The sequence below is a fragment of the Coffea arabica genome, chromosome 4e (assembly GCF_036785885.1).
Source record: "Coffea arabica cultivar ET-39 chromosome 4e, Coffea Arabica ET-39 HiFi, whole genome shotgun sequence".
NCBI lineage: Eukaryota > Viridiplantae > Streptophyta > Magnoliopsida > Gentianales > Rubiaceae > Coffea > Coffea arabica.
In genome coordinates, this window is record NC_092317.1 from 41,533,563 (window position 1) to 41,605,651 (window position 72,089).

The window sequence follows — 72,089 nt, forward strand, 5'->3', positions numbered from 1 at the left end:
GTGATATTTTTGACAAAACTATGTCTTAAATTTTTGTATTCCTTCATCTTTTGAGTGTAACAAGTAAACATGACAATATCTAGTATAATCATTAATAAAAATCACAAAATACTTTTTACAATCCAAAGTAGGAGTGCCAGGCAAATCACACACATTGCTATGAATAAGATCTAAAATTTTTTATGATCTTTCAACTTTACGAAATGAATTTCTTGTGATTTTTGTTAGCATGTATGTTTTGTATTTTCCTTCAGTTTTGTCACAATATGGCAGCAAATTAAGTCTCATCATTTCATGCATTCTATTGTAGTTAATATGACCAAGTTTATTATACCGCAATTCAAAAGAAGACTCAATCAAATATGCAGAAACCATATCAATCTTATTATTTCTAATAGCAAGTACATTCAACTTAAACATCCCATTGCAAAGATAATCCTTGTCTACAAACATACCACCCTTAGACAAAATGAACTTGTAAGTCTTAAACATAAGTCTAAAGTCAAATTTATTCAACAAACTAACTGACACCAAGTTCTTTCTAACTTCCGGTACATAAAACACATTTGTCAATGTTACAACATTGTCGAAAGTAAATTTTAATTCTATTTCTCCAATGCCTTGAATTGGAATTGTAGCAGAATTTTTCATGTAAACAATGGTGCTTTCATCCACAGGTTTCATGGACTTGAAGAACATTTTATTGTTGCACACGTATCGCGTAGCACTAGAATTAACCCACCAAACAAAATCATCTTCAATCATATTGATCTCAAAGATCATAACCACAAGAGTTTTGCTTGTGTTGTTAGAAAACTCTTACTTCTCCTTCTTGTTTTTAAGAATCTTGTACTCAAATTTGTAATGTCCTTCTTTCTTGCAATAGAATTATTGTCCCTTCTTCCTTTTTTTGGATTGGTTCTTGGGTTGTTAGCCTTTCTTACTTCCTTAAGATTTATTAGTTTGTCTTTCTTCAATCACATGCACTTTTGAAATAAATTTTTGTTCTCTTCAAAGATTTGTGTCTCTTTCTTTTTCTTGCATGCTAATTTCCTCTTCTATTCAAAGGGAGTTAGCAAGAATTTCAAGAGAAATATCTTCTTTTTTATATTTGAGGTCTCTCTTGAAATCTTTCCTAGAAGGTGGTAATTTGTCTATTATAGAGTAAACAATAATGGATTCATCCATGTGCAAATTGTGTTTTGTGAAATGATTAAGAAACCTTTCAATTTTACTAAATTACTCCATAACAGACCTATTATCTACCATTTTATAATTATTAAAAGATGAGACAACAAACTTCTTACTTGTAGCATCTTCTTGCATGTACTTAGACTCCAAACGATCCAAAAATTCCTTGACGGTAGTAATTGAATGGTAGATATCAAATAGGCTATCACTCATGGTATTGAGGATGTGACCACGGCATATTTCATCATCGTTTTCCCATTTCTGACGTTTTTGGATGTCTTCAAAAGTTTCTTCATCGGGATTGATAATCAATGGTTTTGGGATGGTCAAAACATAGACCACTTGGGGTACAAAGAGAAAGAAATGAGCATGTTTTTGCCAACAAATGAAATTTCCTCCATCAAATCCCTCAAACTTGACAGTGTTGGATGCCAACTCTTTCAAGGTACCAGCCATTATAGAGTACAAGATAAAACCTAAAGATTGTTGGGAGTATTACAATAAACTGGCAAGCAAAATAACAAGAATTGGTTTCAAATCGTGATTGTATATCACTTTCGTTTAGGCTTTATTTATTCGGTGTAACGTGCAATAACCTTGGACAAATATCCTTGAGTATAAGATGAAATTTGTTTGTCTTAAACTCTTGCACAAAGTAAGACATACCCTCTTGAATTAAGAAGTGCTTTTCAGAGAATTCAAGGTAGTAGGAAAGTGATTTTCTGCAACAAAGTACTCTCTACTTGACCTCTTTATATATGAGAGATTGTTTAAGAAACAAATGAACTTAATAAATACTTGTATGAATAGATTCAAGATATTGTGTACAAATTCATATACTTTAATTCATGCATCACATGATTCATGATCAAAGACATGAATATATTCTTACATTCAAGGATCCCCACATACATGAATATATTCATGAATGAATATATATTTATCACAATGTATGTACATCTTAGAATCATTTGATTCATATACAATACATGTATGTACATCCTAAAATCACTAGATACAAATTTTGAATATTTTCAACATTTGTCTTTGCTTGTATGACGTGCATTCAGGTCTACTTGTATTAAAAAAATGTTTCCATGCAATTGGCGATTAAAATCAATCGATTTAATGTTGTCCAAATCTGAAGTTCTGTTTAATAATCTAATTCACCACTTAAATTTAATGGGTTCGCATCTTAACATGTTCGGAGACATTGGATAACCAAAAATAGAACATTTGAATTAACTAAGTGGCACTAAATTTTTTAGGCAAAACTTGCTCCCAAAGATAAGTGATAAACTATTCACTTATCACTTAATATGATATACATTCAAATGCATTAGATTTAGTACTTAACAATTTAATAACATAATTGATTCAAATTTCAGATTTCAATTTTATCAAACCCATCCTAAGTCGTCAAATTTGAAAACACCTAATGAAAGTTTGTTTTAGATTATGAAATGAATGATCTAGATTGAACCAATCTACTATTACTTACTGTACGCGATAAAATTCAAATTTGCAAACAAATTACAAGACAAGAAAAATATACGATAAATATGAATTATATGAATTTTTTAAGAACATATATGACTTACAATCTCCGAAATTTTTTCTAATTTGTAGAAAACTTCCTTTGATTTTTATCCTTAAACATTAATCCAAGAACTTCGCAACTTATTTTTGGATTGATCGTCGATTCTTTCAAATCTTGATATAGAAGATTTGAAGAACTTGATGAACTCGAACACTTGAAGATTCAAGTTTTGATATGAGAAAAACTTGAAGAACTTGAAGATGCTGAGCCTTCACAGTGTTGGAGTTTCAAAAAATATGAGAGTATGAGATGTGTGATGCATGAGTTTTGGTGGAGAAAGCCCCTATTTATAGCTGTAGAATAGGATACAAACTGAAGATATGTATGCCATTTTACTTGTTTTGCAAGACATACAATCATATCAAGTCTGTACCACTTTAAATATTATCTTTCCATTTTACATTTATTAATAAAGAGATAAAATTAATGAATATTTTCTTGATTGGCCAAACTTGTAGGGACATATGATATGGCACCATTTAATTGGATGAACCATCATAGTATATAAGATATACATATATGGATTAAATAACTCTAAATATTATTTCTTTAATAAAGAAATAATTATTTAGATATATATCCATAATTTTGCCAAATCATATAAACATATGACATAGCATAACTTGATTGGTAGAGATACCTCAGTATTTTTAATTGGTTGGAACATCTCAATTTGACGTATGGAAAGACATGATTGGTTGCCAAATAGTCAAATTTTTAAATGTGCATGACGTGTGGCAATATCCAATTGGATAAAAATAAGTCATAGAAATAATTTCTAGACTAATGGTAATTTTTTGAATTAATTAAAATTTCATTGTTTATAAATGCCCCCTCAAAACTCGTTTGTGAATGTTAAAAATTGAAACAAGATTTGAATGGATAAGATTCGACATTTCTTCGAAATCGATTCATTTTTAGATTCATTGAACTTCCAACATGACTAGTCACATTCTGTTTCTAATTGGTTTCAAAATGCATACTCAATTCCCCGAGGCCAGAATTGTAGTCAATATCAAATTCATTTTCCCAATTCTAATCAACTTTGATTGTGCATCCTCAACTTCAAAAACTGAACAAGAATCTTTTCCCTTACAAATTAATTAATCACTTCATTGTAAACTCAATCATTTGCCGAACCAATTTTGGAAACCTCTTATAAACCCAACTTCTAAAGGAATTCGACTTCCCAAATTCTTCTTGGACTCTATATAATACTATCAGTATAAATAATTGATGTTAGGCCCATAGATTCATCCACTGAAAGCTACAAACAACATTTCCTTGTTATTACTGCTACTCTCTTATTGTGGTTGCTATTTTTATTTTTATTTTTATTTTTTTATATTTTTTGTGAAAAAATTCTTTTCATTGTCTAATATTTTCTTTTGTAAAATTTCAGCAACCATGCAAATTAAGAACTATACGACACCAATGTCACATATTTCATTGATAGATGCAGGGAGAATCTCAATCGAAGAGTTTGTCGTTATATGTTAACAAACCAAGAATCGATATCTTTGCTGAATCTTTTATACCTCTCGAAGGGTCCTTTCATTTTGAAGATTGGACCAACAAGTGGACTAAGAAAGTTGTAGCGCCATCAACTTTTTCCATGGTAGTGTAAAATTCTGTGTGTGTGTTAAAGGAGATCCAGAGATAGTCAAAGTTCACGCTTCCATTCTTGAGTTTCAACCTAGATAAAACTACATGGAAGGTTCTTTCAACTTTCTTTGGTGAGGTATGCTACACTTCTCATTGTTGGGAATGGACTGAGGATATCATTGGAAGACATAAGAAAACGCTCACACGTGTCGGAATATTCGAAACTGTCCATGCATCTAGATTCTCATATGAAAATATCTTACGAGTTTTCTTCAAATATTGGTGTCCTTCAAGTAACACGCTTTATACGCCTATCAGGGAGCTGTCCATCACACTTTGGGATCTTTATCGACTTGGCGGGCTTGCACTTGAAGGGGTATTCTTTGACGAAATTGTCCCATCAGCTAAGGAGCTTTTCAATGTTGATACAGAAGGAAAACCATTTCTTACTGAGAGCTGCAAGCACCTCTTCTCGGCATATTATCATCTTTGGATGAATGACCAAGGAGTGCAGATTAAGGATTGAATCTACTTTTGGTTCAGAGGAGAGGTGAGATATAGTGCTCCTTTAGATAGGGCAAATAGAAGAAAGATAACATCAAAATCCAAACTGACTCACAATTCTCCTGTGAGCGTGGAATCTTATCACCTTGCAGATACAAAAGATTATGACATTCCTTTTGATACATTGAATATTCAAGAATTGTTGAGAAAAGAGACTTATATTGCACTATTCATTGCATGTTGATCTGCAAATTTCTCTAGCTAAGCAAGAAAGTCGACTGCATTCGCTCGAATGTCTTCAAGATAGCATGTTTAATGGCCACTGGAAAGAAGTTTTGTCTTGCTATTCCAGTATTTGTAAGTATTTATCATCGGTTGAGAGAGATCGTCCATGCAACTAACCTAGGAGAATGTGAAGTTATTTTTCCCATCCATTATGTCTGTACTTGGATTGACCAACGCTTTGATGTGTATTATAAAAACAAGCAAGTAAGCGATCATTGTGCTCGCATGACAAGATTTAGTGGTGAGGAGATGGCAATATTCTACGATAGATCAAAAGCTAAGGATAGGTTTAAAGAAGTAGATCCAATAACCCTCTCGAGACTTTACTGGACTGAGAAGGAAGAGATGATATTGATTGACAATGGATCCTTATCATCAAGGCTTCTAAACTATTGCATCAGTCAGCAATCTTGTTATTTAACTTTTCGAAGGGACAATGTCTTCACTGTTGAAAGCTACAATCCTTGCAAATTCAGTCGGTAATTTGGCTTCTATCAAGACATATCGAACACCTTGAAGAGGGTCACTCATACTCATATTTTGGGAGAGGCTATTTAACTATGAAATTTGTTAGTTTGTTTGCAAATACAATCCAAAATGATTATACCTATATAAAGGAATATCCCTTGATCACAAAGGACTATGATGCTTGGTGGTCATCGCGTTCGAACAATGTTTCTCTAGATACTTTACATTTGAACATATTTCCTGAACAACATATGAACCATCCCATTTGAAAATGAATTTTCTTTGTCTACCATGAGTGAAAATAATCGGTCTTGGAACAGTAAATACTAATTCGCCAAGTTGGAAAGAGCAATGTCGGACACGCTTGTTGAATACTTTTGAGAGAACAGATTGGTAGCACTCAATTCATTGTTGGAATTTCAATATCTTTTCATCAAGTGCTTCTAACTTCTCAAGACGAAGTTGAACATTATCTTCCTTATTGAACTCTTATTGAATTGCAATCCTTAATGAATGTATTTATTATTCAAGTGGAAGAATAGTTTCAATACCATAGACAAGTGCATATCGAGTAGCTTGCGTGGGGTTCAAAATATAGTTCTGTATGCCCAAAAAGTCTCTCCAATTTATTGATGCCAGTTTTTTTTTCGATTTATCAACAATCTTTTTCAATAAATTACATAAAATCTTGTTAAATGCTTCAGCAAGTCTATTTACAATAGCATAGTACATGAAAGAATTATACTATTTAAAATTAAATTTTTTCACAAAATTTATTCATTGCAGCATTGCAAAAATGCTTGCCACTAACGATGATGATATAACGTAGAATTCCATATCGATAGATGATGTTAAGATGAATGAAGTTTACTACATTTTCTTTCTTCACCTCTATTAGAGGAATTGTTTCAACTCATTTTAAGAAGTAATTTGTTGCAACCAAGATAAAGATATGTCCACCACAAGATTTTGGTAATTACTCAATTATGTCTAATCCCCAAGCATAAAATGGTCAGGAAGCAACGGTTGGATGCAATATTCGAGAGGTTGATGAATAAAATTGCCATAAAATTGATAAATTTGACATTTTTTTAGAAAGTCAATGCAATATTTTACCATTGTTGGCTAATAGTATCCCATCCTCTTGATATGAAAATGTAGTTTAGGATCGAATTGATGAATCCGACATATTTTAGAGTGAGTCTCTTCTATTACTTGCATGGTTTCATCTTCTTCAAGATATTGTAAAAATAATTCATCAAATGATTTTTGATAAAGCGCTTTCTTGTATTAGATGAAACGAGGTGCTCAAAAATGTATACCAACCTTTCTTTTCAGATCTTCTGACGATTTTTGATAATTAAGATAATCAATTATTGATTGATACCAATTCTCCTTCTCAACTTCAAGGACAAAAATGTGGTAAATATTCTCCCCTTCGCCACTATTTTCTTTGTCAAATATTGGAGGTATAACTTAACTTTGGCATATTGAAATTTGATTTCGATGAGAAGATAGAGTGAGCATCAAAGCTAATTTGCCAACAAATCAACTTGTTGATTGAGCCTCTTTGGGACATGTTCTATAGTTACATCACCTAAATAACCTATGAGTTATCTTGCATAGTTATGATATGAAATCAATTCAGACTTTTCAATTTCTAGAAGTTAATTTACACTAATTTAGGATCGTGGTAGACCTTAAGATGTAACTATTTCATATCTACCACCATTTCAAGACCAAGAATTAATACTTGATATTCGACCACATTATTTGAACATCGATATGTCAAAGTGAAGGAGTGTGGTAAGACGTCTATTTGAGAAGTATAGAAGATGACCCCAGCACCAACTCTATCACGATGGGTAGTCCTATCGAAATACATCGACTAAGGAGATTCAACCGTCAACATACCTTCATTAGAAAATTTGTCATTCAACTTTCAATCGGTAGGCATAGGATGATCAATTAAGAAATCAACCAATATTTGACCCTTGACGACTTTTACAGGTACATAAATGATTTCAAATTATTGAATTTGACAATACCACCTTGCTAGGAGATTAGACAATATAGGTCTTATCATGACGTATTTGATTAGATTTGTCTTAGATATGAATAGAATAGTGTGTATTTGAAAGTAATGTTTCAACTTTTGAATGGCAAATATGAGTGCTAGACACAACTTCTTGATAGGTGAATATTTTAATTTATTTGATGTCATCATTCGACTCAAATAGTATAAGACGTTTTCCTTGTCTTCATGATTTTCGCGAGTGAGCAATGTCCCCACTAATTGTTCCTGAATAAAAATGTAAAGGATCAATAGCTTTCCAGGGATTGGTGCTACTAATACAGGAGGACATGCTTGCAAAGACATTTTTACATCTTATCCCATTCAAAGAGTACCCCTTTTTTCATTAAATAGCTGAATGATTGACATCATCCAATCAAATTAGAAATAAATTTTTGAATATAAGGTAATTTTTCTTGAAGATTGTTCAACTCGTGTATATTGTTTGGTTTAGGTATCTTCATAATAGCATCAATTTTGAATTGATCAACCTCGATTACACATTGATCGACAATAAAACTGAGGAATTTGCCGGAAGCAACTCCAAATGCACACTTCAAAGGGTTCATTTTTAGTTGATATCTTCAAAGGCATTGAAAAACTCTTCGAAGATCTTGAATATGGTCTTCTCGCTTCTTGGACTTCACCACAAGATCATCAACATAACATTCCATGTTAGATGTAGCATGTCATCGAAGATTCTTTACATTGCCCTTTGGTATGTTATTTCAACATTCTTTAAACCAATTAGCATCATCTTATAACAATAAATTCCTTTAGGAGTGCGAAAAACTGTGAGCTCTTCGTCCTTTGGTGCCTTGTGTATTTGATTATAGTAAGAAAATCCATCTAGAAAAAATAACACATGTCCAGTTGTTGCATCTACCATCAATTCAGTAATGGGGAGTGAGAAGTCATCTTTCAAATAAGTTTCATTCAAATTGCAAAAAATTACACATACTCAAATTTGTCTATTCCTTTTCCTCACAAGAATGATGCTTGAAATCCACGTTAGGTACTTCACTTCTCGTATGAATCTAATCTCGATCAATTTGTTTACTTCAATTTGTATTAAAGAACTTGGGTTGAAAGCACATCCAGGTTTTCTTGATAGGTCTTGCACCTTTCTTGATAGACAAGTGATGAATGATAATTTTTGGATCCAAACCAGGATTCTCTGTGCAGTTCCAAATGAAGACATTCTTGAACTTACGTATCAAATCAACATAATCCTTTTCTTTTTCAAGAGTCATCCATGAAATTATGTAGATTGGATGAGGATCATCACTTGTGCCAAAATTAATTTTCTTTAGTACATCAATCATGACTTTTACTCATTCTTCAAACTCAAAAGAAACATCATTCGCATCTTCTTCTTTTTCGGGATTGTTGATTGTAACATGATGACAGAAAGTAATACTTTCTTGATCTTGTTCTTTAAAAATGGTTTCAATTCTTGTATTAAATAAAGGAAAATGACCAGTTTTATCCCTCATATTTCACAAAAATATTTGTTTCATCTCCCACTTTTAAAACAAAATAAATTCGTTTTTGACATTTAAAAACTGAAGCTAGTATACCCCTGAAATCAATTTTTAATCCGAATCCAACGTCCTGCAACCTGATTACAAATTTTGAAGGTGTAATTGGTAGATCATTTGATTAACTCAATTTGATATTTATATGAAATTTAATGAATCCAAAAAGGAAAAAAATTATAACATAAAAAAGAATAATAATCTGTTCTACATTATCATTGTATGCACTAACAAGTCTAGATATCTGCGACATTATTTCAATTTAAATTTAAATATCAAATTTTGTATGTATGGTATACATCTAAACTCATAAGTGTATAGACTAACGGTGCATGAAAAGATTGAACCAAAAAAGAAACCTTGCTATTCCAAGATTTTTTTTCTTTTTTGGTTCAATAAATGTCATGTGAATGTGATGGAGTTGCTTGAAATTTATTGCTGTGTTATTGAATGATTTGATTCAGATTGAAAGTTGGATTAAGGAATGTAATAACTTCAATTTTTAAATATTAGGAACAAATTTGCTTCATTTTAAAAGTGGGGGATGAAAAAAATATTTTTGCAAAATGTGAGGGATGAAACTAATCATTTTTCCTTAAATAAATCATCATAATGTACGAAAAAATTAGTGACTCATTTTCTTGAACCACTTTATTTTACTGGAGCAAGTCTCTTTTCTTCCTTAATAATCTGTTATTCTTGTATTGGCATGCTTAATCTCTCATAGATAGGTCGTTTCAAGTTCTTTATTTGTGGGCCAAGTCTATCAATGATAGAAACATGCTTTGACTTATTTCTTAATCTATCGAAAACAGACCTTCTTTGACTAGTGACCTCTCTTTCTACATTCACATAATTACAACTTGTCCTTTTAATTGCTATATGAACAGGAGAAGGTGGTTGATAGCCAAGACCCATGGATGAACTTTCAACAACGTAACCTTTCTCTTTTAATATTTTTGAGTAGAAGTCAATCTATGAGTTTTCTCGCTAGTTATTTCAGGAAGAACTTTGTTCAATGTATTTTTCTCATTTGGGTTGTAATTAGCCTTAACAAAAAATTTGTATGCATTTTGATTGAAGCCTTCTTGAGTTCGAGTGATTGGTAATGATTTATGTTCCACTGTAGACTCCTCCTTTAGACGAACAAATCCCTCAAGGACAACTTTTTCATTATTGACTAACTCAATTTTGGTGAATGGAACATTTAATCTTTTAAATGTATCATATCCAACAAATAGAGATTGACCCTTATTTTTTTTATTTTGGAACATAACGCAAAATAGGTACTTTAGATTTTTGAATTTCTTCTTCCATTGATTCTTTTATTCTAGTTTCACCTTAGAGGCAAAATTTGACATTAGTAAAATATGTCTTGACTTCAGTGAAGGACTTATCATCTACAACAACTTTCTTGACGATACCATCATAAGAATACCTAAAGTGCTAATATAGAGTAGATGGTACAATCCATTCTTATGAATCCACAGTTTTTTCAAAAACATATTGTAAGAGATTTTAGTGCTAATAATATGGAAAAGCGCACTTGAAAATAACTCACCAACAAACAATTCAAACCTTATAAGACTAATTGCTTTTTGCCTCCCTTGATTAAACTCTTGAATCATGAGATGGCTTTGAGATTGTTCATCACTTGAAAATTCAAATTCTTTCATGGCATGTAAAGACATGATATTGACAGTAGATTCTTTATTGATAAGTATCCTATTTACTTTTTATTCTCGAATATATCCATTGACAAATAAGGTGCGATTATGGGACTTGGAGCCAATTAGCAGTATCAAAGATGATGGTTGTTGTGCATTCAATAGCAATTTTAAGTTTCTCTTCTAGTTTAACATTTATTTGTGCAACTTGAAAATTTTTGGATTTGGTGATATTACAAGATGCATAGTCATTATCATCATTTAAAATATTTCTTAGGCTGATAGATCTTTTGGACAGTGGATCTTTTGAAAGACTTGGAACTTTAATCACCTTTTTCAATTTCTTCATCATATTTTGCTTTTTCATGATTTTGAATTTTGGTAGAAGGCCGCTTTTCTGCATTTTCAACCTATAATTCTTGCTTCGAGTAATGAGGGTCCATCCTTCATTATCATTTTCATTGACATTTTGGCTTAAAGATTTTGTAATCCTCTACTTTGTAAATGGAATATTGTTTGACAAATATTGACTAGGAGGAACTTCTATTGGACAACATAAAGAACCAAATATTATTATGACTTGGTTTGCAGATACTTTGTCATCTTCAAGAAGGATTTTACCTTGACGGGCTCAATCCATGATTTTGCCTTTAAAAACAAAATATTTTGTAAGAGGATGACCAATCAAATGATGATAACAGCAATAACTTAGGTCGTTGACTCGACCAGTTTCCTCAGGATGTTTTATCCCAGAAAATTCAATGAGTTTTATTTTGTAAAGATCATTTAATATTCCTTGTAAATTAGAGTCAAGGACAGGTATTCTTTCTCTTGCATTTCCATTAGAGTGGGCTTTTTTGTTGATCTATTTTGGAAGGAATCCATTTCTTGGTGACTTTTCAACTCACCTTTGTAGCAATCTTCATAGGTATCAAATTCACTGTCATAATTCCTTACCATTGAGTTTTGGATGAGACTTGCCCCCCTTCTTGTTCTCTTGCTTCTCATTTTGTCGAGACGGTTGAACACGGGAAACTTAGGCCTTGTTTGAATTGCATTTTTCTAGATTTTTTGTAGGAAAATGATTGTAGCGATTTGATATATGTGAGGTAAAAAAATGATTGAGAAATGTGTTCACGGAAAACGCAGCAATTTTTCCAAGAAAAATTGCTGTCCAAACAAGGCCTTAAATAGGAGGATCATCAGTTGCATTAGCGGGGATGCTCAATTCCATATCATGAGTTCGAGTGGCTAACTTTTCAAAAGTGCTTAGACGAATTCCTTGTAAAATGTAGTTTAAATTCCAATGCATTCCTTGGATGCACATTTCTATTGTAGAAGTTTCAGAAAGTCTATCTTTACAGTTGAGACTCAAACTTCTCCACCTATCAATAGAGTTGACGACATGCTCATTCTTCCATTGGCGGGTATGAGTCAATTCTAACACACTAACAATTCTCTGAGTGCTATAGAAGCAACTGAGAAACTCCTACTCGAATTGCTCCCAACTATCAATGGATTCAGGTTCAAGATTAGTGTACCAATCAAAGACATTATCTTTTAATGATCGGACAAATTATTTGACTAAGAGGTCACCATATGCTCCAATATTATTGTAAGTTTCGATGAAATGGGCTACATGTTGTTTTGAATTGCCTTTTTCATTGAATTGTTAAAACTTAGGTGGCTGATATCAAGCAAGTATTACAAGATTGTCAATCCTTGTAGTATAAGGTTTGGAATAAGTGAACCTAGACCTCGAGCTATTCTCTTTCTTGACTTTGATCACATTTTCAACAAACTCCTTTAGTTATTCCATCGGATTTGTTCCCTTAGCGGTGACGTATATTTCCTTCATTTTATTTTTGCCTTTGGATGAGCAAATCTCATGTTCTTGTTGTTCCTTGGAGTTCATGTAATTTTCTTTAGGAGTGCAATCTTTTTGGTTGAGAAGTCGAGCGATAAGCGTATCTTGGTCATTGATGTGTTTCATCATTGTTTCCAATTTCTGCCTCAACAAGAAGTTTCGATTGAGCAATTTCTTGGAAAGATGCTGATCCAATACTTGATAAATCATATTCATGTTTAGAAAGTTTGGATCCAGATCTAAATTCAAACATGGCAAGGATATTCTCGATTGAGGCAGGTAGTGCAGGAGGAGTCATCAGTGATATTGAGCAAAGATGGGAGTTGATGTAGATGGAACCTCCACACTTAGGTGGAAACTCTTGTCATGCTTCTTGTCACAGGTCCAACAGCTCGAGTATTTGTAGCAACATGTGCAGCCTCATTAGCCTTCGAACGAGCAACCGTGGATTTGTTGTTCTTCGGAACCATTCATTGATATAAGCAATTGAAGAACATGAATTTTTAAGAAAACATATGAGTTACAATTTCTGAAATTTTCTCCAATTTGTAGAGAGTTTCCTTCGATTCTTCTCCTTAAACATTAATCCAAGAGTTTCAAAACTTTTTCTTGGATCTATCATTGATTCCTTCAAATCTTGATATAAAAAATTTGAAGAACTTGATGAACTCGAACGCTTAAAAATTCAAGTTTTGATATGAGTAAGACTTGAAGAACATGAAGATGCAGAACCTTCACAACCTTGGAGGTTTAAGAAAATATGAGAGTATGAAATATGTGATGTGTGAGTTTTGATGGAGAGGCCCCCTTATTTATAACTGTAGAATAGGGTAGAAACTAAAAACATGTATGCCGCTTTGCTTGTCTTGCAAGACATGCAGTCATATCAAAACTGTACCACTTTAAATATTATCTCTTCATTTAATATTTATTAATCAAGAGATAATATCAATAAATATTCCCTTGATTGGTCAGATTTTAGGAATATATGATGTGGCACCATTTAATTGGACGAATCATCGCAGTAAATAAGACATATACATAGATTAAATAACTCTAAATATTATCTCTAATAAAGAAATAATTATTTAAATATTTATCCATAATTTTGTCAAATCATGAAAACATGTGACATGGTATAATTTGATTTGTAGAGATACCTCAGTATTTTTAATTACTTGGAACACCTCAATTTGACATATGGAGAGACATGATTGGATGCCGAATAGTCAAATTTTCAAGTGTGCATGACATGTGACAATATCCAATTGGATAAAAATAAGTCATAGAAATAATTTATAAACCAATGGTAATTTTTAGAATTAATTAAAATTTCATTGTCTACATATACTTTTAGGCTTTAGCCACATGCCGAACTTTATAGAAGCCCTAGATGTGTGTCAAGAACCGTTGATCTCCATAGTAGATGAATGTTAGTCTTCTAGTTTAAGTAAAGCTGGTCGGAATGATTTTTCTGTGCGGTTTCCAAAAGCATGCGTTCATCAGTTTCTTTCAATTGCCATTATTGTGTAAAAAGTTGAATGCATGGTGATATTCCAAGTCAACAATGTTTATATGCACAAATGATCTTTTCTGTGCAATTAAGTCACCTAATTGCCACAGTTGGCACATGCATACATCTTCCAAGTACAACTCAGCAGCCGTTCACAACAAAGCTTTTGAGTAATTAATCAACCAAATAGCAATGCTTTTGAGACTTTATCATGGATTAAGGTTTCTACAATTGTTCAATGTAGACATTAAAACTATAAATGTCAACACTAAAGTAATGAATCTAGACGCTACTGTCACTACCAGAATTGTTGGACAAAAATTTCAAGAAGTGAGAAAATTTATTGTGTTTTTGCATGTTGATGCGTTAGTATTTACATTTATTGTTTTGTTATCTATACTTGTTATGTTAATATTTACATTACACTGTGCAATTATCATTGACAGTTGTAACGGTCTTTCATCCCTTTACCTTATGCCTTTGCTGCCCGCACATATCTTACTAAAATGCGGAAAACGGTACCACCTAACAATTTCTAACAATGATGGAAAGTTTTGACCATCTATTGCATAAAGAAAACAAAGTATTCAAAAAATTGAAGGTCTTTTGATTAATTTCCCCTCCTATTAGACCACAATTAACCATTTTCTTGAAAAGGAAAACTTCTTTTTTAATCTTTTTTTTTAATCATTTGGCAAAATTTGATGAGAGCTCCTTGGTTGTTGTTTCCATAGACCATAGTATGCTGGACTCTTTTTGTTCATAGTTTGATTTGCAGTTGACACGCGCAGTAGTTTATTGTCCAAATTAACGTTGAAATTCAATCTACTGATCCTTAGGGTCAAGAACAACTTAGTCAAAATCTAGACAAATGTCCCGCAAAAAACTAAAAGGAAAAATACAATTCTGGTCCCCAATGTTGGGTGTAAACCAAACTAACCCATCAAGTTTTTGAAATATGAAAAAAGACTAGACAGAAAAAGTTTGAGAATTCTAAGCAATTGAAATTCCAGTTAAGTTTTCTCATTTGTTAGTTGAACGCTCTCCAGAATACATAGTATACTTAAAAAAAAAAAAAAACTTATTCTCTGTTCGCACCCAATGTGTATCTAATTCTCACTTTACACCTTAAACTTTAATTTTTAGATATAATATATTCTAAACTCTCAAATCCATCCCACTTGAGCACGATAGTTAACACCATCAACTTTTACGACAAGAAACATTAACAATTTAGAATGATCATGATGACATAATGAAAAATTAGGGGTCAATCAGAACCAAATAAAAGTTCAAAGTGGTAAATGGCAATTGACCCTTTCCTGTTTCCTAGTTCATATTGGAGTAGTTTGACACTCTAGCAAAAACATTAATCTTTTAATTTCACGTTTTAACCATTTTCTTAATCCTTTAAGGACTTTCTTTAACTAGGAACTGATTTTTTTTTCTTCTGGGAACATCGTTCAAAAAGTCCCTCACATTTTGTAAAATAACTTTTTTCGTTCCTCACTTTTAAAATGTAATTTTACATCCCTTACAAATTCACATTGGTCAAATTTTGTCTCTACCTAAATTTCCGACTAATTTTTGGTCGAAATCCACCATATGCCTTGCACGTGATCATTTTTAAAAACAAAATTGTCGAATCAAATTTTACATAATTCGATTCATAATCTCTCATATTTCACAAAATGAATTTTTTCATCCCTCACATTTCACAAAATGAATTTTTTCGTCCCTCATTAATCATGTATGCGAATACTTTTTTTTTAAATTCATGTATATATCTATTTGATTTCATTTGAACAATATGAATAGTATGTAATATATAATCACCTGATATATTACATGCTATTCGTACTGTTTAGGTGCAATCAAATAGATATATACATGAGTTTAAAAAAATTATTAGTTTTTCACTCACATTAATTTCTTTTTACTCGAAAATTGAAAACAAAGAAGACATTTAATCTTAAACATTATCGAGTGTTTATATCGAATTAAATTTGGACAGAACAAAATAAACAAAGAAAAAGAATGATAAAAATAAATAAGTGATTGGTACTTTCAAATTTTAAAACAATCACAAGACAACTAATTTAACTATTGGTCTTAAAGTGGCGAATAGAAATTTTAGATTTAAACTATAATTTATTAGCACAACTATAGAATTCGAATTAGAACCCATTAATTAGATGGCCTTATTATACAACTCAATAAATAAATTATTACCAAAAGAAAAAGGTCACAAATATTGAATAAGTTCACATGGTAAAATCATATAGATATATATATATGGATTTAAAAAAAATTGTTAGTTTTAAACCCTTGTATATATCTATTAAATAGCATATGTATAACTATGATTAGCCATTTTAGGTGAAATCAAATAAAAATATATTACATGCTATTCGTACTGTTTAGATGAAATCAAATAAATATTTGCATGAGTTTAAAGAAAAAAAAAATTATTCATACATATGATCAATGAGGATGAAAAAATCCATTTTGAAAAATGTAAGAGATGAAAAAATTCATTTTGTGAAATGTGAGGGACGAAACAATTCATTTTGTAGAATGTTAGAGATGAAAAAATTCATTTTGTGAAATATGAGGGACTATGAATCGAATTATGTAAAATTTGATTTGACAAATTTGCCCTTAAAAAATGATCGCATGCAAGGTACGTGATGGATTCCAACAAAAAACTAGTCGGAAATCTAAGTAGGGACTAAATTTGATCAATACGAATTTGTAAGAGATATAAAATTACACTTTTAAAAATGAGGGATGAAAAAAGTTACCGTACAAAATGTGAGAGACGTTTTGAACGATTTTCCCTTTTCTTCTTACATTGTATTTCTGCACATTCAGCTATAGAAACTAATGCATCCGTAGATAAAATAATGTCATCGTAATTAACTATTATGTTCTCCTTTTGTTTTGTGGGAAAATATTTCTGATGTGCGACAAATCTGATTGCACTAAATATGTAGCGTCTTTTGTTGCTTCACATGATAATTGAAGAAATTCATGTCATTTTTTGCCTGATCTGACTATCTTTTCATATTTAGTTATCTAATTATCCTTTTCTTTGTACGCTCCGACTTTATTTGTCCAGATCATGGAAAAAACAATGACCATTCCTAAGGGTTTGGAAACTATTCATGCAAGAAAATGTTTATTATGCACTAGAAACGTGATATCCTCTAAAGACCCAGATTTTTAGGAGCTCAAAATTTAATATGTAAAAACTATTTCACACAGAAACTTGGAACCAAGAGCCCCTCCCCTCCCCTCCCCCCCCCCCCCCCCGGGTCCAAAATCCAAAGACAAATTCCATATCTAGCTTCTATGTTTATGTTCAACAAATACGCTTCATTTCCCTATAATCCATTGTAAATAGTAAGAATATTCCATTCCAAAATCTTAATACATTTACAAACGTCCATAAACCCATGACTCACATGTAAAATAAATTTAATATGTGAAACAAATATGAAAAGAGATATTTTAGATCCCCCACACCAGCCCCCTAAGTACAAAATGAACAAAGACAAAATTGCATATTATCATCTGTATTTATGCTCAATACATACCCCTTAATTATTTCCTCTTAATACATTGTAAGTTGTAGATCCTGAGAATATTCCATAACAAAATATCTTAGTGCATTTATTAAACTTCCATAAACATTAGACTCACATGTAAAATAAATCTTAATATAAAGGGACTCCCTTCAACGGTATATGCAAGCAAACTTTGATTAACAAATTCTAAATTGTCAATATAATTTTCTCATTACTCAAGCCAGCTATCCCTTTCTTTTCTCTCCTACAACGCATCAAGAAGTGCTTTTCACGCTGCTTCACCACCTTCTGGTGCGTTTTTTCGCTCTTTTTAAGACCATTTCATCAGGTACTTACACTTTAATCACCCTAACATACATACATTTGTTGCCTTCAGAAACAAGTGTAATATAGTTTAAAACTATGAGCTGTTTTTCACATGAAAAGAAAACTGTGCATGTATTGAATTGTATTATGTACTAATGCATTTGTCATCATTAATCCTTGTCTTCCATCTTACTCAAACGCCTTTTGAACCAACCAGTCACGTTGTTTCTGAAATCCTAAGCTAGCTTTCTTTCTTTTTTAGTTTTTGACCGTAAATGGCAGCAGATTTTTGGCTAATGTGTGGTTAGTGCACTTAATTTCACATGAGAAGTGCCCCTCTCACTGTGCTCTTTTGATGTGATTGCTTCTTCATCACATGTTTCATACTCAGCAAAAACAGTCACTTTTGTGACTTGTTAACTTATTTCACGACACGGGATTTAATCAAAAATCAATCTTGTCCAACGGGTTTCTTATGTTTTTCCTCTTTATCTGACTTTAAAAAAAAATTATTGGTTGTTAAAAATGTCTGTAACGATGGATTATTTGATTTTGTTCCCCCATTTTAAGTCAACTATACTGTGGTGGAGTATATATTTTGCAACAAAGTGATTATAAGAATTTTGTTTTCTTTTCCTTTTCTTTATTTTATCTATTTTCTTTCAGGTGCTGCAGTGGATTTGGATACTGGTTTTACAAATAGGACTATTTAATTGGTTTTTTAACAGTTTGGGGGGAAAAAGTTGATATTTTCCCTTGTTTGTTACTGAAAGGTAATGTTTGGAAACGTGTTAAAAAGTTCCAATTCAGCTTTTAAATCTGACTATTATCACTTTGCTTTATTTGTGAGAGTCCCTCGTGCTAACACATCCAAGGTTGATTATACTTCCAGTATATAAAGAGGTCTTGGCCATTTTGGCCATCATACTAACTGTGGTCTCCCTCTAGATTTCGAGATTATTGACACCATTATTGACACTCAATTCGTTAGATAATCTCTTCAGGTAATTAATTTGTGTTGAAACCTATTTTATGCAGTGGAACAATATGAATTAGCATAATTTTTGAAGTCCATCTTTGTAGCCAAACTTGTGGTTTCTCTTCTCCGACATGGAAATACTTGTATTTAGCTGCGCCTTTTCATGGTTTTTTTTTTTTGTAATCCTTCAAATTATTTTAGTTTCTGAATTGTTTATCCTGCATAATTTGTTATACATATGCTTTGATTTGTGTGTGTTAATGCCCTTTTTTACTGCAAGCTAATGTCAAAATATATTTATCATAGTTGATACACGATTGATGGATTAGACATCAAATCTGTAACTTGCACCAGGTGTAAAAAGAAGAGCTCAGCTAATATTTGAGTGGAAAAATGTTGAGTTCGTAACATTCTTAAGAAACTTCAGTTTGTTGTTTGCAGTTGCATTTGTCTCAGAGAATTAGTCACTCTTGCTGCCATAAGCCTCTGCTTTTATTGACTTCCAATTACTGGTTTTATGTACTTTTTCCTCTTTTTTTCTCTTGTTGATTTCTTTAGTCCAAATCTACAACCAACCAACTGTATAAGATGTTTATAGTATTTAAGAATTTTCTATGTCGAATCAAGACACTAAAACATTGAGGGAAGATGATAAGTTGCAATGGGAGCATAAAAATATTCTCTTTGCACTGTGATTCTTTTAGGCTTCAGCAAGGCTGCAACTTTATTCGGATTTAATGTGTTCTCAATTATATGCAAATGAAGAGATTGTCTCTCCTGGATAGTTTAGCTGGAGCTTTTATTTGTCTATACATGTGTCAAAGGAAAAGTTTTAGATTCTGCTTTTTCCTACTGTATATCTTCATTCAGGTACTAGAAAGCCTAACCTCGGACAAAACTATTAATCCTGGTTCTATGTAACAGGAACAATGGTGAAGATTTGTTGTATTGGAGCTGGATATGTTGGAGGTCCTACAATGGCAGTCATTGCCCTCAAGTGCCCCTCAATTGAAGTAGCTGTTGTTGATATCTCAGTTTCCCGGATCACAGCCTGGAACAGTGATCAGTTGCCCATATATGAGCCTGGCCTTGAAGAAGTAGTAAAGCAGTGCCGAGGGAAGAATCTCTTTTTCAGTAATGATGTTGAAAAGCATGTATCAGAAGCAGATATAGTCTTCGTTTCAGTTAACACCCCAACCAAAACTCGAGGCCTTGGTGCTGGCAAAGCTGCAGATCTTACATATTGGGAAAGTGCAGCTCGCATGATAGCTGATGTATCAAAATCTGACAAGATTGTTGTTGAGAAGTCTACAGTTCCAGTGAAAACAGCCGAGGCAATTGAGAAAATATTAACTCACAACAGCAAGGGTATCAATTATCAGATTCTCTCCAACCCAGAATTCCTTGCTGAGGGTACTGCAATTCAGGATCTTTTTAATCCTGACCGTGTTCTTATTGGAGGACGAGAAACACCTCAGGGGCAGAAGGCAATTCAAGCACTTAAAGATGTCTATGCTCAGTTTGTGCCTGAAGAAAGAATCCTTTGCACCAATCTCTGGTCAGCAGAGCTCTCAAAGCTTGCTGCCAATGCTTTCTTGGCCCAAAGGATCTCATCTGTCAATGCGATGTCAGCCCTCTGTGAAGCAACTGGAGCAGATGTTTCACAAGTGTCCCATGCTATTGGAAAGGACACCAGAATTGGGCCTAAATTTTTAAATGCCAGTGTTGGTTTTGGTGGTTCTTGCTTTCAGAAGGATATCCTGAACTTAGTTTACATTTGTGAATGCAATGGCCTCTCAGAAGTTGCTAGCTATTGGAAACAAGTGATCAAGGTAAATGACTACCAAAAAAACCGCTTTGTTAATAGGGTTGTGTCCTCCATGTTTAATACTGTTGCAGGTAAGAAGATAGCCATTCTTGGATTTGCCTTCAAGAAAGATACAGGTGATACAAGGGAGACTCCAGCTATTGATGTGTGCAAAGGGCTGCTTACAGACAAAGCTCACTTGAGCATATACGATCCGCAGGTCAATGAAGAGCAGATTCAGAGGGATCTGTCACTGAACAAGTTTGACTGGGATCACCCAGTTCACCTCCAACCACTCAGCCCTACCACGGTAAAGCAAGTCAGTGTTGCTTGGGATGCTTACGAGGCAATAAAGGATGCTCACGGTCTCTGCATTCTGACTGAGTGGGATGAATTCAAAGCTCTTGATTACAAAAAGATCTATGACAACATGCAGAAGCCTGCATTTGTTTTTGATGGTAGGAATGTTGTGAATGTGGAGAAGCTAAGAGAGATTGGATTTATTGTCTACTCCATTGGCAAACCATTAGATCCATGGCTCAAGGATCTGCCTGCTGTGGCATAAGGAAGTGTTTCTCATCATAGATCAAGGGCTAGAATTTTGAAAATTATGAGAGAGGGACCAATTCTTTAAATTCTTTTTTCCTTTTGTGTCTAGTATCTTTCTTGCCAATTACTTTGGCCTCACATTGTTCTGTTGTTTAACTTCGTATTTTTGTGAGCTTATGACAGTTTTATATGGTAATAAAAGATGGATTTTCTCTAAAGTCTAAGTAGTTCATCAGATTCATGTATATTTTTTCCTTGGACATTGGTAGCTTTCAGTATTAACATATTCAGATAAGATGCATGAACCAGGAACAGGATTTCATTTTGTTTTTCATCCTTTTTCCTTTCTAACCCTTTTTATCTTGTTATTCTTCCTCAAATACTTCCTACTCCAACCCTTTCAGGGACCTAATGTGCTGCACATTTGAGACCTTATGTGCACCAGTTTTTTCACCACAACAGCTATACTCACCTATTTTCAGCTGTAGAATACACTCCTTTCCTTGATTGCTACACTTAAAAGCATAGATCTTGCTTTCCTGCCTAATGACTTTCTATTCCTTCGGTCTGGGTCGCCAGGAAATCAAGAGAATATCTTCCAAGAGACTTTAGGGCCGACTAAATCCGAAGTATTTCTCCAATCAGGGAAGGCATAGCAACTCAGAGGCTGGAGTAGGAACTAAAAAGCAATCAGCACACAGGGCTCAGCGGATGGTGGAAAAATGGTAGAATCATGGCGTAAAAGGTGGGGAGTTGGGTACTTTATTTTGAAGAAAGTTTTGTCAAAGGTTGGAAAATTAGAGAAAGTAATCATTGCACAAATCCAATTTGCAGCCACAGAAATGTGTTGAGGTGACTTCTACATATTAGCAAAAACTTTGAAACTGCTCCAAGATTGATTAAGTTTTTCTGTTTGATTAGAGATTAACAGACATCATCAATGAAGTTTATCACACTTTTAAGTTTCAACATGCAAAATCACATTTTGTTCATGATCAATTGGTAAATGGCAGATGACATTGCCTAGCACTTAATGTAATTAATCAACAACTGGTCAAAGATTAAATTCACTTTCAAAAAAGTTTACTTGTTATTTTGAAAAAAGAAGAAAACAAGTGCTTTGACATTTTCACCGGCCAATAAGATACTGATTGTATTTGAATACTAGTTGCTTTTGGTTTTAATGGTTGTAATTGCTTATGGTCTGTTACAAGGTCAATTGGATAGGAAACAAGTAGGGGCGGCAATTTCTAGTCCAGTATTAAATTATCTTTTTTATTGAAAATTCTAATTCTTGAAAGTTTGGACTTCATTTTATAATTTGAAATCTTTATTGTGTATCTAATGTATGAAAACTCATCAATAACAAGATTTAAGGGGATAAGATATGTGATTAACGAGTTAAGATTCTTTCAGTTTATTTAAGTTAATGAGTGAATCTTGTAAAATAATATTACAAGTCATCTTATAAACTGTGTAGAATGTTTAATGGATTACATTTGTCGAATTTAATCAACTGGTTAATGAACAAGTCATCATATGACATGGGGTTAATTACAAAAACTCTCCCTAAGGCATATCTATTTTTGCACTTTACCCTCTAACGTTTATTTTTTTCATTTTACCTCTTAAATCATTAGTTAATTTTAACATTGTGTAATGGTAATGTCGAAAAGATATTTATATCCTTAATAGTTAAATGCAATAATTCCCCTAGTTTATCTTGCACTTTATCCTCTAATATCATTTTTTTTTCAATTTATCTGTTTGCCACTAAAATCATTAGTCAACTCCAATATTTCAAAACACCAAGGATAAATAATGTCTAAAAAATCAATATCTCTAACATAGTAATGAAAAAATAGTATTTTTATAAATATGGTCCTAATTAAATTTCATCCCATAATTATACATTTTTTAGATTGAGAGAAATATCTTGCTATTTTCATGTAATAATGGAAAAAATAACAAAATTTGTTATTGAAAAATTAATATGTGAAATTATTATTGAAAGTCTAAAAATGCTAGAATATTGTCAATTTCTCTTTATGAATGTGCATATGATTGCACTTTTCTTTTAATAGCCAGATATTTTCTTTATATAGGAGTATAAATTTTTCTAGTAACACTTAAAAAAGAGAGAAACATGGTTGATTTTGGTTTCAAAGTTTTTGGTTTATACACTCACCGTTTGATTCATGACGTGTGCAAAATTTAAATTTCAGTTTTTGCATAATTGTCATTCACCCAACACTGATAGTATATACACTGTCAGTGTAGGAAAGATTTATCCTTTTTTAATATAATCATGCTATTAAAAATTGTTTGGATTGCTAAATTTTTCTAAAATATTTTTTTTTCTTGCGTCATAAACACATTTCTCAATCATTTTTTTATTTTTTTCAGCCACCTTTTTATTTTACAAACATCAAATTGCAAAAATGTATTACAATATTATTTTAAAAGAATTTCCAAAGAATCTTCAACCCAAACAAACCAATCTATAGACCTTTAATAATATTTTTATAGTTTATTTTTTTCACCAATAATTTTTGTGTTTCCCCTTTGTCATGTAAAATGGGCAAGATATTTTCATCTATCTAAAACCTTGTAATTATATAGATAAAACTTAACAAGACATAAATCTATAAATATACAATAATTTTCATCATTAAGTTAACAAAACTGATATTTTTGAATATGATTTGTCTTGAGTGGTTTTAGAGATAAACAAACAAATTAAGAGACAAATAATATTAGAGTAAAATACAAAACTTGTTATATCTTAAAAAGATCTAACCTCTCTATAAATGTCTTTTAAACATGTCTGTTACATAAGATTAAAATTGACTAACGATTTAGGAAATAAAACAAGAAAAAAATAACATTAAAAAATAAAGTGCAAAAAGAAATTTTAATGATTAACCTTATGACATGACAGCCTAACGAATTAGATCCGAGTTGAAATTTTTTAACACGAAAATGACAGGCCCAGACCTATTGGCACCGGTATTATCAAGTCAATCATTAACCCCTTGTCACCCCGTGTACAAAATCATTACATGCCAAAAAGCCAAAAAAATAGGGTAAAAATGCGAGATGCAAATGTGCAATGTTGTCTTGCCTCGCAGCAAGTGGTTCAAGCGTCCCACATAGATCAGTGTTTGCTTTAAAATCCACTTGGAGCTGTCACATCATTCTCATATGCAATTGAGGGAGCCACATTCCGAATATATAAAAATGATTTCAAAGAAAACCAGAAGCAAAATTTTAAAATTTGGTCCTCTATGTGGAACAAGCAAGAATCGCGACTCTACTAAAATCCGATATACAAGGGGTTCTTTTGCTGAAGGAACATACAAAACTGAGAATGACAAAAAAGAAGCCATCTTGCATTTAAAAACAAATCTAAAATCTACAAAATTGTTATATACAAGAGCACAACAGCTTGTGATCGATTACAATTTACAACTCTTCTTAAAATTCTTTGCCTCAGTACGGTCAGAAGTAAAGTTGAGATGAGCAATCATCTTCTCAACCCAGAAGTCATGTTAGTATAAATAAAGAATACGAATCCTACGATGTGCGGCCTTCTCCACGAGGCATTTTCTTTGATGTAGCTGCGATGGCAAGTTATCAGAATTAATCATCGCACACTATTGTGAGAGAGATGGCTTAAGAAGTTACCATGCAATGTTCAAAGCACATTGACAGGGCAAAAAAAATTGATCTTATGAAGCTTTCAGCTTGTAATCTGTAACCTTGACAAGCAATCAGCACAAATAACTAAATAGATGCAGCAATCTTCATGTATGGTCACACACTTCTTGCAAGTTATTTATTTATTTTTTGTAAGTACTCCTTGCAAGTTCATCCTTTAATGATTGTTGTAAAAAGAAACTAGTTTCCGTCCAATGCACATATGAGGCGACTGCTTAGGTTCATCATTGCAAATGAGATGAGCTTCACCAGCTACCAGGTAAAGGTCATACAGTTCTTTCTAAAAAACAGTCACCACTAGCATTATCATGCATATAAGACACTGATATTCTGTTTTGTTTTGAAGTGTTTGGAGAAGGGTTCAAATATTGGCAATCAATCATCAGCCTAAACTACATGATCTCAACAATGGGGGCAAAATCCATATAGAACTAGAGCAGTTTGAAAACTAAGTGATATTTTGGCAGCACAACCGCTTATGGACTCGTAGCATTCATCAGATTACACAGAATCAGAGAACAATATATGCAGAAAAGACATTATGGTATAGCCCACACAATTATCTCTTATGTTGTTACAGATAGAAAGGTACTCATAACACACCCAATCAAACACAAAAAACAAGACTGGATGGCAAATGCTTCCACGGTCACACACTCAGAGAGAGAGAGAGAGAGAGAGGCTTACAGTCTTCAACATCCTTCAACTGGTAATAGTGAGGAGCTATTTCTACCAGCCATTCTGGTTTTAGTTCGGTTACCTGCAGCATATGAGTTAAAGCTCCATAATGCAAGAAATTTTAAGCTATATAATGCAAGACATCAAAAGATAAAATAGCACAGCATATTCACTGGCAAGAAAAGGCAAACTCAAATCAAAATCAAATCAAGATCTCTTACCTGCCGCATGTACTCTTTGGTTGTCAACACCAGTTCATGGTACACAACCCATCTTGGAAGCACCTAAAAAATCAAAGAAAAAATTATTTTCCAACTCATGATTTTTAACTGCCATGTCCTCACATTTGCCTCAACTCGAGATATGAGATCACATACAAAATACTAGGAGGTGTTGAAGCTCTTACTGGAGTTTTAACATTCTGATTTTGCTAATAAAGCATGCCTATGATTGACTTCCACTTCAAGCTCCCTATGGATTTCCATTTAGATTCTCAAAGATGTAAATCAGAGTATATGAACTCATTTCTAGTAGGTTTCTTCTGGTAAATATTTTCACTATTCTTGTTTATCTATGCAAATTAGCTCTTGTTGCTCCATGCTAATAAGATTGCCAGAAACCTTTCTTTGATTTCTAGCCCCCAGTCTCAGTAAATTAGCCATTTGTCCGTCCTATACAAGTAAAATAACTCAATAAAATCAATGTTATAATTACCAAAAATTCTATTTTGATGACCCTGCGCCTGGATGTCACATGTTAAATGCCGCTCTTTCTGTGATGAGGATGAACTATATAGTACAACAAACCAAATTCTTATCATGTGAGAGAGAATTTGTTACTGAAACAGGCCTCATAAAAAATAGTATATTGCTATATGCACCTTTTTATCCTTGAACACCAAAGGCTCATGATCCTGTTTTGTTGAGAGCAGTGACTTTTTATTCCTACTTCCAACTTGCAATCTTTTGTTTCTAATCATATTGTCAGATTCATCTATCCATAATGTTTGAAACTATTAAGAGTGCTAATGCTTATAACTTGGGTACAGTATTTACCATTCTTTTAAAACCTGAGCGCTATACATTAGCCTATTTCATGGATAAACATGGTAGAATCAGAAAACATTAGATACTTGGGGACAGAATAGAGTTTGATTTGATTATGGAAAAAACATTCTGGAACATTTGATTTCACATCCTTCCAACACTTTCATCATTTTACACTTGACTCTAAGTTTTTCCCCAATTCTAAATCAAGTAATGTATCCTATTTATTTATACTAATATAAGCCCTCTCAATTTCAACTGTTATACCTGCTTTGCGCTTTCATAGTCATAGATAAGGGGAAGACATTAAAGTCATGTACACATTAAGAAGAACTAAAACTATTTCAATATACACCGATAGTTAGGTAAGTATGAAATTTTCTGTTTTCTCCAACCCATTAGGAACTGGCAAAGGCCTCAGGGTGTGTTATACAATTAGGATGAAGATAAGAAAAGACCTCATCTGAATAGTAAGTACTTCCAACTAGTTGAGAGTTGGCAAGGAGACTAATTTTGTTGTGATCTTTCCTTTAAAGAGATACTTGGGATCCCTAGGTGTTTTTGACATTTTGTTTTTTGTCAAAATGTCATCATAGGTGTTTTTGACATTTATCAGATCAAATATCTTGCATCTCAACGTTTTCTCACATTATCAAACATTTTCACGCAGTTTGATAAGATGTCAAATGCTTTAAACTTCCACAAGAGAATAAAACAAAGAGGAATAAGGACATCAAGTTTGAAAAAGTGGGAGAAACATCTTGCTATTATCCCAGTACAAATGACTACAATCGTCCACAAGGCTCCAAATACATGCTTAAAGGAACGCTTGATATCAATTGACACCAAAACTACCTGACCCCTAGCCTATATTATTTTAAAATTCTTTCTTCAAGTTGTGGCCAAAGCAATACCATTAGTAGTGATAATAATCCCTAGCTTGCTAGTGTAATTGTGTTGACAAACATGGAAAGAAAATTGATGGAGACAAAGGTACAGACAGGAACACCTACAGCTATCAGACGCCAACTTGAAATGATCAGAATAAGGTGTAGCATAGAAACAGTTTAATGACAGGATGGAATCAATTTTATTCGATTATGAGTTTGATACCTTAATAGTATGAAAAATAGTTTAGAAAATTAAAATTTCCATTCCAAAAGATTACAGATATACCTAATGTTCATAACTCAAGAGACATGATGAATATGATCAACAAAGAGTTGCAGAAATTTTAAATCATGCCAAAATATTGTACTGGCACATGGGTCAAATATATAATCCTCAAAGCTTCATTTAAAGAAAACGTCCAATTGTGAATATCAAAATCATTGAGCAGCTACCTGAGCTAAACCTGAACTCGGGTGAATATGAACAGTCTGCGGATGTTTGACAGTTCGATATGATCCATTCTTTTGCAACCTTGCAGAGTGGGGGAAAAAGCCTGATGTTATAGCCTTCTTTATAGCTTCCAAATCATTGACATTGGATGTCACTTCAATCTCAACCCTTTCCAATAGCCCCTCCAACTGATCTCTTATGTCTCTAGCACGCTTCATGCTTCTGACCTAATTGAAGGCAAACATATAAAGCAAAAAATTTTCTAGTAAGAGGTGATGATACTGTTGAAAAAATGGTTTAAATATTGCAATCTGATTTCAAGTACTATGTACAGACACATATTCATTGCTTAACTTTTTCTTTTTAAATAACTCTTTCAGATACAGACACACTCAGCATCAACATTCATTTTTCAACTTTTTCCAGATCTCTAGACAGTTTTGTCAGAATACTCATTTTGACATCCTACACTAATTACTTACAGAGAGAATGAAGAATATTATCCAAGATATGTCACGTTGAAGACTTGGTAGTACAATGTGGATTTATGGCATTGCCCACTAACCGAGAGCTAAACATTTCAGCATTTCACATTAAGACAGTGCAATGAAGTCTCACTTCTTACTTGGATATAATTCTCATAGCACCATTGAGTTGAAAAGTTGGTTTCCTTCCAAGAACTGTACACCTGAAAAAGAAGGGGACAGAAACTTGAGAACTTCACAAAGATGATTTAACACCAAAGTTCATTTGTCATTAATAAGTCAATAAACAACACTACTTCAGTATTTTAGGCATATTATCAGTACACCAGATTAGAAAGAAAAAAGGCATAATAGCAGCCAGGTGGTCTTTAAAGTTCATTACCTAACAGTCCTGCAACTCACTAAAACTAAAATCTGATATCTTTACCATGCACATGCATATTTGTCTGCACCAATCTATTTCTCCTTGGAGTAACTGTTTACTTTCTAGTTTTGTTTAAGGTGGAAGCTTTTATGAGGATTCAATATCGCAACAGATCTTCTGTCCCACTTTTTATTATATTGCTATTTCTCCTTCATAAAGATCATATTTTGGTTCTTTTTCGTTTCCTTAAAATCCAACAAATATTAACTGAGTAATACACAAAATTTAACCAACTCAAAAAATCAAAATGCATAAAAAATGAGATTTTTTATGAATTTTCTGCTGTATTTTTTAATTTTCTATTATAAATTATTTTTTGAGACTCGTGTTTATGCATTTTGATTTTTTGAGTTGGTTAAATTTTGTGTATTACTCAGTTAATATTTGTTGGATCTTAAGGAAACGAAAAAGAACCAAAATATGATCTTTATGAAGGAGAAATAGCAATATAATAAAAAGTGGGATAGACAGTGGCATGAGGAGTGGGACAGAAGATCCGTTGCGATCCAATATAGGATACAAAGCTAAGTTTGACCGCAGTTAACCACATCCAACGGATGGAACGTCATTGGGCAGCTACTAATTGAATAAGATCAACATAATCAAAGGCAACAAACCTTAAGCAGTGCAATATGATCTCCAACATTACCCATGTGAAAATTCAACCGTGCATTGTCGGCATGAACTTGTTTATCTTTTGGACGGTAAAAAATTGAATTCCCAATAGAAAGCATTGCTGCAATAGAAATTATCTCGTCCGAACATTTGTACTTGTCAGAAGCAACAATCATCTTTGACAGCATAGGATCAAGAGGGAACTCAGCCATTCTTCTTCCCACCTTTGTCAACTCACCAAGCTTATTCAGTGCACCTAATGCGTACAGCAATTCCAGGGCTTTCAATAAGGCCTCAGCCGGTGGTGGGTCCATAAAGTCAAAGTTTAACAAGTCATGAATGCCAAGGCTCTTGAGTGTAAGCACAACATTAGCCAGGTTTGTCCTTTGTATCTCAGGAACAGTATTATCTTCCAAGTCATACTGGTAATTATGTGCTGTATATAACCGGAAGCACTTCCCGGGACCAGTTCGTCCAGATCGACCTGCCCGTTGATTTGCTGACGCTTTAGAGACAGGAGTGACCAGTAATGACTCCATTCCTGTGCGAGGGTTATAAGACTTCATCTTACAAAATCCAGGATCAATAACGTATTTTATTCCATCAATTGTCAATGAAGTCTCTGCAATATTTGTTGCAAGAACAACTTTGCGTGCCCCTTCAGGTGTTGGCTCAAATATTTTGGCCTGCAGTTCTGTTGGTAGATTGGCGTATATTGGGCATATAATCAACTCCGCTATTTTTGTACCCAATCCTCTTGTTCTTTGTTTCAAAATCTCCTCAGCCGTTTCAATTTCCTCCTGCCCAGTTAAGAATACCAGTATATCACCATCAGCAGGTGGTTGTGTAACATGAATCTGAAGGGCTGTGACAATTGCTGCATCCAAGTAATCAGCCTCTGGTGCCTTAGTATAATGTATCTCAACAGGAAATCGCCGTCCTGGAATTTTAAAAATTGGAGCAGAATCGAAGTAGTCACTGAATTTCTCAGCATCCAGAGTGGCACTTGAAATAAGCAACTTGAGATCAGGACGAAATCGAGCAATATCCTGCAATATGAGATTCAGAGAGTACACATCAGAAATCCAGCATGCCAGCAGCAAGTCAACTAAAAGAAAAATGCTACAATGTAGATACAAAGATGCTAGAACAGGAATGAGCAACTTGTTTTAAAATGGGAAAAAACTCCACAAAAATAAAACACTGCTATGGTTATGAACTACTGAAATACCACCGAGCCCTGACCACCCCCTGGCCCCACCAAACAACACCCCCCCCCCACCCCCAAAAAAAGAAAATCTCTGAACAAGAGATCAAAGGGAAAATACTTGCCTTGACCAAGCCAAACAGAATATCAGTTGACAATGTTCTTTCATGGGCCTCATCCACCATCACCACACTAAGGAATTTTGAAAATTAATCAGTTGCCAAGAGACATCAAATTCTACATTGTTAATTCAAAAATAGGAAAAAGAAATCTGGTTATACTGATTAACACGGCATGAACCTGTAACTAGCAAGATCGGGTTCACCCAGGAATTCCCGCAGCAACATTCCATCCGTCATGTACTTCAAAACTGTTGTCTCTGATGTACAGTCTTCAAAACGAATAGAGTAACCAACCTGTAGGCAGATGACGTTGAGGTTAACTTTGATGCATGAGGAAGCAATATACTTAGATTACCACCAAAGGTACATATACAGATCAACACGAAATGTGTGCAGCCTATTCCATAGCCTAGTATTGTTCTCAAAACACACAGCAATCGGACAAATACATGATGAAGAACAAACAAAGCAACAATATTTGCACCAAAATAAGGTTAGGTCGTTCCAGGGGAATACTTAGATTGGAAAATTAGTAGCCAAAAAGATAATCATACTATCACTGTATGTCTCAATGAATGCTAACAGCATAAACTCCTAGTCTAAGTAATTTCCAATTCTAGAGCAAGAGACCAAGTTTCCCTGCAACAAATTTGTGGTACCTCAAATTGTTGAACGACTTAATAACATGTAATCAACAAGCTACTCAATAACATGGCAATGCCAGAATAATGGTGCAATAAGTGGAGTACCTCGTGCCCAAGCTTGACTCCCATCTCCTGAGAAACTCGAGCAGCAACACTCATAGCAGCAACTCGACGTGGCTGGGTACATCCGATCTGGAAGAGAACATATCAAAATTTTCAAAAAAAAAAAAAATGTAATCCGCAAACTTTGGTGACAAAATGTACCACGCACAATCCAGTGAAACAAAATTATGCAAGAAAGAATTAAGTTTCTGATGACAACAAAGAATAAGGTACAAAATATATGACATAATACGCTACAGGAAGAGATTGTACATCAAAAGCACAAGCAGCTAATACAACTGCAATCCAAATACCAATTATGTTAAGCTACAGACTCAAGCAATCAAGCCACTCCCATAAGTAAAAGCTAAAAGGAAGCTTATACCATCTATCAAAGTCATTAGCAAAACAGTTTTGGCTCCACAATAACAGGAGATAAGAACCTTGGCTGGAGTAGTCAACAGCAAGAAAAGTTCTATCTAATCATGATAAAGAAACTTCAAAAGATACTTAACATGATGAACTCCAAAAATTGGCCTCAGATAACATGCATGGTTGAAAGAGGGGAAAATAGAAAAAGAAAAAAAAAGAAAGAAAATTTCACAAAAAATATTAACCACATTTTTGGACTAGATTTGCGTGGTTTTATAAGGATGCTGAAAGATATTACCCTTTGTGAAGGACGCTAACCTATTGAAACTTTTTACTCAGTTTAACTGATCTCCATTGCAGCAGATTTTTTCTGGATGGAAGAATTCAATACCTTAGCCTTTTTTAAACTATTCTAGAAACAAAAATTAACAATATTCAAGGTACCTAAGAAGTTAAAAACCTTTTAGTCACTTTAAGTCATCTCCACACCACTATCATCTACCGAGCATCATTCTTCACATTCAATGTTGTGCATGACAACAGATGGTGTGTGGAACCCCCCAAAATTTATTCTACAAATGATATCATTAGCCCTCTTCAAAAATAAAAATTAAATCTCAACAAGACCGTATTTGTGTATCAATAAGCACAAAAGTCCTAAGTATGAGATCCATCTGATCAACGACGTATTGTAGCTGCATTGACCAAATAAAGTCAAACTGAAAAAAAATTAAAACAAACACTTGTCCCTAAGGCTTGTAAATGAAAAACAAAACATTTAAAAATGTGAAGGGCAACTAGACCCGCTTTTAGACCCACAAGCAGCAATTTCAGGATTTCACAAATGTGCAATACATTTATGCACTGGTAAATAAAGCTTGCTTACTTATGGACAAAAAATCAAAAAGTGCAGTCCCATATATATATATATATATATTTTTTTTAAAAGGAATAAAAAGACTCAGTCTAGAGTTAAAAGCAATTGCAACTTCCATTTGGTGTCCACATGTATGAAATTGAAGGAAAAAGAGGATATTCACCTTTCCGCGCTTGGTATAGCCTGCCTCATGAAGATATTGAGGTATCTGAGTAGTCTTTCCAGAACCAGTTTCTCCAACAATAACGAGAACCTTGATTTACAACCAATCAAAGTGGTGAAAATATATGGACAGCCATACCTAATAGGTTCAAGATTATTACAACCAAAATGCCAACAATCAATTAGGCAAACCTGATGATCATTAATAGCTTGAAGCAATTCATCTCTGTATGGATACACAGGCAACGTTTTCCTATCATCCTGAAGAAGCAGAACCACATGAAGACAGTTAAGAGAAACAATTTTCAGCACAATCATAGCCATAAGAAAAAGTAGAGTAGACTAATGATACAATTTTTAAATCTCAATAGGCCATGCAAAATCAGCATATCTAATTCATTCTCCAGTACCAGGTCACAAAAAATAGTGGATGCAGTAAGTAAACAATCAGATGTTTATGCCTTTCTGACTTTAACTAAAAAGCCATACATCTAATAGATCAGGCCAATCTGCATAACATGATTAAATAAAGAAATGAACTTGTTATCAAAAGGGTGATTCTACAAGTCTCAACCTGAAGTTTGTCAAATGCTGATTTGGCAATAGATTTGTTGAGTTCCTCAATGGAAGACTCTTGATCAACCTGCAGAAAAACAGGAAATGACTTTCACGAAGAACTTCGGAAGATCTAGGTGAACATCTATAACAGTAGTAGATGCTCAATGAACTTACATTTTCACCATCCATTATTGTATCCTTTATGAACTCAATTTGGTCTTCAAAAACAAATCTATCGGAAAAAAACAAATATTATAAGGACCAACTTATCAACCATTATGAAAGCCATAGTTTTGCATATGGTTGAGTCCTAAAAAATGCAAAATTGAAACCAATTAATTCATTGCATGGGATGAGCATAAGAAGAAAATCAGAAGAGAAGCTTCCGAACAAAGTAGCAAACAACTTACTGATACTCATCAGATTTTTGCTTTCGATTTTTTGACCCAAATTTTAGAGTTGCCTTTCCTGCATCAACATGATCCTCAGTTCAGTAAATCTACCCCTTCAGTAACAATTGTAATATAGCAAGTGGAGAAGCCACTGGCAAAAGTTACCTATCTGATGTTCCTCCCATGCTTCTTGTTCAGCAAATGGATTCATTTTTTCTGCAGCATTTGGATCCCTGAAGAAAAAAGTATTAGATATACCCTTTTCAAGTCTTTATACCATAAGTAAAGCAAGGGAATGTTACATGTACTAACCTGTAACGCTGCAGAGCAACAGAAAACCTCTTCTCTTGATTTACGCCACCTTCTTGGTCGTAGGCTTCAGGCATCCTATACTGCAGACACAGAAAAATGTATAAATGGAGCTCTGTTCTGATTCAAGAAGATTAAAATTAAAATTAAATAAAAATAAAATGTGAGAAAAGTGCAGAAACAAAAGTCGACAGAGAACCACTAAACCATTTTACATTTCCTTTTCTATTTTTGATTCTCTTAGCTTTTTTAACTTGGTTTCCAGACCCTAAAGAACCTTGTGTACAATGGCTGTGTGATTCGTTATGAAGTAATCAGGGCATCAAGCCCCATGGACATAAGCATACACAGAGAGAAAAAAGGGGGGGGGGGATTTAGATCCAAAACTTGAGATAAGAAAAACAAAATGTTGTCATGCAGTTGATAGTTATATAATTCCTCTCAAACCTTGATGAGAAAAGCGATTATTAAGTAAAAAGCCCAAATTGAAACGGAATCAGATATACACTAAAAAAGGAAAGAGTTGGATACCCCAAACCCATAACAAATGGATATATGCAAACCAGTGAACTAATGCTTTCTGAAAAGAATGGGTATGGTGAATACCTCATTAACGTCGTCAGCATCCTGAGTCCGCTTCTTGACAAGCTCATATATTTCTTTCTTGTATCTGCCAAAATATAATGCTTACAAGAGATACATTTGGCTAGAGAACAATATTACAATGGGTGTGCATGTCTGTATTATGCATAAACAAATTATGTATAAGATGGCAAATGATGGAGCAATCATAAATCTGTCCATCAAATCTCAAGAATAAAGTGGACGGGGCTGAACCAAAGTATGGAGCGTTGAAATCATGTTTCACATAGACATATTCACCGACACAAACAAGACCATACTTATGTAGCCATATGTACAAACTCGTATGTAGACACCAGCAGACACGCACAACATATGTTCTTTCCCATGTTACCAAGTTATGTAATTTCAATTTAAAATAAAATCAGTATTAAGCATTTAAGAAGTCAAGATTAGATCGAGTGGCCAGAGAAAGCACTGCTTTTAGATACTATGTTGACACGTAGCACAGTCAGGTAAGAGCAGTAGAAACTGTGGTTAATAAAAGAGCCCAAGAACTATGACCAGAAGAAAATGTGAACATGATAATATTACTACACAACCAGCAAATCTCTTTAGGCTAATTTATTCAAAGACATAAAGAATCTGGTATGACAAAGTTCTATTCAAAAAATCTTTGAGGCGGTCCTTAATCTGAAATCTTCTTGGTCAATTCTTCAGGGACAACTTCAACAGGATCATAAAGAGTAAAGTGATCAGCTTGAGAGGGAAAAACTCAAATAAAATAATGCCTAGGGATAATCAGATCCTGTCGAGGGGACAAGATTGAGAATCTACTTTAATAGAAGAGACAAAGAAAAGAATGTAACCATCAGTTGTTTCTTTTAATGTTAAACATGATTAACGTAAATCACAAAATAATAGAAATATGTAAATGAAAAATGCGCAAGACAGAGAGAGAGAGAGCAAATACAATGCTTTTTACGGATGCCAATGTAAGCTTAAGTGCAAGTTTTAATTACCTTAGATCACGGTATTCTGCTTCAGTAAGCTTCACACCATCAAATAAGTATTGCTCATCTTCAATATCATCTCTGAAAAAGTCAAACAACAAGGTTAGAAGATGAACACCTAACCATACAAGATATATCAATTGATAAAGTTTAGCACTTGTCAGGTAGCAATCCACATTGTAATGCATAAGACTGAAGAAGTTACTGTGGTTATACACCTGAGTTCCTCAAGCTTCTTTTGCTCTCTTTTCTTCAAATATTCTTGCCTTGAAACTTTTCTGAAAAGGGATAAGAAGCCAGATAAGTTTAAATATCAGCAGATGCCACGGGAGACATATCAAACAATAATATCTTACTCTTAACACATTAACAATGAAACATGCCCACAAGGAATTAGTATCTATTGAATGAAAACAAGGAGGAGGTAAATTTCAAGCATTAAAAGTCCATCAGTTTGTTTTCTAAATTGATTCTTCATATATTCTTAGTGCAAAAGAGAGTAAAATTTTCATTACACAAGCAAGTACAAAACCGTGTCCATTGCATGCAAAGGCATTAAAATTTTGTGAGACCTTTCTGCAAAAATCACATACATCTAGACCTATCTGAGTAAATAGGACACATCCTTTCGTTGTAGGCCGAACAGCATGGAGGAACATAACAGTAGTCAATGAATAGAAGCAACATAAAATTTGACTACATCTTTGTTGCTAAGCCATCAAGTTTGAATTTTCAGTTCAAAATGTGAAGAAAAGAAACAAAACTCATTTATCTACACATTTGGTGCAACGCAGCAAACACACTATCCATGGAAGCTGCAAAAGAAAGGGTTCAATTATGCCATTCAATCCAAGGAAACTGCAAAAGCAGTGGTCTAATTATGCCATCTTGATGTTCTTAGTTGAGAAATGAAATCAAATTTCTTAAATTCATGTAACTTCACAATAAAAAAGCTTAAAATAAAGATCACAATACCTTCACTGCAATCATGACAGCAACAATAAGAACATAAATTGGCAGTGCTTGACTAAAAGCCAAACAATGAATAATACTCTGACTAACATGATAGGACAACAGATCCCAAAAATGATCACAAACCTCAGAGTTTCAATTTCATCATTCTCCAATGCTTGTGACCTCCGGATTGCCTCTTCTATTGTGGCCACATGTCATTACACACACACAAATGTAAGTACAGAATCACAAACATGTACTACAACTAATGACAAGAAGTATATTGATGCAATATGTCAAGAAATTGGTCTACAAAAATTATGAAAACATATAAGTAGAGAAGACATGATAATAAAGAAAGAAAGAATCACATATACAACACAAGAAATGTTACCTTCCTCCTTTTTTGTTAATTTTTGCTCAGTCAACTGTTGCATAATGAAACACATAAAGAGACTGTCTTAGTACATGAACACCAAAAAAATAAAAAAAGAAAAATTTCCCCAACTAAGTAAGAAAAAGGAAAAACCACACATATACACACAATGGACCATAAGCCCTGCCATCAGACATTCTTATTTTACCTTTCTGGTCCCTGCTGCATCCCTTTCTCTAATGTTCCGCTCCAGTTCCTCCCTTTCTCTTTGATCACGCAATCTTTCTTCTTCTGACTGAAGCAGAACAGCAAATCATTTCAACAACGCTTTTAAGTCACAAAAAATATGATAAGATAATCTGCTACATGGGCGAATTTTTTTTGGGTAAATCTACTTGAGCTAAGTTTGATTGCCAAAAGAAACTTTTCAAGGTTGTGCCGATTTACAATAAACAGCATCATAGAAATCCCCTGAAAAACATCAAGCCAGAAGAGCAACACAAAATGGTACATATTGATAATGTGAAATTTAAGCAGATAAATGACATGCAAACAATAGGAGTACCTCAGAACCGTCACTATCATCCTTGGAAGTCCGTCTTCTCACAGATCTTTCTTCTTTCCCATTTCCCACTTCCTGCAGCATCTCGTAAAGTCAAAACAAAATACATGTTAATGCAAGAAGTACTGATACAGCAGCTTACCCTAAGAAACAAAACCAAATTCTATCACTAAGAGTAGAAGCACTTTGCCTCGTCATCACCCTCATCATCTTCCTGAGGCTCAGCCCTCTTCCTGAACTTTTTATTACGGTTATCTTCTTTCCGGGATTGGGTGGCCATAGAAGCAGACTTATTGCCAACTGAACCTCCAGCATCATCCTCCTCATCATCAGCTTCTATGAGCGTATAAGCCCTCTGCTTCCTGACCAACATTGCTGCCTCTCTCTCTCTTTGCTGATAAAGCTAGAACAGACAACAAATCAAGTACCATTGGTCCAGTAAGCATGAGTTCACATAACAATAGACCAGTTCACTTACTAAAGCTCAAATATGCACTCACACTTGGCCCAGAAGCCTTATGCTCCACTCGAGCAAAAACTTGTTGTGCAAATGCCTGAGTTTCTCTAGAAGATGATAACCCCAGTTCTACAAGCGTATTCACAACTTCTGCAGGCGATGAAGCCTTTTTAGCTGCAGCAATACGGGCATATACAACATGAATAAGCTTCACCATAAGTATACTTGTGTTTTTTTTTTTTTGCCACATACAATAGCCACCAACTTACTTATACTAATGACATATTGAACAACTGTAGGCTGTGAATATCCGAGAAGAGACATCAACTTATCCGAGACCCATGCCCTCAGGTCCCCCATTTGCTCTGCATTTCAGTAACACAAACAATATCCAGGTCATATGAAGTTCTAACACCAACTTTTCTACTCCATCACAAAAACTCAAATAAACAAGTATAGCCCCCTATTCTGGATCCAAAAAAATCACCATTCGACCACGGTTCAAAGAACCGGCCAAGTCCAAGTTGACCAGGCAGAGTCGTCACTAGAACTTCAGCTTCCGGTCGCAGACAGCCATATCCCAGAGACGGTACCCAGACTCGGAAAATTAGGGCTGAGTCAACTCTGGGACTCAAAAAACGGGCCGACTCTACCTAGTCATCCCATATTGACTCATCAGATATCCATGAACGGAGGCTTTCACGATGATTTTCAGAGACTTCGAGGATATAAACAAATAAAAAAAAATCTTAACCATATCCAATTTATGAAAAATTACACGAAAGACAGTCATAATAAATCAATCTTCATACCAATCTTCAACCCAAAATTCTCTCCTTGGAGGCTCTTCACTAAACAGCAAGTGGGTGGCAAAGATTCAAAAGAAGGAGAAGAAAAAATAAAAGGGTGAAGACGAGGCCGCTTTCATATAATATGCACGGGTGGTAAAAAGATACTAAAAATGTATGTCTCTAATTTGCATATAGTAGATAAATTCAGTCAAGTAAACAATAGAAGTAACCATTTTGCAGTTCAAATTCATTGGATTGGTGCGTAATACCGGAGATTGTCGTATATGACAGTGGCGAAGTCAGTGAGCGGTAGCGGTGGCGGTGGCGGTGGCGCTGGTTGCAGTGGCAAAGGGTTGAAGAGGATCACCAGAAGACAAAAAGGAGGAAGAAAGAAAAGGAACAAGAACAGGAAAGGAAACAAAAAAGTGATGGGGAGATTGGTAGGCAGTATGCAAGAAATCAAGGGGAAGGAAGTCAAGAATAAAAAAAAAATGGGCGGTGGCGGGAGGTGGCGGTGAACGGGCTGCAGTCTGGAGATAGAACAGAAATGGCTGGAAAAAGGATTTTTCATTTAAAGAGTAATTACCATTATTATTATTTATTAGGGAAAATAATCGGTTTCATCCTTCACATTTCACAAAAATATTCTTTTCGTCCTTCACTTTTAAAATGAAGCAATTTCGTCCTTGACATTTAAAAACTGAAATTATTACATCCCTGAACCCAAATTTCAATCTGAATCAAACCACCAATCAACCTAATTACAAATTTTGGGTGTGTAATTGGTAGATCACTTGGTTAACTCAACTTGATATTCATGTGAAATTTAATGAACCTTAAAAGAAAAAAAAAATTATAACATAAAAAAGAAAGATTAATCTTTTCTACATTATCATTGTATATACTGACAGTTTTATGTACCGCCATATCATTTTAATTTAAATTTAAACACCAAATTTTATATTTATGATACACATCTAGATTCGCAAGCGGATATACTAACGGTGCATGAAAAGATTTACCAAAAAAAAAAAACTCTACTATTCCAAGACAAAGAATGGCCTTTTTATGTTATAATTTTTATTTTTTTGGTTTAATAAATGTCATGTGAAAATGATGAAGTTGACTGAATGATCTATCAATTCTATTTTCGAAATTTATTACTGGGTTATTGGATGGTTTGATTCAAATTGAAAATTAGGTTTAGGGATGTAATAGTTTTAATTTTTAAATGTCAGGGACGAATTTGCTTCATTTTAAAAGTGAGGGACGAAAAGAATATTTTTGTGAAATGTGAGGGATGAAACATGTCATTTTCCCTATTTATTATTACCAAAGGTGTGGCAATAATCGACATAATCACAAGGAAAAATTTGGTAAATTAGATATGAAATACGTAACAAATTTAAAAATCAAAATCTAGTACTCATAATTATTTAGTGACAAGGCGATTCTAATAATGGGTCACGGAGATTAGGAGATACCACTGGTGCACAAATAAAATTAAATTTTATATTAATGTTATTTTCTATTTGACATAGTACCTTGTCCTTATTTGAATTAGTTTAATTTTTGGATCTCTACAACTAAAGCAGAATATTTGTGAAAAAATAAATAAATTAGAACAAAAACAAGAAATACACACACAACAAAGCCGTATTCTCTTATTTATCCCTTTATCTTTTCTCTTTCCTACTTATTTTAATCACAAATCACATAGCAATAACTAGCTCAAAAGGATTAATACACACTTTTCCATTCTCTCACCCGACTTCTACTTTTTTTCATATATGTTCTTAACATTAATTTTTCCAAATTAACAAAATTAAAATATGAAAAAGAAAATCTCATTGCAGATACTTGAATCTGCAATAACAATAAACAATTTAATAATAATAATTCACCGACAAGCTCCAATTGATTCAGGTGGCAAATGAACTGAAAAAAAAAAGGACGCGACTTTTTCCCTAGATGTATCTCTAATGGTCACTACGTAGTGTGAGAAAGAAGAGAATACGTAGTTCATGAAAAATTATCAAGGGAAAAGAACCTCTTTGACTGCAGGTTGGTATTTATCACTATATTTGCATAGTGGGTCAGGCAGACATTGTAGCTACAGTGCTACATGCATAGTTGCAACCTGAGACATTAAGAGTCCGTTAGGTTTACGGATTAGATGAGATGGAATGACTCATTTTCAGATTATTAATTTTGGGTTGAGTCATCCCTGGATAAATAGTCCAAGTTATCTAGTGTTTGGTTGGTTCTGCATTAGATAGGATATGTTGAAAAATAATTATATCCTATGTTTGTTTGGAAATTGGATAAGATATGATTACTATTTTAATGACTAAAGCACCCCTTAATTTGTAAATTCTTTTTAATAAAATAATTTAATATTTTATAAAATATTAATAAAAAATTTAATATTTATATGTAGTTTGAAATTTAGAATTATAAAGTAAATTAAGAGTTTTGATATATAAAACTTCGCATTCACTCAGACTCAACCCATTTGGAACCTTAAAAATAGATTTTGACCAAGTTTTGGAACCTAAATTTGAAATTCAATTAAATAATAGGCTAAGTTTTGGCTAAATTAGGGTTAAATTGATAAAATCTAACTCATTTAAGAGCTTTAAATGAGCCAAACTCAAGCTAATACAGTTTTTTTTTTCTTTGGACTGGGTTTGAATATGTTGAAGTTCTCATTCACAAAGCATAATTGATAAGATTGTGTATTTTTTATAGAATTTGATTTATAAAATAATTTTAGTAAGGGTAATTTAGTCCAATGGCAATATAATCCTTCTATTATGATGTTAGCATGGCAAATTAGTCAAAAAATTTAAATTAATTAATAGGGATAAGTCAAAATTTTTAAAATAATGAATAAAGGCTAATTAGTCATTTATTATCATATTATTATGTGAGAATATGGTTATATAATAATCAGTATGAATTTGAATCATTCATAAGGGCAAACTAGTCCAAATATTGTTATGTTGGTAGTAGGAACAAATTAGTCAAAAAAACTTTAAAATTAATTAGTAAGGGCAAATTAGCCCATTCATATTATATTATCGTGTGGGAGTAGGGTTATATAATTATAAGAGTATAAATTTATATTTTTTGTAAGAATAAATTAGTCTCAAATTTTATTATCCTATCTATTAGTCATTCCGAGATGACTAATACCACCTCCCATGGGATTATTTTATCCCATGAATAGGAGAATAATTCAGTTAGGTAGCATGTGTGTTATCCCATGTATAAAATACAATCAAACATGGGATGACACAAGATAATTAATTCAATCTTGTGTCATCCTATGAACCAAACAGACCCTAAGGTCTCAGGTGAGGTGTCTTCGTCCTTCCACTCCAGCATTTGGCTTCACATTTTAAGGTGCATTTCCACGTTAGCCTTTGACACTTAGGATACACGTGTCAATTCACTCCCTGAGTAACTACCACCTGCCATTTTTATACTTACTTCTTTCAATCAGCCCCCAAGTCGAAGTGCGATCTAAAACCTGAGATCTCACAGATCGACTTGAGATCTCAATCTGCAGCTTACAGAGTTTCAATTTTATAAGGTTTGGGTGATTTGAAGATGATAAATTTCTTGGAGGCTGCTAGCATTTATGGCCTACCATGTTAGCCTCTATTTTGAAGGCGCTTTTTGTTTTCTTTGAGGGTTTTCACCTTTTCAATTATCTCCGATACATCTAGATGATCCATATGCTCCTAAGATTTTCTTCTCCACACTCTGTTCTTCATATTAGTGGAGACAAAATTGCTATAACAATTTTTTCTTCCAATAGCTTTGATAGGGTATAAAATGTAGTGCATTTATGTGAAACTCAACAATCGTTACAAATGCAGTCGTTACTCACCCGGAAAACTCAGCAATCAAAGTCTTGTACAAATTGCAATATGTATGGGCATTCCACTGCGGGCCGTTATAATAGAGAACCCTCAACTATGGTGGAAGATATGAATTTTGCTAGAGCCTATGAAGGTCAAAAGATGCAGCAAAGGAATGATCCCTTCTCAAACACTTATAATTCAGGGTGGCATAATCACCCTAATTTATCATGGATGGAGCAACCTATGGGCCATTGAGATTTCAAGGCTAGCAGCAAAAATCACAGTATCCTCCTCAAACAGTCCAAGAGAAGAGGCTTAATATGGAAAAGATGATTTTCAATATATGTAAAAGATGAATCAAATGATCCAATCCCAATAGGTATCCATTCAAAGTCTCGAGAAATAGGTTAGCCAACTAGCAAGGGCAATGGCTGAGAAGGGTTAAGGTAAACTGCCAAACACTACTGAAATGAACCCCAACAAAGCTACAATGGCAGTTACACTTCAAAAAAAATAGGGAAAGTGCTGGATGAACCGGTGCAAAGATCCAAAAATAAAGCAAAGAAACAAGAGGAGATATTAAATGAGGAAGGACAAGAAAAAAATAGAGAAAATGGATCTAACTCAGGTGCGATGCTAGAAATGATAATACCCCAATAAAATTGCTTCAAGTTAAAGTATACATGCTGCCATTCCCTTCCCGCAAAAGCTTAAGAAGAAAGCAACTGATATGCTGTATTAGAAGTTCGTGGCTATGCTTACGAAGTCACAAGTCAATATGCCTTTTTCTGAAATTTTGGCAAATATCCATGCTTATGCAAAGTTCTTAAAAGAGATAGTGTCTAATGAAAAAAAAGTTAAAAGACTTTGCAAAGGTGTCTCTTACTGAGGAATGCAGTACAGTGTAGTATTTCAAAATTGTCTTCTAATTAAGATGAAGATCCAGCGAGTTTTACTGTACCCTGTCAATTTGAATATATTCTTGTTGAGAAATATTTATGTGACTTTGGATCTAGTGTTAATTTGATGCCCTTATCATTTTTCAGGAAATTGAAGCTTGCCAATTTAGTGCCAACTCAAGTGATTCTGCAATTAGTTGATCATTCAGTACGTTATCCAATGGGTATTGTAGAAGATCTATTGGTTAAAGTTGGTAAGTTTTATTTTCTTGCTGATTTTATTATTCTTGATATAGAAGAAGATATTTCTATGCCTAGTATCCTAGGTAGAAGGTTCTTAGCTACGGGAGGAGCTAATATAAATTTACTTGAAGAAAAATTAAGGGTTGATAAAGAGAAAGAAGAATTTAATGTTTTTGAACCCTTAAAGTACCCTTCGTATGAGGAATCTTGTTCCTATATTGCTGCTCCTGACGAGTTGTATGGTAAAAATATGTTTTAGAGTAGGATATAGGTTGTATGCCTTTACATGATCGTCGCTAATATTCTTCTTCGGCAGTCCAGAAGTGCAATGTTGATGTGAACAGTTATGAAGTATTGTGGGCACATAAATTAGAGAATGTGAAATCATCTGAGCCATTTCATCATCTATGATTCCATCTAGAATTGTCCGGTTGAAAACATAAAATTTAGAACTTATCGGGAGGCAACCTGACTTTTTTTAATTTCATTTAATATTTTTCTTATTTTTGGGATTAATGGTGGTATTTATTTCCTTAGGATTTTATTGCTTTCAAGTTTGGGATATTTGATGGTGTATTTAACCCCTATTTATGGTGTTCTTTTGTTTCTTTTAGATTGGTAGGATAGGTTCCTGAACTTGACTATTGGATGATAATTAGCAACTTTCATCCCACTCTGCTTGGTCAATGGAATTAATTTATTATCAGGGGAGTCTCACTTTCAATTCTTTTTTTGTTATTATTTCTTTATTTTATCTCCAACATTGAGAACAATAGTGTCTTAAGTGTGGAGGACAGGTGAAAGAGTTAAGTGAAATTTTTTGTTAAAATTTTTAAATTTTTGTTCTTGTGGTTGATTTTTTTGATGTCCAATGGCTTATATTTAAAGTATTATTATTGTTAAAATTTATTTGTGTGAATGTGTTAAGTGTTAAATGATGTTGTTTTAGTGTGCTTCTTTGGTGAATTTTTGATATTTTGAAACTTTTTCAATTTTTGGCTAATTTTTCTAGATATTGTAAATATTTTTCTTGTGAATTTGGCCTAATTATTAATCTTAGTTCTCCATATTATTGGGATATGAAACAAACTTTTGTGTTATTATTTGTGCTTATATGCTTATTGTTTAATTGAACTATACTTTGTTGGTTGTCGTTGTCTAGTAACCGGAGGTTTTCACCAAAAAGTGTTGACTTTCGCATCAAAAAGTGGCGATAGTTATGAGTATGTAATTCTTTAGTAGTGAAAAGTTGAATAACCGGGTTCTTTCATTTAGGAGATGTTGAAGTTCGCATCAAAAGACTTACATGGCTAAGAAGTAAGTACATTCCTCTTGTTAAAATGAGAAGAAAGCTTAAGTATGGGGGTATTAGTGAAAAGAAAGAGAAAAATAATGGAAAAAAAGAAACAAAGATGTGGATTATAATAATAGGTTGTGGATTTCTAGGATTATATGTTTGAGATTTGGATTAATGGTTGGTCTATTTTCCTAGGAAATGCTTGTTAAGTATTTTATATACCTAAGTTGGTTAGTCGGAGTTGAAAGGGTCTATGCTATTAAAAGTTAATCAAAGAAATATCCCTTTGGTTTTCATTATTGACACTTGTTTATTATGGTTGCTTTAATAATAATAGTCTTAAATATAGCTATTGTTTGTAGTTAATAGGTTTATTCTTGTGGTTGAGGACAAGCACAGACTAAGTGTGGGGAAGTTTGATAAGGTATAAAATGTAGTGCATTTATGTGCATAAGTCGCTAGTTAACTATATTGTTTGAATTTTGTTTTGAATGGAAGCTATTTAATTTTACTGTTATAGTGTTCTAATAGGTGAAAAGCTCAATTGGAGAGAAATCAATAAAAAACGTGGCGCGAAAAAACAATAAAATAACAAAACATGAACAGTAAGAGGGCTGGTAGGATTGACATATTTCAGCGTTTTTGAGATAACTTGATCTACCAAAATCGAATTGAAATGATTCTCAATTTATTTTGAAACTAAGAGAATGTTCTACAATTCTTATGAGACATTAAAGTCCGGTTCTTACTTCATAGCCAAAAAGTCCAAGTTATTGAAGTATAGGTATGCTCAAGGGTGGCAATGGGGCGGGCCTTCCCCCACCTCCCCGCCTCATTGTCAATTAACTTCCCCCGTCCCCCGACCCTTGCCTCCCAACCCCAGCCCCGCCCCAGCCCCGTTTTCCCCATGAGGGAAGAAATCAATTTATCATAAATGTTTACTTACAATAATACAATTGTAAATAACGTTAAATAAGATTAAAAGGCTGTCAAGGTGGAAATAAAGTACAACAAGTCAAGTTATATTCCCGTATTCAACAAACTCAGTCAAGTTGATTTCTCATATTCAACAAACTAAAAACACTCAACAATAAGTCCAGCTTTTTTTTTCATTAACATAACTCAACAACTTCAGAACATTTGTTTTTCATCAATTTCGAGATGTGATAACTCACTTGATAAAGCAACCCTGACATTTGATGCTAAAATAAAAGAAGAAACTTGTCACCAGGCTATAGTGTATAACAAACAATTGGAGAAAATCAATTTAGATGAATCAAATTTCTTTAATACTTATTCAGTAACACAATCAACATCATCTTCTTCATCAAACAATGTATTACATGATATCCCTTTCGAAGTAGAGCAAGTAGTTGCACCAAAATAAAAAAAAATAGCCACAGATTTATTAAATAAAGAAATGCAAAAAAAAAAATTGTATAAATTTAAAAGTAGAAGTTAAATCTTTTGTATACCATTTATTTCATGCTAGAGCCAAGTACGAGTACACATCAATGCTTCCAAAGTATTGGGGTGAAGTTTACATCGATGAGGACTAATTATTCTTCCACAAGTACTAAATGTAGATTCAGATGCCACACTTGAGACGGGTACAACTAGAATATCCTTAGTCATTTTTTTTGTAAAGTGGGGTATTTAACCCCATATGTTTTCCACCAACCAAGTATGTCAAAACTCGAAACTCTTGGTAACACATTTTCCTCAAGATAAAAATCCAATTCCGGCTTAGAAGTAACAGCAGTAAAGTTAGAAGCTACAAACTTATCAAAATCAGAAAGATGATCCGTTTCAACTTCATTCTTATCATGACTCCCACTAACATGCTCACTATGTGAAGCCATGCACTGACTATCAACTCTATTTCCGTCCAAACTAGATCGATATTGATAATCATGCAACAAAGAATAACAATTTTGACAAATTGTTTCAATTTTCATGAATAATTCATCACCATAAATGATAGGAAAATAATACTCAATCAACTTCATTTTGTATCTAGGATCCAAAACTGCAGTAATGCCAAGTATCACATTACAATCTTCCCAATATTTTTGGTATTTTGCCATCATCTTTTCTTCCATTAATCTAATTAAACAATTTGAACTTTTCATCCATTGAACCAATGATACCTTAATGTTACAAACTTTTGCAAAAAATTTATTTGATGTAGAATATCGAGTACCGGAGAACGTTTCAGTGACTTGGTAAAATAATTTTAATTTCTCACAAATGGCATTACAAACTACCCAATCATCATCATTGGCAAACTAGTGTAGTGTTTCTCATGCACTTTAACCCGTGGAAATATGGCTTTGTAAATTGCAGCTGTTTGTAACTTAGAAAAGTCGAATTTCAACGGATTTTACAATCCAAACATAACTTTTGAGTAGAAGAAATGGACAATTGGCGAGCCGCTTCTTCAAAATTTTCAATTCTAACAACAGAAGCAATCTAATACACTACACTATCATGGATTCTTTCAGTAGCACCCGATATCATTTCTAAACCATCTTTGATAATCAAATTTAAGATATGGGCAGCACAACGCATTTGAAGCACTAGACCATTTATCAACAAATCATTCACATTCAACTTTTCCAACAAACAATTAATCATACCATCATTGGTGAAACAGTTATCTAAGGTAATTGTAGATATCTTATGATCAATATTCCAATCCATCAATGAACTAAGAAACATATCACTTAACACTTCTTTAGTATGTGGAGCAGGAACATAGAAAAACCTAAATACAAGAAAAAAATAAGTTGCTCATGTATAACAAGCAATTAACATAATTCAAGTTTTTAACTTTTGAAAACATACTTCAAAATTTGACTTCGTAAGATCTAAGAATCATCAAAATAATGTGCAGTGATAGCCATGAAGCCTCTCTTTGTATTGCTAGAAGTCCACATATTGGTTGTAATTACTATCTTACTTCCAAGTTTCTCCAAATTATTACAATTTTTCAATCTTTGCAATTCATAGATCTTCAAATATCTTCTTTAATTGTATTTCTTAAAACAAGTTTAAAACATGGCTGCAAACTCTTAACAAATTTTTGAAAGCCTATATGATCCACAATAGATAATGAATACTCATGCAATATAACTGCAAATGCAAGCTCATGGCGTGACTGCTGTTGATCGAACACATAATTGTGCAGTTCTTGTTTGCCATCATTTTTTTACTACTACTTCAAAGTAACATTTGCATAATATCTTGTATAGGCTTTTTAGCACACCTTTTGTAATGATCAAGCAAAGTACTCGTCTCATGAGTGCTACCTATCTTGTATTTTTTTTACAATACTTGCACACACCATAAAAAATGCATTCTTCACCTTTCTCTCTATCAAAATGTGCCTAAATTTTTTATATTAATTTTCTTTTTCCTCCTTCAATTTCATATTCATCTTCTTCTACTGCATCTGTCAAGTCAATTGATTCAACATTCATTGATTGTGAAGTTGGTGAATTATCCCGTTGTTCAGATGTAATTAGATTTTCAGACTGATTCATTGTAATAAGAATTCTACGAAGGCAAGAAAGAAAATGGCACAATAAATAGACTGCTCACAATGATGAATTTCAAAATAAATCATATAATACAGCAAACTTGGATAAAAATTTGTTTTTTTTTTGTAGTACGTAAAATTGCATAACTAGCATAGAGAGACTAAAAATGTGGGGAGAGGAAACAGAAACTCAAAATGCAAGTATCAAAATCCTGATGCTTGAGATTAGTACTAGCAAAGAAGAACTACGATTGGTTATCTGCGAGACTTGACACTTTAAGAAATTCTGGCCCTGTTGTCAAGAGCAACCCTGTTCTCAGCTATCATATCATGAAATGGACAGAAATAAACACATATACCCAATTTTATACGTAGAAAGTCTTGATATATGAAATCCTGCTCTCAATCAATGACACATGGAAGAAGACTCAAGATTTAAAGTCTTGATATATTTCCACTATACTCCCACTTATAATCTCACATGTCAATCATAGATATAGCAAGTGTATCGCTTATGATAAAAAAAATGTTTCGGGATCTCTACCTTCTCTAATACCCTATTTAGTTGTCAAATCATTTACAGGTTTAAACTATTAGAAGAATATTAATTCAGAAGAAAACATTAACTTTACTTTCTAATTTGAATTGAGCATTTCACACAGGCCTAATCATGTGAGCATATTTTCTTTAACTACTCTACTAAACCATGTGGATTGCACGTATGTAATGAAGAGAACCTCATACCCTTATTTAGACACATACAAATTGAGAATGGTCATCCAGGCTCGGCAGCCGAGCCGGCCCTCCTTCCTACCTACGGATGTTTATAATGGTCACATCGGCTCAGCCGTACCTAGATGATCTCCTCACCTCTTGGGACGGCCCCTATCCGTTCTAGTCACCTCGGCTACTCACTGCATACGGATAACCGAGGTGACTCCTACATTTACTGTCCTCTAGATTTGGCACTATGTTTGACACGACAAACGAGGTCCTGTCCAAGATCCTGACACCTGCAGGATGAACGTGACATATGACGGGACCTATCCACTGCACAGGCTTATCAAATCAAGCTGATACGCTCTGTCTTAGTCAGATTTTGGGAGCTTAGACTCCACTATCCTTCCCTCCAAGTTGTCTCATATAAATATCAGAACCTCTCACTCAGAAAAGGACCGATGGAATATTCTGTAAGAACCACTTTCTATAGTAGCTCCCTCCACTTTGACTCTCATCTAAACTGACTAGATCGTCGAAGGAGAATCGGGGGACACAGCCCCGTCTCTTGTAATCTTAGCAGGTGACTCTTGAGGTAGCTGTGCTCCGCTTAGGAAGAAGTCCCCAACTTATCAGCACAGCTCACCAAACCAGAAATCACCTCTTCACAAATCAAAATAGAAACTGTGAGGTTACCAGATTGGAACCAGATATTAGAGTTTCAAGAGAAGACTTTTGTGCAAATACCACTGGCTCAATAAGAAAGCTTAGTGGAGATACTCTCCGTACATACTTCAGTCTTTACCCAAACATAACCACTGTCTGCAGCAGAAAAACACACATGCCTATGGATCAATACTAGAAGTTATGAAAGAATTGAACAAAAATAAGTAATTAGTAGTCAACTCATCACTTTCCTGCTGTTTTACAAACTTCATTCTTCTAAAAAGCAACAATATCCAAGTCTCACTTTCAAAGTGCATATATTAGTGAAAACCAAATCTACAGTGGCTTTTGTTGGAAGGTCAATGTTTGGAAAAAGAAGGTGAAATAGCCTCCTATTGCTGCCTGTGTTAAACTTCTTCCATATGTGAATTCTCTAACTATGGATTCTATACCAAATTTGGGAAGATAGGAAGATGCACTATAAGTAAAATAGCAACTTTGAAAAAATTAGAACGTACCCAATTGAGATTAGCGGCAGATGAATAGCAAGGAGCCAATTTGGAGACTGTAAGAACAGAATGGCCAAAATTCGAGCTGCAGGTTGGGCTCGAGTGAGGAGAAAAGAAAAAAAATGAAAAAATAAAAACTAAAGCGAAAGTTGAAGTGCGGAGGAAGGGAACCAATTGAAATAAAAAAAAAAAGGTTAGGAGCAAAACAGGTTGGAATTGGATAGCGTAGTCTTGGAGAGGAGGGGGTGTTGGAAACAAATCAACAATAGTCTAAGAAATTTCTTTCAATAGTTGCGGCGGTGCAGCCGTTGGCACTGACCAGCGTTGTACTTGTAAGTAAGGGTGCAACTTTAGGAAATTTAGGGTTATATTATATATATATTTATTGTATGCGGGGGACTGGCCGGGGATAGAGTGGATGTATGTTGCACCACCCCCTACCCAGTTTTAAGACGCAAGGAAATATTTTGCCTCCACCCGGCCCCGCCTCATTGCCCCCCCCATTTGTACCCCCGCGGGCACCCATCCCCATTGCCATTCTTAGTTGTGCTGCGATATTGTTTTGACCAGTTCTCAGTATTTTGGACATATCACAACGTCCAGATCTCTAAATGACATGATTTTTGGTGTTGAAAAGTTAATTCAAAGAGTTACAACTTTCGTGTTTTGAGTAAGAGCTGATTCAGCCTCGTTGATGGAGATTTGAGGGATCTGCACGTGAATCTGAAACGATCCGTTCATAGATTTTTAATGGCTTGCATTGATGTTCACGCCGGAATTCTTCTTGTCAAGTCATCTGATGAAACATAGGCGTTGGTATTTAGGTCGATGGTCGCGTTGGTGTTTAGGTCGATGGTTGCACCAGTGGTCATCGGAAAAATGTGCGAAATTGTCATTTTTTAACTCCGATAAGCCCAATCCTACCCCATTTTCGATACTACTTTAAGAAACTATATATGGGGGCTATCTAGGACATTTTTAGGGGTGAAAAATATTAGTCTAGCCTAATTTAATATCTTTTCATAGTTTATTCTTGAGAGATCAAGATCACCGGAGGTGAATCAAGGAACACAGAAGGAGAAGATTGGAGCAAACAATTGAGAAGTTTTCTTACTCTTTTTCTTATTTTTGTAGCAACTCTTTGAATTCATGGTTTTAATTTCCAAATCATGTTGAACTAAATTGTTTCTAAGGTTAGGATTTTTATGAAGGAATTTGATTAATTTTTCTAGTTTAATTTCTTACTTTTTGCTATGATTTATCTATTTTGATTTTAATTATGTGTTTATACTTAGCCACTATAGACATGCTCTTACGGTTTGTATTGAACTGAGAAGAGATGTACAGTTATACACTAGATAGATAAATAAACATACTTAGTCTAATCTTGAGGGTAGGTTAGAATAGGGGTGTCAACGAATCGAATCGAGCTCGAATAGAAGATTGATCGAGTTCGAGTTCGACAAAGTGTCTAAAGCTCGAGATCGACGAATATCAATTTTACATGCTCGAATTCGATTCGTAAGAAAATCGTGAGGCTCGAGCTCGTGCTCGAAATTGCTCGAATATGTGTTCGAGCCCGAATTCGAACTCGGGCTCGAGTTCGAATTCGAGCTCGATTAAATACTGTACTCTTTTATAAAAGTCTAAACTGAATCAAACAATCTGCTATTCTTAGCAAGCAAAATTTGCTCTTTCATTCAGTCTTTTCATCTGTCATTTGCATTCGAAAATTCAAGCATTCCCACAGAAATTTACAAAATCAAAAATTTCAAAATCCAAACTCATCTATATGATAAACTGGTTTGAGACAAACCAATTTTAAGTACCAATTTAAAGTCTAAAGCATCAAATTGTCAACACTTTTCAGCCATTATGCCAACCAATATTCAAATTCATCCGTATTTTAACATCAAATCTAACATCCAAATTCAGAGATAAGTCACACAACCAACATCCACCAAGTCACACAAACAGGAAATACAAAGATAGTGTCAACATTCAAATTAAAAATGTGAAACAAATTCTGCAATTAAAGACAGTAGCATGTTGTCCATTCCACAATAATCTTTTCCAGCTTTTGCTTATGGATTCCAAATTTTCAACTCCAGGCCCTACATAAAATAAATAATTTAGGTAATTAAATAGTAGTGATAAAATCTAAAATAAGATATTTGAAGAAGAATCGAAATGTTAAATACAAACAATATACCTTTCCAATTATCACATTCATTTTATGGGAAGTAGAATCTCTTTTGCTGCCTTCACTTTCTGCAAAATAATAATAATAATAAGAATAACAATAAGTAATAAACTAATTTTGTATCAATCACATGAATTTGAATTTAACTTATTTTTATCTTTTTTTCACTCCATGAAGGTTTCGACACCAATCTCCGGCACACATAAGCATTTCCTACGTTCTCTCTCTGTCTCTCTATATCTCTGTGTGTGTGTCTGTCTGTCATCTTTCTGGTAGCATCCTTCTCCTGCACCTGGTGAGTATTATTGCCTTTGACTTCTGGCACTAAAATGATCACTAAAAGCAGAAGCCAAAGGCAATGACAACTCAATAAGAAAAGAGTGAAGAAAAGGATAAAGATTAATTAATTATGTAGCAGAATGCAATTACTACCGTAGAGACACAGCAGGAAGAATCTGGTGGGGCAGTGAGGATCAAAAAGCATGAATATTAAAGAGACTTAAATCCGTCTGTAAAAGGCTTTGAGTAACTAAATGTCTCTGATCTAACTCAATCTATGCCAACTACCTCTGCAGTTGTAACACCATGATTAAATGCTTTCAATTAAGCTCCAATGGCTGGCACTCCACTGAAACTATTGGAACAGTTAAATCAGCCTTTGAAATGAGTTATGTTCTAGAATACCTGGAACTTATACAAGATCACCTCCAATGTAGCTATGTGCATTTTTCTTAGTTTATTCTCTCTTTTAAGCTAGAAATTCAAATGTCATGAAATCATGTTCAAAATGCTCTCAAGGATTGGATTTCTACACAATCCTTCCAGGGCCAAATGGGCTTAGATTCTACACAAAAAAAAAACACCTGTTCCTTTTTTAAGAAACAATTACATGAAGTTCTAGAATAATGTTAATGTCACCCAAATAAGTAGGAATACTCAAAAGGGCTGCCAATTTTCAGTCCATAAACTCCAACAGTCCAACCTTTCACCTAAAAATCCAAAATTTCACATCCCACCGAATAAAAACCGAAGAAAAAGATAGAGGGATTTATCAGAGCTAAATATTGGCCTAAGTCTACAATCAGTCTCTATTCTTGTCTTTCCCAAGAATTTCATCCAACAAAAAAAAAAAAAAAACATGCGCGCTTGCGCGCACACCCTTTTCAACACAAGAAAAGTAGAAATTCCTAAAGGTATGGTCTTTAAGAAACAGAACAATACAATATAAACTACAGTAGCTATTTCTTAGGATCTTGGTCATCAAGACTAACTAATTCTTCATGGGAAAATATCACAAAATCACAAATAAAAAAAAATGCAAATTACCTGATTAGCTTCTTCTTGAGCTAAATATTGATCGGTTTGAAGCGGACAGGGTACCAGTTAGGAAAGCCGAGAGCATTGCCTGCAGCTTAATCACAAGTAGATATTTATTCTGGAATAGAACTGGAGGAGCTCATAAACAAAAGAATGAAAAGTATCCGAAGCCACAAAGCACAAAAAGGATTACATCTTACCTTCTGCACGCCTGCACCTCAGCATCTGCTTCAAGATCCACCTTCCGCTAGCTGGAATTAGAAATCCAAATGGGTTTGATTTGGAATTGGGATTAGGGATTGAGGTGAGAAATTGGGATTAGGGAATAGAACTGAGGTGAGGAAGCTCTTCAAGAAGACGGCGGACGAAGATTCTGAAGTTGCTTGAAGTTTTGACCTAATTACACTTTAATATTTGAATTTCTTTTTTTTTAAGAATTATCTAGAAAGACAATGATACCCCTATTATATTTTGAATTTTAATAGATACAACATGTAATTAAACTTACAACTTTATATATTTAAGTAATTTTATAAATATAAAATTATATATATTTAAATATACCCTAAGCTCGAAAAGCTCGCGAGCTTATCGAGCATAACATTTTTAGGCTCGAATTCGATTCGTTTCAATATTCGAATAGTTTGAGCTCGATTCGAGTTCGATTCTACTGAACTCGAATCGATCATTTGAACGAGCTGCTCGCGAACTATTCGCAAGCAGCTCGATTCGTTGACACCCCTAGGTTAGAATTTGTATAACGTACTTATATCACTAAAGTTTTTAAAGGTTAATACTTGCGATCTCAAAAGAGATGTAGGATTTAAATAGGTATACTTTAGATGTATCAAGAGATAATCTAAAGTACAATTGTTTGATGCGTTCATGGTTTATTAAGAAGTTAACTAGATAATTGACTCAAATTCTGGATTAAAACCTCAAACTCTAGACTTGCGTCTATTATTTTCTCACCACTACTTTATTTAAATTGATTATTATTTTTGCCTAATTAGAAAATATAACTCCTTCAATTTAGCTTTGTTATTTTGCTAGAATAATTAAAGTAAAAAGTTAACTTGTTTCTGTGGGTTTGACCCCTAGAATATTTTAGGTGATGTATTACTACACTTGACCCTGTGTGCTTGAGGAATTTGTCGATCAAACTGCCAATCTTGCTTTCAACTTTTGTCTTCCATCTTGTTGCCCTTGTTTCCTTTAAGATAAATAAGTCCCTTGTCTTCTTCTTGTTCAGTTTATCTTTTTTCCTTGTTGGCTTTCATAGCTTACAATGGGTTTAGCGAGGTTAAAGTGCAAGAGGTAAATAGTTTTTATCATATTTCGGATGAAATTTTGGTAATGGCCACATGGAACTCATTAGTTCCGCCCAGCGGGTATATGAAAATATGTGTCAAGCACCTCTGATATGATTTTAGAATTCCATCAACTTTCTTCCAAAAACAAGTCCTCCAATATTACAAGTTGGAGGTTTGTAAGATAGTTCCCAACTCCATAGGTCTAGTTGTAGGTTTTGAACTTCTCTATAGATATACTAAGATCACTTGTACTCTTAATTTATTTCGATTCTTTTTTCAAAGGAAAGTAGGGAAGCATTAGGGAACCTTATACTTTGTTTCCCAACCAAAAAGGAGCAATTTTTTTTTGGCATTCTCTCATCAAATTTTGGATGGTAGGATGACTTCTTTTATATTGTGGGAATGAGGTCTCATTTGTGCTCCGAGATTTGACTGGTAAATTTTATGATTTCTCTTCAACGAAGGAAGAGTATAGTAAAAAGGATGCGCGTATTTTGAGTAGTCTTATCGAAACCATTCATTTGTTGCTTATTCTTGAGCGAGTTCTTGTCGAAACTAAAATGAGCTTATTAGTGCTAAGGGACAATTATCAAAGATGGCATAGTTGGTGATGCCGCATGTAGTTTTCTTTTTTACTTATCTTTTTTTTCTGCCGCCCATCTATTTTCTGAATTCATGTTAGTTGATTCTTATAGTGAAGAACATCTTTGATATGATGCAGGCCATTCCTAAATCCCTAGACAAAAAGGCTTTGAAAATTAATGCAGCTCGTCAAGGTCAGGTCACCCTGTGGCCACTCAAATCAAGACAACTCAGAAAATGGCCGCTACAATTTAGGGGATATAGGTCCAAACCCAAATGTTTTGATTAAAAAACCTCACAAACACTTCTCTAAGAGACTCAAATGGCTCGTCATGAGTCTAAGATCCTAGAGGATGAGGTCCAATCTCTTGCCACGAGGTTGAAGTCTACTTTTCCATGAAAAATAGAACAAAAAATGAATCCAACCTTACTGGAGTCTGGACTGGTTTAAGTCTTTAATTTGACAAAGGGCACATCTCAAGCAGTTTCAATAGATATCTTGCAAGGCGTATCCCAACCTTTGGATGGAATTGATGGCATCGAAATCATGGTTGATCCCGAGTCCTCTACTATTTCCCCTTCCTCAATTGATAAAGGAAATGACCCAATATTCAAAACTAAAGTTGATGGAGGCCATGGTTTGGGGATGAACTCCATTAAAGCCACACTCCCGGAAGGATTGATTAGTCACCGAGTGGCAACGTTTTGCCCAAACTAGGATTGCACCCTCAACTTAAGGGTAGCAAATATTGGAGTAGTCTGGACAGTTTTAACGGAGCGCCTAGTACCATAGGGATTTGGAGGTTTTAAGCATTGAAATGGATCTGCTATTTTTCCTCCCTCTTTTCTCCTTTTTTGTTGTTAAATAAATAATACTTCCTTTCTTTTCTGGTTTTGTAGTATCAAACTGCTATTGCTGGTTTGTGTTTACAAGTAGAGGATTATATATAGAAAAAGCATGGCATAGTCAATAGCTTAGCTAAGTGTGCTACATAAAAGAATAAATAGAATAAGGTTAGCCAAAAGTTAAAACATCTAAAGGTAAGCACCATGACTTGACCTCATGGTTTTAGAAGCTGGAGAAAGAGAAGCATAAGTTGCAATCTGAGGTTGAGAATCTCAACACAAAGGATGTTGAGCATTGTAACAACTTTTAAATAATAATAATAATAAATAAAATGTATTTGATTTTTTTATTATTTATTTTAAGTAGTATGTTATAAGTTGTACTTACTAGGGATAAAAGTAAAATAGAGTAAATTTAATAGGACAACGTTAGGTAAAAGGATAGATGGTGGTTCTTCCATTATCTCTTAACCACCAAAGTTTTAGCATTAAATGTGACCAGTGAATGGTTGTGGATAGAGTGATTACAAGAAAACTAAACTTCTTAACATTGCTATATTACCAAACATTAGATGAAAATTGCGACATTTTTTCCAATTCTCTCATTTAGATGAAAATTATGACATTTTTTTTTAATTCTCTTATTTAGATAAAAATTAAGACATATTTCAATTCTCTCATTATCTCTAATTATGAGAAAGTAGGAGTATTGGTGAGGAGGAGAGAGACTTTGAGGATCAACTGGAATCCCAATTAGGATAAACATCTTCCAAGACTTAAACAAGTAAGTACTTGATTTAGTATTTTTCATTCCTTCCTACTTCAAAATTTGTCAATTTTTTATATTAATTATTAATTGCTTAGGAAATGTTCATATGAGATCATCATGTATCAATTATGTTGGTTCGTGTCTAGATAAGATTTTTGTTCTAGAACTTGGTTAATGTTGATCAAACATGTTTTGGATGACTTTATAAAGGAAAAATTAATTAAGTTTACAACTTATGACCTCTAAGGTTGAATTGCGGTAAGATTAGAAAAGTTAGGGCTATGGTAGAAGGAACTATCAATGGAATGGTGAAATTTAGAAAAAAAAAAAAGGAAAAAGAGCAGATAGATCACGAAAAGAAGAGGGAAGATTGATTGATCCTCCCCTATTGTAAGGTCGCCGATGCAATGTTGGCAACCATCTTCCATAGTAATAGCCGGCTAGAATCGGTGAGGAGGATGGTAGTTGTAGCAGCACACAACTAGTGGTTGTGCTACTTGCTACACTTTGCAGTCATGGTAGCAGTAGCAGCGGTTGCTATTGCCGTTCTCCTGGGGGCCAATAGTAAATGCTAACAGTGGTGTAAATAGGGATGATGACGATGAAGATGGTAGTAGTAATTAGGGTTTTGTAAATTAGGGTTTCAAAGGAATTAAGCTTTCTATTTTTCGAAAAGAAAAGACCTATTTTGAAAACGGATAGGGTCGGTTGGCGTAGACAAGTCAGGTGTACTTAATTGAGATGGGTAAATATTGGATGGGTTATTTAATTGGGCTGTTGACTAAAATGTTTGGACCAATATATAAGTTGTCTAAATAACACTAAAGGGCCAACCTTGGTTATTTATCCGAATTTAGAAAAAAATAGTCTATTTGGGTTGAAATTATTGAATGGGCCTAATAAGTGTTCAAAAGAGTAATTGGACTTACTTAACAAGTTTAAAAAATAAGTGCAAACATTTTACTATGGTTAAACCATAAAGACCAAATACTATTTTTGGTATGAAAATTTAAGTTTATTGTCTAGGCCTATATTTAAATTGACCAAACCAAAAATGTATTTTTTCTTAGATCCAACTATACTATTTCCACATAAACAATAAACTTTTACTATAGGTATTGGGTCCCAGTTAGTTTACATTCCATGCTCATAAAATACAATTTTATACAATTTCATAAAACTTTTTACTATAGGTATTGGATCCTAATTTGTTTGTATTCTATGAGTATGGAATGCAAACTAACTAAGACAAAAATGTATTTACTATAGGTACAGGGTAATTCTAAGAAGCGCTAAGGTAATATAATGCGAGCAGTCTGAGGTAAGCACAAAGGTAAGTGGTGCTTACCCATTGTATTTTTTATAATGTTAAATATGACTTTTTTACATGAAAATCCTACTTTGTTATATATAAAGTAGATCATATATACTTATTTAAAATACTTTACTATACTATAAAATATGAGTAATTGGCCTGTTTTCATAAAATGAAAGAAAAATGCATGGGATGCATGAAATAAATTTATGTTATAAAAAGTTTTAAATTGTCATGAAATAGATGGTAAGAGCTATGGTCCTACCATGTATAATGATAAAGTGAAAATCAAGGAAAATGCTTGATTGGTTATGAATGATGAATTGTAGCCATGTGCCCTGTCTTTGACCCATGTATGGATAGATCAAGTGAAGATCAAGAAAAATGTTTGATCTATTATTCTCCTAAAAGGTGTTAAACTTTAAGTTGAGTACTCAGCAGCGGATATTGCATATATTTGTTTATGAACTATACTTAGAACAACTCCAATAGCGTGTTTTATACCTCCCATGACATGGACTCATTGCACACATTATCAGGATGATGCGTGTAAATGCTACTGAAAAAAGAAGACAGTGGGCCCGTTTTTATAGCAGATAAATTTGGTTAAATATAGACAATGGCTAAAATTTCATGGGCAACTTAATGTTCAATTTTGTTTTCAATAGTCATTTTTTGGTTCTCTCTATATAAACACCCAAGACACCTTTCTTTTTCGTATCTCATTATCCTACTCTATTATTTCTCTTACTCTCTCACTCATTTTTCTCAACCTCTTTGCATAATTTTCTAAAATTTCAATATTTTGTGATTATGGATGAGAATTTTAGTAGTTTTAGAATTATGTTAAATGCTCCAAATATAGAATATTCATCCTCCTCACAAAATCAAAACCACAAAAAATTTTCAAATTACCCAAATTTCTCATTTTCTGTTATTCCTATAAATGTGCAAAATTATGTGTATCTCCTAAATTTATCCACTTCCAACCATCCATCAAATTTCTAAAATTTACCAATATTTTCATATCCAATTCCCATGTATTTACCACCTACTTATTTTAATTTGACTATGGAAAATCACTATACATCAGACTATCATAACCTTGGTATGGGTTGTGGAGGTTCAAAAACTTCGTCAGAGATGAGAAAGGATTTTAATTTTGTCAGCAAGTAAGAAAATAAAACACCAATGAAATCAATGTCGGACTCTCAATTTTCACCGTATTCAACACAACGTGGGATGGAAAACATTACTCTCACCAATGAGGTGGAGGAAAAATTTGATTGTAAAGGCGTTTCATGGACTTTGGATGATGATAAGATGCTTGCAAGTCCTTAGCTCACAATTTTCAATTGTAGCATTGAGTAACTCCCAAAATGATAAGAGTTTTTTGAAACAAGTCACTGACTACTTTAATAAGAATCGGCAATTTGGGCCACCAAAAAAATATAAAGCTGTGAAATCATATTGGCATTAGTTGAGTCAGATGGTCAATGAATTCAACCAATACTACAACAAATTGGTTGGAGAACATCATAACAGGTGGAATGATAATCAGATCAACCAACATGCATGAGTGTTTTTAGAAAAAGATATATTGTTCAAACTCAGAATTAAAAAATTCAAAAGGTAAAAAATTTAGTGAAATTTAATAATTTATTTTTTAAAAATAATGAAATTATTTTTAAAAAATTACTTTATTTATTTACGAGATATGAGTTGTATATTATTAAAATAAATGTTTGATTTGATTGTGAACCCATGCTATTATATCGTGTATAATGTAATCCAGGGTGAGTGAGAGTATAATAAAAGACGAGATAGTGGAATGTTGATATGGCATGCTGATGTGGACCCATATTATTATACCTTGTGGATTGTAATCTACTGTGAATACCCTTATGAACTGAAATGATATGTTTGACATGTTATTCAATGATTAAGCTTTTTTTTATAAATTTGCTCATGTTATGTTATATATTTTGATGCCACTCAAATTCTTAATAATATATTTATATATATGAAGAAATAACGCCAACATTTTTCGATTAATTATATATGTAATATAGTGTGACAATTGTTATTAGAATATAGTGTATATATATAGTTATATGATCCGACACATGAGTAATTGCTGTCTATTGAACGTTGTGTTGCTCAATCTATTTTTTTCTACTATTTCTTAGACCTCTAAGGATTACGAGGTTGTCAACATTGAAGACCCCGAAAATGACTTCTACTAACTTTGCGTGGTTATAGGGAATAGACCCTAATGTTAGGATTTTAATGTTTAAGTGGTGTTGGACATGTATTAAATTGTTGAATACTTTTTAATTTACATTCTGCGGGCCCCAATAAAATGTTATATTATATTGACCCTGGTTCCTAACTTTTAATGTTTACAAAACAAATGGATAATACTAATATCTTTTCTAGAAATACTTTCAGTTATGCAGCAATCAGACTCAAAGATCAAATGCAATTGAAAGGGACAAAGGCTGCTAAAAGCTGTCGAACGCTTGGATCGGACGTCCGATAATCATTGCGTAACTTTGGACGCATGAAGAACTCCACCACCGGACGTCCGAAGGAAATAAGACATTTCCCCTGGATCACTGACCTCGATCGGACGCAAGCATCGGACGTCCGATAAGATCCTTCAAAGTCGACGAAACCATCGGACGCTGAATATGTCTCCACCGGACGTCCGATAGAAACAAGATGATTTCTCAAATCTCTTTGTTTGCTGTCGGACGCAATTGAAGAAAATTTATTAAACTCACTGCCTGCTGTCGGACGCAAAAAACAGGACTATCGGACGTCCGACACTCCAACGGCTAGTGGACTCTTCATCTACTTTCTATCCGTTGGAAACATTAATGAGGCACTTTTTTGGTCCTATATAAATAGTGGTTGGTCAGATACTTTAAACAATTTTTGCACACTGAAGATACAAAAGATCTAAAGTGATTTTAGTGAGAAAATACTCTTCAAAGAAGATTTGTAGTCTTAGTGGTGTGAGGTTCATTGTAAGCTTTTCATTTGTGAGTGAATACTTCATGAGTGTAGCTCTGTGAGCGTTGTCCTGAGGGATAGTAAAACTTCCTGACTTGACCGAGTGGTGTTCGGGGCAAGGAGGAGGTGAACCTTCCTTTGTACGCAAGAGTGATTCTAATTCATCAACTTGAAGAAGCTTATTTGAATTAATCTACAAGCTCAAGAGGAGCTTGGTAGTTAATTGGTTTGCAATTCTTTCCTTTTTATTTATTTATTGTTATGTTTGTGATCTTTACACTGCTTATCTCTTCCACTTGGTTGTTTTCGATCTTTACAATTGGTATCAGAGCTTGGTCTCCTAGAGATTAAGCTCAATCGGTTTTGGAGTAAAAATGACAACCAATAATGTCATATTTTTTTAAGGACATTCTGTCATTAGACCACCTATATTTAATTGATCAAATTATGTGAGTTGGAAAGAAAGAATGATTATATTTTTGCAATCAATTGATATTGAATTGTGATTTATTATTAGTGAAGGTCCATATGATGCCTCTCTTATAGATAAAAATACTCATAGATCTAAACCAAAAACAAGAAGTGAACTGACTGTTATGGATAGAGCTCATCTCACCTTAAATGCAAAAGCCATGAATGTGTTATATTGTGCTTTAGATTCCAATGAATCTATTAGAGTCAAGGGTTTCGTGTCAACTAAAGAAATTTGGGACAAATTGAAAGAAATTCATGAAGGTAGTGAGAATGTTAGAGAACAATAGAAATCTATCTTAGTCACTAAATATGAGTCGTTTAAGATGGAATCTCATGAAAATATTGATCAAATGTATTGTAAATTCAATGATTTCATTAAGGATTTAGAAGTGTTGGAAAAAGAATACTCTCTAAGTGAGAAAAATAGAAAAATTCTGAATGCTTTGTCTAAAGATTGGGAAAGTAAAGTGACTGTTATTGAAGAGGCTAAAGATTTGAATACTATGCCTATTAAATCTCTTATTAATTCTCTAATCTCTTATGAGCTGAAACTTAAGTCCAAAGTGCAAGAGGAAGAGGACGCAAAGGTAAGAAGGAGCATTGCTCTAAAAACATTTCAAGATAAAGATGATTCGGCCTCCTTGGATGAAGAAGATATGAAAGTTGATGACAGTGATCTTGCTCTCATAATAAGAAGTTTTAAGAGGATGCTCAACAAAAGGAGATTTAGAAGAGGAGGATCTAGCAATTCAGATTCTAATCAATTCAACAATGCAAGAAACAAAGGAAAATATGAGGCCAACAAAAAGCAAGGTGACAAATGCTATGAATGTGGCCAACTTGGACACTACATGAGTGAGTGTCCAATGAAGAAGAGGAACGGTGAAAGAAAACCAAGATTCAACAACTTTCAATTCGCATGGAATGAGTGCAACTCCGATGGTGAAATTGAAGAGGAAGAAGAATCTGCTCAATTGACTTTTATGGCCATTGGAGATGATGAGGTAACAATTTCCAACTCTCAATTTGAAAGTGATGATGAAACTGATGATGATCTTGAATCTTTCATTATAAAATTGCATGATAGTTTGAAAGAATCTTATACTAGAAACAAGGAATTAAAACATAAAATTAGTTTTCTTCTTCAAGACAATGCTCGTCTTTTTCAAGAAAATAAGAAACTGAAAACTGAAAATGATTCTTCGAAAAAGAATGAGATTGATTTACAAAATAAACTTGATAGAAAAACAAGTCTTTGTGAGACACTAAAAAAAGAACAAGGTGATTTGAAAAAAAGAATGAATGATTTAAATGAGTTACTACAATATAAGAAACAAAACTGCTTTCAAAAAAATGGAACAAAATCTTATTTTGGCACTTATGAGAAGAAGATAAATTTTGGTACTCATCAGATAAGGCTGAATCAGAATGCAAATGAATTTGCTATTTATAAGAGAAGACAAATAAGGTTTATTAAACCTGTTCATGTAAATAACTCTTTGATTATGTGTAATTTTTGCTGTCAAAAAGGTCACATGAAAAGTAATTGTTATGTGAGAAAGAACATGAGAAGAGGCATGAAATGCATGTGGATAGTTAGACATGATACTAACTCTAACAAGTAGGAGATATTGGTAAGATTGATGAGATTTTTGTTCATAATATTTTTTTTTGTATTTTTCTTTTGATGTATCTGATGCTTTGAATTGAGTTTTTCCTTGATATTCTTGAATATTACTGATTTTGTATGATATCAAAAAGGGAGAGAAAAGAACAATTCTGATCTAATGATGATTTGTTTTGTTAAACTCTTTGTGATATGTTGGTATTTATTTTTGTATCAACTCTCTGTAATATGTTGCTGGATTATGGTATTTTTACTCTCATCTTATGCTGACAAAAAGGGGGAGAAATGGATGCTTTGTGAAAGGGGGAGTTTATTCTGAGATTATATGTTTGTTTCTTAAATTTTTCTGATGCAATAGGTGAGGGGAAGCTTATGCTCATATGCACAATCTTTTTCTTTCCTTTATCCATTGTTTTGTCATCATCAAAAAGGGGGAGAATACTGACCCTGGTTTCTAACTTTTAATGTTTACAAAACAAATGGATAATACTAATATCTTTTCTAGAAATACTTTCAGTTATGCAGCAATCAGACTCAAAGATCAAATGCAATTGAAAGGGACAAAGGCTGCTAAAAGCTGTCGGACGCTTGGATCGGACGTCCGATAATCATTGCGTAACTTTGGATGCATGAAGAACTCCACCACCGGACGTCCGAAAGAAATAAGACATTTCCCCTGGATCACTGACCTCGATCGAACGCAAGCATCAGACGTCCGATAGGATCCTTCAAAGTCGATGAAACCATCGGATGCTGAATATGTCTCCACCGGACGTCCGATAGAAACAAGATGATTTCTCAAATCTCTTTGTTTGCTGTCGGACGCACAAAGAGCTTCCATCGGACTTCCGAAAGAATTGAAGAAAATTTCTTAAACTCACTGCCTGCTGTCGGACGCAAAAAACAGGACTATCGGACGTCCGACACTCCAACGGCTAGTTGACTCTTCATCTACTTTCTATCCGTTGGAAACATTAATGTGGCACCTTCTTGGTCCTATATAAATAGTGATTGGTCAGATATTTTAAACAACTTTTGCACACTGAAGATACAAAAGATCTAGAGTGATTTTAGTGAGAAAATACTCTTCAAAGAAGATTTGTAGTCTTAGTGGTGTGAGGTTCATTGTAAGCTTTTCATTTGTGAGTGAATACTTCATGAGTGTAGTTCTGTGAGGGTTGTCCTGAGGGATAGTAAAACTTCCTGACTTGACCGAGTGGTGTTCGGGGTAAGGAGGAGGTGAACCTTCCTTTGTACGCAAGAGTGATTGTAATTCATCAACTTGAAGAAGCTTATTTGAATTAATCTACAAGCTTAAGAGGAGCTTGGTAGTTAATTGGTTTGCAATTCTTTCCTTTTTATTTATTTATTGTTACGTTTGTGATCTTTACACTGCTTATCTCTTCCACTTGGTTGTCTTCGATCCTTACATATTATATTCTAAGTTTTATTGATAACCACACTATAAGTAGCTTCTTTTATTTACCTTTTAAAGTAGCATTTCTAGATTATTATAATTGCATTGTGTTCTTAAAAGAGTCTGGAGGATACAATGAATGTCTAGTGTCTAACACGTGCGAATTTGGGGCGTGACATTTTTAGTGGTATCATACTTTAGGTTATGAATGACAATTTAGAAAAATCATATACTATGAAAACGATAAGGGTAGCTAAAATAACTATACTTGAAGGGACCATGCATTTGATTTAAATTGAAGTCATTACTAATGGTAGTATTGTAATTTTGTAAAAAAATAGTTGATCCAATGCAGGCAGAGAATTAGGATTTTGCCTATTTAATCTACTTGACGGGATGCGATATGACCTATATTATGAAGAAGTAAAGGTTATATAGAGATTTGTACCTTGAGAAGTTTGAGCGGACCACAAATAGGTTTAGGAAGGCGAATGCACTGGCAGACCAGGTAGCTAACCAGATACACAAGATATACAGCTTAATTGTGTCTATGAAACACATAAGATAGAGCAATGAAACTTTGCATGAGAAGACTAACCATCTACGCAAGGAGGTTAATCACCTTAGAGTGGAAAAAGATAAGCAAAAGGTACTAGTTGACATGTTGTTAGAGAGATTTCAGGAGACTACCACCTTTCTTGAGAAGCATGATGCTGCTTATCAGGCATTAACAATGAAATATGATGAAAGGAGGAACTGCATTTTTAATTGAATAGATAATCAGATGCCACTTGCACCTCAGATATTAGGATAGGCCCAGCTATAATCCAATATTGATGGTGAGACAAATAACGAGTCAGAATTTGACTCTGAAAAAGAATAAGTAGAAGATGTATCAATATATGATAATCTAGAAGGGGATGAAATAGGTGGACAGGATGGTGTCGGTAAGGATAACTTAGGAGACGAAAATGTTGCCAATGATGCAGATCCCGCAGGCAATGACTAGTAGAGATAATTTACGAAAGTATTATTTGTTATTTGATAAATATTACCTGGGACAATTAGTTGTATTGGATTTTATAGGTGGACAGGATGGCGCCAGTAAGGATAACTTAGGAGACGAAAATGTTGATGATGATGCAAACCCCCCAGGCAATGACTAGTAGAGATAATATATGAAAGCATTATTTGTTATTTGATAAATGTTACTTGGGACAATTAGTTGCATAGGATTTATGATGATTTGTTCAGGCTATTTCAATTTATGAATTGCTAGCATATGATCAGGAATCTATGAACATTAGATTCGCCAGTTAGTCCCTAGAATAGGAAAGAACTTTAAATTTTAGTATGTACTAGAATTTGATAGAATTTCTGAGTTATGTAATTTATTATCATCATACATATTTGAGTATGATTTCTCTGAAAAAAAAAGAACTTGTCTATTTAAAATAAAATATTAAATTATTTATCTTAATATTGGAATTCACCTTCTCGTTATGGAAATGACACCAAACAATAGGCAGTGAAAACTGAAACAATACCACCAACAATGAAAATAACAATAGAGCTAATGACAATGGATCAAATCACAGAAATGCTAACATGAATATGAACCTTCAAGAAATAGGCAAAATGAGAACCAAACATACATGATGGTGCATGCCGAAATGGTAGCTACCTTAAAAGGAATGGTATAAGCATTGCAGGGGCATGCTCAAAATTAAGCGTAGGTAGCTCAATCTCAAATGGCTCAAACTCAAGCTCATGGATAGGGTGAGACCCACGTTTATTATGAATAGATGGAAAGATCTCTTGCAAGTCACAACAATGGAGCCAACAAAAGTAGACCAAATAAATAGAGAGAAGTTGGTGACTTACTGTGTGAATTTAAACACATCTAAACTACTAGATATCCATTAGTTGGTTAATCAATCACAAAAGATCTTTTACGATATAGCTACTTATAACCCCAATGTAAGTGCATGAGTTGAATTGCAACTAAAGCATACAAAGGATTTGTTTTCTTATGCTCTATATCTATTTCTTGGGAAGGTAGATATCAGGAAAAAATTAAAAAAAAATGGAAGGTTGGGTTGTGGTTAGGGAGATAGGGGTGGTGATGTTGTTCCTAGTTTAGTTTTAACAAGAATTGAAAGGCGATAACCAGAGATGGATGATCTAACATGGCAAAGGGATTTACATAGATATGAGTTAACAGTAGGCAACGATAATAGTCATTGAAACCAATGGAGGAAAATTTTGAAGCTCAATTGATAAGTTACGTGCTTGATGTTGGCAGAATAACAAATCAATTAGGCTCAATTATGTATCTCAAGAATAGTCTCAACTATACACTCATACCAACTTTTGTTCATAGGGCTCAATCAAGAAGAAAGGTATGTCTCTTTTGTTTATAAAAATTATTATTATATGGAGGGACTCTAGCAATACATGTATGTTATCCTTTGATTGTGTACTTAATAGAGTTTTGTCAGGGTGAAAATTTAAAAGAAATGAATTCAAAATTCCAAAAAAAATTTAAAGAAATACAAGAAGAATGGAACTTTATTTTTATGTACTCTGGTAACCATCTTATCAGCTTGGCAATGTTAGTTGGAAGAGAGGTGTACTTTGTTGGCCCTACTACTAAATCATGCCCTTTCTTGGAACCCTAAAACTGACCCCAAAACTGATATAGTAGTAGTATATTAGTAATTCAGAGAGGTTTCATCTCCTTTTTCTTTTATTGGTAACTTTACAGCAGTAGCCTTAAACAAGGCAAAAATGTATGTTACCATTACTTTTCTCCTGTAGCCTTCTTGAAACTCAAAATTACTACTTTTCAGTTCACTACAAGAAAGTTCCCTCCTCAATTCACTGCCTTTACTTTGCTCCCACAAAAATTTCCACTGCTGAAAAAGCATGCCTCTACAATCACCACCCTTAGTCTCAACTATATCTATTCTTGCTTTTATGTTAAGCACTTAGGGTATTTTTATCACCTAAAAACCGTTTATTTCTTGGTATATATATGTATGTATGTATATATGTATTATAGTTATTAAATCCGATTCGGGGAGGAACCTGGCGAAAGAGGTGGGTCAATGAGTTACTATTTTAACCAGTGGGTGAGTGGTCCAACTGGTGGGTCACTAAATATACTTAAATATTATATCTCATACTTTATTATATGGTTAAAACTATAATAAACTATACCATAATAAATGTTTAGTTAGTCTAATTTATTATAGAATCATTAATTCTTATAAGAATTAACAACCTAAATTTGATTGGTAATCCACCAAATTTCAAGTATAAAATTTTATCTAAGTGTAATTATCTAGTTTATTTATGAATTTTAAGTGCAGAAGTTTATTAAGAACGATATTTACCTTTAAAATGAATTGTGTAATACGTTATTTTTTAACTCCATTTCATAACTTATAGAGTTTGAGGACTAATAAAATGTTATTAAAAGATTCCAAATAAATTTTGTTATGGAGAAATAAAATAAGAATAAAAGTGTAATATATAATATAAGAAGGACTAAACCACTAACCAATGAGTTGTTAGTCCGGTGATGGTTGCACTTCACTCTCATACATAAGTCCCATGTTTAAACCTTGACTTTAGCATATTTACAAATTTTCCCACTATAATATATAACTCGGGTTTTTACAAAATCGGCCGGTTCACCGAGTTGTTCGGTTGAACCGTCGGTTCATTGACAAGTTAACGGTCTAATTGCTTGAACGATCTTATTAACAACCTAATCCGGCTTAGTTGCTGGTTCATTGGGTTGATCGATTGAACCGCCAAGTCGGGTCGGGTTTAATAACACCGGTATGTATGCATATGTATATATATATATCTCCTTTCCATTACTCACCTTGCAATGCGGACTCATCTATAGTAGGAATGCACTGATGTTCCTACATAAGAATGCGCGATGTAAAGGTATCACAATAGGCAGCGCTGATTTTATAGTTATAATGTTTACGGTTGATTTTATTGAAAAGTAAAATGTAAAAGTAAAATATGTTTATAAATAGTAATTTTAACAACTTGTATTTAGGTAGTTAAACTAAAAGTGACTAAATACATGGTATAAAAATTGATTGATTAAAATAATTTAAAGAATGAAAAAAATGAACTACTGGATCAAAATATCTAAAAATTGTATGTATTGGAACGAATGTCACGTGCGGTAGGGAAAAATTAAGAAACTAGTTTTGTACTCATTCGTTAAACGGAAATCGTCAAAAAAATAATAAATTATTTAGTGAATTTTATAAAATGTCTATATAAAATGCAAACTTATTGTATAATCTATTATAACATTTCTTCAGTATATTACTATGTGCACATTGTTGTTCAAACAGTCTCTAAATCATATAATGTAAATTTGAACATCTAATTCAGTGAATAATAATTCAAAAATGCTAAAAATAACATTTGACAATTTAAAAAATCCAAAAACTTGAAAATAGATTAAAAAAACATTGGCTTTGTATGGATTATGAGTATTGTAATGAATAATTTTTTGTTATTCGATCAAATGGCTTGACCGGATAAGAATAACTCAATCTTGTATGGATAGTCGATTTTATGAGAATACAATAAAGAATTTGCGTTTGGATAGTATGTTCTATCCTTGCAAGTATAAATTTTTTTTTACCACCGATTTTTTGACTATATCACATTATTCACCTAAAATTGCAACCTCATGCAATGAAAGTTGACTGTATGTGCATTTAATTTGCAGGGGCTAAATAGTTTTTCATTAAATTATATGAAACCAGCATTAATACAGATTACATCACTTTCAATACTAAGAATTGGGCACACTCTTGTGATGCAAGCATAGACCAATTAGGAAACGTACACACATGACAAAAACAAGCTGAACTCTTGCAATTTAAAATGAGGCTGACTACTTGGATTAACCTTATTCGCCTCACATATTTATTAATACACAACGGTCATAAATTCATTTACCCCTCACCTTCGTCTCGCACTCCGATACGCATTCCACATTCCGTTTGCTAGTTCATCCCTCATTTCATGCCATTTATTGACCTCTTCTTGTGAGGCACTTAGGGGTTGAATTTCTGGCATTGGTGGGACCCCTCCTTCTCCCTCGATATCCATCTCTTGATCATGATCATTGAATATATCATCATCTGGCAATTCATCCCGTATGAAATTGTATAAAGTGCTGCAAGCTATCACTACATTTATCTGTGTATTCATATAAAAATTAGGTACAGGACCGCGTAGGATGACGAATCTCCTTTTAAGCACCCCAAAGCATCTCAATTACATTTCTGAGTGATGAATGGCGAGTATTGAAAAGTTGCTTTGGGGAGGAAAACCCATGTCGATCCTGTGTAGGTTGTCGAGGTGTTCCACGATAAGGTGCAAGGAATCCAGGAATATTTCTGTATGCTGAGTCCACAAGGTAGTATTTCCCTAGAAACACCAGAATGAAGGTCGAATATAAATAAAAACACACTCGGTCTCTAGTCATATACTCACATACCAATTAGAAAAATAATTGAGTGCACCTGGAGGGGGCATTGGAAAATATGTAGGTCTTGCTAGTGCTCCATCCAAGACGCGTGCATCATGGGTGCTTCCTTCCCAACTAGCATAAATATATGAAAAGCGCATGTCAAAATCACAAATGGTTAGTAAATTTTGAGTTGCTTGGCCATGCCTATTCGTGTACGCCATTTGCTCTCCAGGTGGAAGATGTGCTGGAACATGTGTACCATCCATTGCACCTACAGCATTTTATAGATTTTGAACCCAAAAGTTAGTTGCTAAACGCATAAGTCACAATTGAAACACAATCATTGGATTATGATGCAATGTTTTTGGAAAAAAATCACAAGCAATACTGTATATTACTAGTATCAATTTCTTCTATAAATACTATACCGTAAACCACTGGACGAATCTCCGATCTGTGTAAATCTTAGAATGAACTTCGTTCTGCCGTCTTGGACGAATGAGAATTTTCCCCAACTCATAAAACCCCCATAACACCTCGTGAATGTTCCTGCATATGGTTTCCGAGGAATGTTGGAATCGCTCAGCAAGGCACCGCATTCGATGATTGTG

The 72,089-nt window shown here is 33.7% G+C and overlaps 2 protein-coding genes and 1 long non-coding RNA gene across 7 annotated transcripts; 1 reads left to right on the forward strand and 2 right to left on the reverse strand.

Annotated features, from left to right (window-relative positions):
- The first annotated feature begins 18,087 nt into the window (after nt 1-18,087).
- LOC113742304 (UDP-glucose 6-dehydrogenase 1) lies at nt 18,088-21,761 on the forward strand. 2 transcript variants are annotated; one of them, XM_072047879.1, is made up of 3 exons: nt 18,088-18,230; nt 18,875-18,981; nt 20,112-21,761. In XM_072047879.1, the coding sequence occupies exon 3, from the start codon at nt 20,117-20,119 to the stop codon at nt 21,557-21,559; it is 1,443 nt and encodes a 480-aa protein (XP_071903980.1). In that variant the 5' UTR covers nt 18,088-18,230; nt 18,875-18,981; nt 20,112-20,116; the 3' UTR covers nt 21,560-21,761. The 2 variants fall into 2 exon arrangements, with proteins under 2 accessions (XP_071903980.1, XP_027125920.1); XM_027270119.2 differs by lacking the exons at nt 18,088-18,230; nt 18,875-18,981 and adding an exon at nt 18,993-19,212.
- A 3,153-nt stretch (nt 21,762-24,914) lies between these two features.
- Nucleotides 24,915-39,898, reverse strand: LOC113742303 (pre-mRNA-splicing factor ATP-dependent RNA helicase DEAH1-like). Of its 3 annotated transcripts, XM_072047877.1 has the most exons (28): nt 39,602-39,898; nt 39,029-39,194; nt 38,811-38,906; nt 38,585-38,715; nt 38,275-38,487; nt 38,088-38,159; nt 37,731-37,817; nt 37,541-37,574; nt 37,291-37,345; nt 36,411-36,470; nt 36,202-36,273; nt 35,204-35,267; nt 34,601-34,680; nt 34,454-34,521; nt 34,307-34,364; nt 34,071-34,128; nt 33,913-33,981; nt 33,531-33,599; nt 33,340-33,429; nt 31,931-32,017; nt 31,360-31,475; nt 31,185-31,251; nt 29,855-30,901; nt 28,954-29,016; nt 28,331-28,555; nt 26,163-26,225; nt 25,951-26,023; nt 24,915-25,163 (listed from the first exon to the last, which is right to left on the reverse strand). In XM_072047877.1, exons 3-28 carry the CDS (start codon nt 38,899-38,901, stop codon nt 25,120-25,122), a joined length of 3,156 nt encoding a protein of 1,051 aa, XP_071903978.1. In that variant the 5' UTR covers nt 38,902-38,906; nt 39,029-39,194; nt 39,602-39,898; the 3' UTR covers nt 24,915-25,119. The 3 variants fall into 3 exon arrangements, with proteins under 3 accessions (XP_071903978.1, XP_071903979.1, XP_027125919.1); XM_072047878.1 differs by lacking the exon at nt 39,029-39,194 and having other exon boundaries at nt 38,585-38,691; XM_027270118.2 differs by lacking the exon at nt 39,029-39,194.
- Nucleotides 39,899-52,949: 13,051 nt separating this feature from the next.
- Nucleotides 52,950-54,961, reverse strand: LOC140005788 (uncharacterized). 2 transcript variants are annotated; one of them, XR_011813358.1, is made up of 5 exons: nt 54,797-54,961; nt 54,606-54,684; nt 53,427-53,615; nt 53,289-53,347; nt 52,950-53,190 (listed from the first exon to the last, which is right to left on the reverse strand). It is a non-coding gene; the product is annotated as an uncharacterized lncRNA (long non-coding RNA). The 2 variants fall into 2 exon arrangements; XR_011813359.1 differs by having other exon boundaries at nt 54,606-54,690.
- Between the last annotated feature and the right edge of the window lie 17,128 nt (nt 54,962-72,089).

What these genes read in the sequence shown, in the direction of transcription:
- LOC113742304 (XM_072047879.1), top strand. Translation starts at nt 20,117, where the DNA reads ATGGTGAAGATTTGTTGTATTGGAGCTGGATATGTTGGAGGTCCTACA.
- LOC113742303 (XM_027270118.2), bottom strand. Translation starts at nt 38,901, where the DNA reads ATGGGGGACCTGAGGGCATGGGTCTCGGATAAGTTGATGTCTCTTCTC. An exon ending in GATGAAATTGAAACTCTGAG is followed by an intron (nt 36,471 to 37,290) that starts GTTTGTGATCAT and finishes ATCCCTTTTCAG; the next exon opens with AAAAGTTTCAAGGCAAGAAT. An exon ending in ATGCTGACGACGTTAATGAG is followed by an intron (nt 34,681 to 35,203) that starts GTATTCACCATA and finishes CTGTGTCTGCAG; the next exon opens with TATAGGATGCCTGAAGCCTA.